Source organism: Dendrobates tinctorius, unplaced genomic scaffold (genome assembly GCF_039654945.1).
Source record: "Dendrobates tinctorius isolate UK_male_01 unplaced genomic scaffold, ASM3965494v1 ptg000026l, whole genome shotgun sequence".
In the NCBI taxonomy this organism is placed as follows: domain Eukaryota; kingdom Metazoa; phylum Chordata; class Amphibia; order Anura; family Dendrobatidae; genus Dendrobates; species Dendrobates tinctorius.
Genome location: NW_027361694.1, coordinates 17,531,458 through 17,603,546, shown reverse-complemented (window position 1 = coordinate 17,603,546; position 72,089 = coordinate 17,531,458). Strand labels below are relative to the sequence as shown.

Here is a 72,089-nt window from a genome sequence, read left to right as displayed (position 1 = left end):
ATGATTTTGTAGGGAGAGCGTTAGGCAGGGAAGAAGACACCAAAAACTGCTTCTGCTGCTAGCGATTTTGCCTGTACAACACACCAGTCACTGTGTGTGCAGTGCAAGGGGAGGCTATATAGTGGTGTATCAGTGGTGTTGGTTGTTGGGCTGCCTTCTAAGGCTTCCTGACATTCCTGCATTGCTGTTTACCCACTGCTCCGCAAACTGCTTTTTTAAAAGCAATCCCAATTTTTTTTTTTTTGTCCTGCTGAGAAGAAGAAAAAAAAACTGCTTCTGCTGCTAGCGATTTTGCCTGTACAACACACCAGTCACTGTGCAGTGCAAGGGGAGGCTATATAGTGGTGTATCAGTGGTGTTGGTTGTTGGGCTGCCTTCTAAGGCTTCCTGACATTCCTGCATTGCTGTTTACCCACTGCTCCGCAAACTGCTTTTTTAAAAGCAATCCCAATTTTTTTTTTTGTCCTGCTGAGGTACTGAGCGTGCATTTTTTCACACCATACAGCCACAGTGAAGCGATCAGTGTGTCACTCTGTGAGAATAAGTCGAGGACATGTTCCGTTCTTACAGACCTGCACTCTAGGGAGATTCCTATTCTGCCCAATTCTACATACACCTTGTAGCTTGTGATACACTAGCCAATTTCTGCCTGTGACATAGCGCTCAGATATTCAGTGGGCCTCACACAATCCATAAGTGTCCAGTGTCCACAAGTGTGTGCAGAAATTCAAAATCTCCCTTATCCTCTAGTGACTTTGGTCACAGCTCTACCATCGAGCCTGTGACAGAGCGCTCAGATATTCAGTGGGCCTCACACAATCCATAAGTGTCCAGTGTCCACAAGTGTGTGCAGAAATTCAAAATCTCCCTTATCCTCTAGTGACTTTGGTCACAGCTCTGCCATCGCGCCTGTGACAGAGCGCTCAGATATTCAGTGGGCCTCACACAATCCATAAGTGTCGAGTGTCCACAAGTGTGTGCAGAAATTCAAAATCTCCCTTATCCTCTAGTGACTTTGGTCACAGCTCTGCCATCGAGCCTGTGACAGAGCGCTCAGATATTCAGTGGGCCTCACACAATCCATAAGTGTCCAGTGTCCACAAGTGTGTGCAGAAATTCAAAATCTCCCTTATCCTCTAGTGACTTTGGTCACAGCTCTGCCATCGAGCCTGTGACAGAGCGCTCAGATATTCAGTGGGCCTCACACAATCCATAAGTGTCCAGTGTCCACAAGTGTGTGCAGAAATTCAAAATCTCCCTTATCCTCTAGTGACTTTGGTCACAGCTCTGCCATCGAGCCTGTGACAGAGCGCTCAGATATTCAGTGGGCCTCACACAATCCATAAGTGTCCAGTGTCCACAAGTGTGTGCAGAAATTCAAAATCTCCCTTATCCTCTAGTGACTTTGGTCACAGCTCTGCCATCGAGCCTGTGACAGAGCGCTCAGATATTCAGTGGGCCTCACACAATCCATAAGTGTCCAGTGTCCACAAGTGTGTGCAGAAATTTAAAATCTCCCTTATCCTCTAGTCACTTTGGTCACAGCTCTGCCATCGAGCCTGTGACAGAGCGCTCAGATATTCAGTGGGCCTCACACAATCCATAAGTGTCCAGTGTCCACAAGTGTGTGCAGAAATTAAAAATCTCCCTTATCCTCTAGTGACCTTGGTCACAGCTCTGCCATCGAGCCTGTGACAGAGCGCTCAGATATTCAGTGGGCCTCACACAATCCAAAAGTGTCCAGTGTCCACAAGTGTCTGCAGAAATTCAAAATCTCCCCTGTCCTATAGACACCTTGTACCTTGTTTTACATTACTATATAGTTTGTTGGATTTTGTCTACATTTCTACCAAAAATGAGGAAGTCTGGTGGAAGAGGCCGTGGAATTGGGCGGGGGTTGGCAGCTGGTAATGATGGTGTTGGTGGTGGATCTGATGGTAGTGGCAAGAGCAAAATAGGACCGAATGCAGGAGGTGTTGAGCCTGCGTCATCGTCTGGCTACATAAGGCCTCGAACGCTTAGTTTTCTAGGAGTTGGCAAACCGCTTTTAAAGCCAGAGCATCAGGAAACAGTTTTGTCTTACATTGCTGACTCAGCCTCCAGCTCTATCGCCTCCTCTTCTTCAGTTGTAAAAAGTAAAAGCACTGAGTCGTCATTGGAGGCTCATGTTCATGAACCACACCTTTCTTTGTGTCCTTCACCCCAACCAAGATTGAAGGATGACGCAGGCCATAGTACTGATTACTCCATGGAGCTGTTTTCACATACCATGCCTGGATTATCAAGTGAAATGGTGAATTACCCAGGCCAAGATGAATCTGACATGGAGTGCACTGATGCACAGCCGCTGATGGGTGATTCTGCTGGTACATTCACTCAGAGCACTACATTGTCCTCGCAGTGTACAGAGCCAGATTCTGACCCTGATGAGACTCAGGTGCCCCTTCCCGCACACTATACCACCATACACGGTGACACAGAGGAAGGTGCACATGACATAGAAGAGGAGGTGATGGATGACCCAGTTGTTGACCCAGATTGGCATCCATTGGGGGAAGAGGGTGCTGCTTCCAATAGCTCAGATGAGGAGCATCCATAGCAGACATCGACATTGCAACAGCTGTTATCTGGCACGCCCGGAGCACTCCAAAGACAGGTTCCAAACATCAAAAGAGTTGCTGGACAGCTTGTCCAGAGGGCCAAAAGATCACAGCGTGCTAGGCCGCAAAATGTCTGCCAAAGTAGGAAGAGTTCAGTGTGGCACTTTTTTGAACAAAATCCTCATGATCAGGCCAAGGTTATCTGTAAGAAGTGCGCAAAGACCATTAGCCGAGGGAAAAATCTGAAAAATTTGAATACCAGTTGCATGCTTAGACATTTAACCAGCATGCACTTGCAAGCGTGGACACAACACCAAACCTCAAGTGCCACATGTGCAACTGATCACAACGAAAGTAGTCAGCAACGCTACATTGTTTCCCCCACTGTAAGCCCACCGGTTAGCACAGCAGCAAATGTTGAGGTGTCGTTGCAAGGCCACAGCAGTCAGGGAATCCCACGGTTATATCAACGAAAGACTGATTCTAGGCCATCAGAAAGAACAACAACTCCATCACCATCATCAACCCTCTCTCAGTCCGCCCTGTCCACCGCTACTTCCACCATATGCAGCTCTCAAGTCCAGCTCACCCTCCCAGACACTATGAGTAGGTCAAGAAAGTACTCAGTCTCTCATCCGCGTACACTGGGTTTGAACGCCCACATTGCCAAACTAATCTCGTTTGAGATGATGCCCTTTCGGTTGGTGGAAAGCACAGCTTTCCGCGAACTCATGGCCTATGCAGTACCACGCTATGACCTACCCAGTCGCCACTTCTTCTCTCGCAAAGCCATCCCAGCCCTCCACCATCATGTGAAAGACCGCATTGTCCATGCACTCAAGCAGTCAGTGAGCGGAAAGGTGCACCTCACAACTGATGCATGGTCCAGTCGGCATGGCCAGGGCCGTTACGTGTCCATCACTGCGCACTGGGTTAATGTGGTGGATGCAGGGTCCACAGGGGACAGCGGTGGTGGGACAGTGCTGCCTAGCCCACGGTATAGGAAACAGTTGGCTGTAGGCGTTTGACCCTCCTCCTCCTCCTCCTCCTCCAGAAGCGAAAGCTCGTCCACAGAGCGCAGTCGTACGAGCACTCCATCTGCAGCTGCCACTGTTGCACACGATGTGTCCCCCTATCGAGCAGCTAGTGGAAAGCGTCAGCAGGCTGTGTTGCAGATGATGTGTTTGGGCAACAGACACACCGCCGAGGTGCTGGCCGAGTACTTGAAGCGACAAACTGAGTCATGGCTGGGCAGTGTACATCTTGAGGCAGGAAAGGTAGTTAGTGATAACGGCTGTAATTTTGTGGCAGCCATAGCCCTTTCAAAACTCAGCCACATACCTTGCTTGGCTCACACCTTGAACCTGGTGGTGCAGTGCTTCCTCAAAAATTATCCGGAGTTAACAGCCCTGCTCCAGAAGGTGTGAAGACTGTGCGCGCACATCCGCCGGTCGCCTGTACACTCCGTTTGTTTGCAGAAGCTGCAGCGATTGCTCCACCTTCCCAACCACCGCCTCATTATCGACATTGCAACAAGGTGGAACTCCACCCTGCACATGGTGGAGCGGCTGTGCGAGCAGAGGCAGGCCATAATGCATTTGTGGGAGGATACACGGCAAGGCACTTTGAGAGCAGACATGGAGTTGACAGGTGTGCAGTGGTCGAAGCTGAAAGACCTCTGTAAAGTCCTTCAGTGTTTTGAGGAATGCACACGGCTGGTAAGCGCAGACGACGCCATCCTAAGCATGAGCATCCCACTTATGCGTCTGCTCATGCAAACTTTGACGCACCTTAAGGAGCAGGCGTCTGCAGCCAATGTTAATGAGGAGGAAGAGGAGGAGGGAATCCTTGATGACATTCAGCCATTGTCTGCTCAGGGACCTCTCCTGGACGAGGTGGATGAAGAAGAGGAGGAGGAGGATGATGGGGATGATTACTTAGGGGAGGAGGATGCATCTCGTGGGGCAAGTGAAAATGTTGGCGTGGCAAGGTCTGGTACAGGGTTTGTGCGTGACTGGAGGGATGTGGATTTGCCAGAAAGTGCTCCTCCAACCAGCACTCGCAGTGCATCATTGACACCGGGAACATTGGCCCACATGTCAGATTATGCCTTGCAGATCCTAAAAAGGGACCCCCGCATTGCCAAAATGATGAACGATGACGACTACTGGTTGGCCAGCATCCTGGATCCACGCTATAAAGGCAAATTACAAAACATCATGCCACAGGAGAACCTTGACCTAATATTGGCTAATAAACAAGCAACTCTGGTAAATCGGTTGCTTGAGGCATTCCCAGCACACAGCAGCGGTGATGGTTCTCACAAGAGCCGTACGGGCCGGGGGCAGCTTGGCAGAGGTGTTCGTGGTGCACACAGCAGAAGTGGCGTTGGAGACAGGGGTTTCATGACAATGTTGTGGACTGATTTTTCAAATACCGCTCACACAACTGGTAATAAAGCATCGATGGAAAGTGACAGGAGACAGCAGTTGTCAACTATGGTTACAAACTACTTTTCCTCCCATATCGATGTTCTCCCACACAAGTCATTCCCCTTTGACTATTGGGCCGCTAAACTGGACACCTGGCCTGAATTGTCCCAATATGCCTTACAGGAGCTCGCTTGCCCAGCTGCAAGTGTGCTATCGGAAAGAGTCTTCAGTGCAGCTGGATCAATCCTGACAGAAAAAAGGACCCGTCTGTCAACCCAAAATGTGGATGATCTAACCTTCATTAAAATGAACCATGCATGGGTTTCCAAGGATTTTGTCCCACCTTCCCCTGATGACATATAGGGTGACAGAAAAATGGCTTGCTTTGGTCCACCTCTTCCTGGGACTTCACCTATTTTGCCTTTTGCATCAGCTGAATGTCCAACATCAACATATGCCACTTTCTAAAACTCCCTAACTGTGCTGCCTCCCCCCCCCATGGCCGGGGTCACCACCTAGCGCACGACACCGTGCGAGTGCCGTTGCCCTGGACAGGTGGGTAGGCCGACTCTTGGGCGCGGGCACTGGCACAGGGTCCCTCATAGTGCAATCAAGTGTCTCTGACGATGGTGGTGCACACCCGCCGTCAGACACACCGCTGTACTATGAGGGGCCCAGTGCCAGTACCGACGCCCACGAGTGGGCCCCCCTTGCTTGGGCAGGGCCCCAGCATTTGCAATCTTTACCTCTCCCTGCTCCTCCGCTGTGTAATCTGGGCCGTCAAATCCATACTGTGCCTGACACCGTCTGAGCCTGCCTCCTCATGTATAGACATATATTTTGAATGTGTACGCTATCCATACATGTTATCCGGGGATACGGTACCCTTTCTCACCTTTGTGCAATCACCTGCAAGCCATACTGGGCCTAACACCGTCTGAGCCTGCCTCCTGATGTATAGACATATATTTTGAATGTGTACGCTATCCATACATGTTATCCGGGGATACGGTACCCTTTCTCACCTTTGTGCAATCACCTGCAAGCCATACTGGGCCTAACATCGTCTGAGCCTGCCGCCTGATGTATAGACATATATTTTGAATGTGTACGCTATCCATACATGTTATCCGGGGATACGGTAACCTTTCTCACCTTTGTGCAATCACCTGCAAGCCATACTGGGCCTAACACCGTCTGAGCCTGCCTCCTGATGTATAGACATATATTTTGAATGTGTACGCTCTCCTTACTTGTTATCCGGGGATACGGTACCCTTTCTCACCTTTGTGCAATCACCTGCAAGCCATACTGGGCCTAACACCGTCTGAGCCTGCCTCCTGATGTATAGACATATATTTTGAATGTGTACGCTATCCATACATGTTATCCGGGGATACGCTACCCTTTCTCACCTTTGTGCAATCACGTGTAATCCATACTGGGCCTGAGAACGGCTGGCGAGCTGTTAAGCAAGCTACAGCACCTGTGGTTTGCACACGTAAGTTTTTCATTTTTTCAGGAATGACGGTTAGGCCTAATTCCGGAACTGCAGTTGACCTGCACTTACTGGGAAATCAGCGTTCGCGGGCAATAATTGTAATCACAGATCCCCATCACTAACGTTGTTCAGCGGGTTATCTTCACCTGTAAGCGACAAATGCTGGCCTTTTCAGTGTAGCACACATGCAGCCACGGACATGTAAGGGCATGACACACCAGTTATTGGCCAATCTCATGTGCCAGAGCCTCACGTGTCCCTCTAGTAAGCCGGACTCGGACCGCGGGGCATGACGGAGTCTCGTTCGTTAACGGAATTAAGCTTGCAATCTGTGCATCTTTTCTGTAGCTTGCATGGTTGAGGTTTCCCAGGTAGAGTCGAATTAAACCGTAGGCTCCACTCCTGGTGGTGCCCTTCTGGACATTCCTTTAAGGTTCAGCTTTGCAACCATACTGCCCACGTAAAACAAACACTTTGCCTTCATGAACGCTGTTTGGAGGGTCATGACTCGTGGGAATAACGCCGCCCAATCAGTTAACCTGCTAGAGAGATCCTTCGTTGCTCCCAAGCATGACATCACACTCCCTAGGAGGAAGGTAATGCCACTGTGGCGACCGTACTCCTGGGGGCGACACAAGTGCACTGATGCCCAGCCACTGCTCGATGAATCTGCTGGTACATTGACCCAGACCACTACATTCCCCTCGCACGCTACACGGCCTGAATCTGACCCTGATGAAACTCAGGTTACCCTTCCCATATACAGTTCCATCTTACACGGTGACAAAGAGGAAGCTGCTGATGAAAGTGCAGGTTCGGCCCACCCGCCATCAGACACACCACCGTACTATCAGGGGCCCTGTGCCAGTGCCGTTGCCAACGAGTGGGCCCCCCCCTGCTTGCTCAGGATCACAGCACTTGCAAGGTTGAAATACTGTGCAGTGAGATGGAAGATGGGGACGACGAGGAGTCCAGACTAGTACAGGGATTCCCTAGCGAGGAGACTTATTTGATTGTTTTCAATGTTGGGACAGCAATTTTTGGGGAGCACTATACTCTGGAGAATGATAGATGGGGCCCACCATACACTGGAACATTCCAAAGGTGGACATCAGACACTGGAGCAGCATTTACAGGGCCCATTATACACTAGAGCATTAGAAATGGGGCCCATTATGTTTGGAGCATTATTTGGGCCCATAACACAGTGGAGCTTCATCCATGGGGACCAACATATACTGTAGCATTATGTGGAGCTCATCATATACTGTTTCAAACATTATATGGGACCAATGATTCTGTATGGAGAAATAGATGGGCCTCGTCATGAGATGTAAAAAGTGAAGTATTTTTCATTGTACTATACCGCTATTTCTCTGCCGTATCGGAGCATGATGAGTTGTGGTATGTGTTAAAGGGGCGCTCTTTCGCCCAGGGCACATGAAAACCTGGAGCCAGCCCTCCCCCCCCACAACTTTAGCCAAATAACCCCCATTTTTCAGTGCGTAACTTGTATTATGAAGTCAATTAAGGTTGACAAGCTTAAGTAAGAAGAATTGATGCTTTTGGCATTCAAATGGGCACTGTAGGTGTGTTTCCTGTCCTCCTCTCACTGCCGACTTTTATTCCCCATTGACTTACATTGGGTTTCGTGTTTCGGGACGACCCCGACTTTTCCCTATAATCGGACGATCTTGCTCGATCCGACTTTTGGAAAAGTCGGGTTTCACGAAACGAAACTCGACCCTAAAAAACCAAAAGTTGCTCAACTCTAGTCAGAACATAACACATTAGTTAGTTTGGCCAAACTGTTTTTACTCAAAAAGTAGACTTAGTCATAAGACAAAACTATATTAGCAGCATATTGTTTCTTTTCCATATCCAAATGGGACGATTAACAATAAAAAAATCTTAGCAGAATAAAAACAAGAAAGTTGAGTTTAACAAAAATAAACATAATAAACATAAATTATAAGCTATGGTACGTTGGGTGTGGTGATGGTGGAAGGGCAGCTTGCCCTGTTTGCTGCATTGGAGGCGCAACTTGAACCTCACTCGGCGGATTAACATATGATGCTCCCGGATTTTGGATATGGGCAGGATCCTGTGGTGGAGGCAATAAATGTGAGGTTGGATAATGGAGAGGATACTCCTGGGGATTGCAGTATCCAGGTGGTTCATACCCCCCAATATGGCAATGTCGACCATACCCATGTTGGGACCAGCCTCCAACAGAGGGTCTGATCAAGTGGCCATATTGGGCAGGTGCATTATAGCATGACATTTGACCCTGTGTAGGCCAATGTAGTGTTTGGGGGGATGTGGCTGTGGTGTTGGCACACGGGGAGGAGGTGACTTACAGTAGATACTGATTGAGCCTGCACTTGGGAAATTCCTGGCATTTGAAGCTGGTTTCTTGTTGAGAGTTGCCAGAGTTCCAAATATTCAAAAACCGGGTTGGGGTCATTCAGGGGTGTGCAGGCATCAATTAGTATTAGTAGGCATGCAGCCTGACCTCCCGGGGGAGTATTGGATGAAGGTAACAGGCCAGGCTGCGGGCATATGCTTCCTCACCATCATCGTGTGCTGCCCTGGCCAAATAACTTAAGACACCAGTATCCACGTGCCTCCTGGTACTAGAGGCTGTAATGTCTCTCCTGCGTTGACCACAGTGTGGGATGACAGCAGCCTGGGGTGAGGTCTTCAGAGGCGCGGTAGGGCTACTGCTGTTTCCCTGGTCCTCCTCTGGATGTTCCTCTGATGCCAGTGCTGGTGGTGGTGGTGGTTGTGTGAGGATGCAGCTGGAAGGTGCAGATGATGGGCCAGCCTCCTCTTCACCTTCCCCGACTGGATTTATAGGAGCCTCTGAGTCAGAGGCTGTCTCCCTCTCAGTTAGGTTGGACTGAGTACTGTTTTAATGGAATTAAAAAAAAAATTAGATGTGAATCTAAAATCAGCATGTTTAAAATGTGGTGTGATTCATGCACTTATGGTCTCAGATCCAGAACGGGAGCCAGGAAAGAAAGCCTGTGAAAGTATATATACTTTCTTTTTGTTGGTGTGCATCCTCACTCCTGGCACGCTGCTGTCGTTCACGCCGGTACTGGTCCCTCACGCTGCGCCAGCGTCTCATGACATCATTCACTGCAAACAAACATACACATACTGTAAATATTTAATGTTTAAAATCTGCTTTGGAAATCTAAAAAGTACTTTACACTATAATGTGGCATGATAATTATTAATTTTTAACCAAGTAATGTGCCAAATATTGGTACAATTAAAGCAGATATAATTAGGTAGTGGTCTGATGTTAACAGGGGTTACATAGCTCAATAATTTTATACAGGGATTGTACTTACTAATTTGCTGCTGGGCCTCACAAGGATTGTCCTTAAATTCAGGAAACATCTGGCCACATATCCTCCTCCATGTTGCCTCCTTTTTTGTCAAGTCGGCATAATGGGGGTCCCTCTAATCTCATAGTTCTGGCCTCTCTTGGAGGATATGTGGATATGATAGTGGACTCAGTGGAGGCGTTCTTCCTGGTTTTTTGCAGTGCTTGCCAAGCTAATTTGCATACACTAACTTCATGATAATGGTTGCATCAATTTCCTGTCACCTGAAGAACTCTTGCGTATTTCATGCAAGTCACACGCATGGTCCGTGTGTAATCTGTTTTTTTCTCACACCCACAGACTTGCATTGGCAAGTCTCGGGTGTAATACGGTGCAAATCACAGTATGCTGCGATTTCACCCTCACGTATTATACGGGCGAGAAAAAAATTGCATGATGGGAGCTGCCCCATAGATTAACATTGGTCCGAGTGCTATTCGATTTTTTTATTGCATAGCAGTCTTCCGTATTTCTCTCTAGTGTGACTCCGACCATACACTCACTAACACCATGATTGTTTCAAACCGCGCATACCATCTATATTCCATCTCCAGCCATAAGGAGTCTACAAACTTTTTGAATTGTACCGATGGACATTAACAGGTTAGTGGCAGACATTTTCCGTAACTTCTGCTGCCCATTGCTACAAAATTTCATTATTCCTTTCACGAACTGCACCTCATTTTATTTGCAGCACCTCATCAGTCTCTCCTCTGCTCGGCGTACTGCCTCTGTCCGCAAATACACGGGACATATCCACTGATACTATGTGTATTCCAGGTGCACGCATCCTCTAGACTCCATCGGCAACCGCAGGATTGGACTCACATTGTCCTCCTTAGTATTTCTGATGGTGCAGCCACGGCAACTTTGCCATCTCTAATAAAGACTGTATACCCTGCTCTGTAATTAATACATGCACCTAATCCCTTTGGCAAGATATTCAGTATGCAACCATTCCTAAAGTACTCACCTTTACAACAGCGTGTCCTTTTTGATATATCTAATTGTGACATTTTGGTATTGTATTTTTTAACCATATGGTATTTATTCTAAATAAACAAAAAGCAACCATTAGATCAAGGTGTTAACTGTGATTTGTGGCTACCAGCACCATAATTCTGTTGTTTAAAGTACTTTGCACAATAGTTTACTGATAGTGCTTCTGTGTTTTTATGCTACAGTAAGTTATTGAAGTTGGTTTTCAAGCGTCATTGGACTTTATGTAATATTTGGACCGCATATTCCTCACCCTCATTCTCCTTCCTCCCACCATGCCAAGTACCCAGAGACAACTGATCCCACACTTGGACACTCTGAAAAGCTGTTAACTTTTCCATTTATAGATTTGGGCCTCTCACCCGGTCCACTTGAAGCAGGGCAAGAGGAGATCGCATGCAGCGATGCCCAAATATTTGAGCAGCCATGGACACACAAAGATGATGGTGGGAAAGTGTCACAAGAGGTAGATGATGATGAGACACAACTGACAGAAAGTCAGGAGGAGGACCAGGTTGCGGAAGTGGAAGATGAGGTGGTGGATGATATAGTAACTGACCCAATCTGGCATGAGGACATGCAGAGCGAGGACAGCAGCACACAGGGGGAGGAAGGCGTAGCACCCCAACAGGCAGGAAGAAGCAGTGTGGTGGCCAGGGACAGAAGGCGGAAGTTGCCAGTCCAATTGTTAGGTCTTCCCGAGTCTGGTTGTTTTTTAAAGACTCTGCCGATAAAGCCAAAAAGGCCATTTGCACCACCTGCCAGGCCACCATCAGCAGAGGTAGCAGAAATAACAGCCTGACCACCAACAGCATGATCAGGCACATGGCGGCAAAGTACCCGACTTTGTGGGCCAAACCCCAGGGTCCAGGAACAGTGTCTGTGGGTGACACCACAGCTTCTTCCGCTGTTGTACGTGCAAGCCAATCCCCTATCCATGGTGAATGCAAAGATGCATCCTACCCTGCACCTGTCATTGCTCACACTCAACTAGCATCATCAGCAAGCACGTCCACGTCCTTGTCCCAGCGCAGCATTCAGTTGTCCATACTTCAGTCCTTGGAATGCAAGCGCAAATACGCAGCCAACGCCCCACAGGCCACACTACTAAATTCACACTTTTTGCGACTGCTTGTGCTTGAAATGTTGCCTTTTAGGCTCATGGAGATGGAAGCTTTCCGCGGCCGTCCCTCGGAACTAGGTCCCCAACCGCCACTATTTCTCCTGGTGTGCCATCCCCGCATTACACAAGCACATGTCCCACAACATTAGCCATGCCCTCAACAATGCAGTTACTGGGAAAATCCACCTAACCACGAACACGTGGACAAATGCTTGTGGGCAGGGATGGTGCATCTTGCTGACATCACACTGGGTTAACATAGTGTAAGCCGGGACCCAGTCGGACCTTGGGATGGAACACGTCCTCCTGACGCCGAGGAATGTGGGCCCTAGGTCAATCAGGCTTGCCCCCACAGTCTACAGCTCCTGCCCATCATTCTCCTTCTCTTCAGTCTCCATCTCCAAAATGACCACATCAGTCACAAGCTGGAAGCACTGCAGCACTGCCTCAGCTAAGTGGCAACAGGCTGTGCTGAAGCTAATATGCTTAGGTGACAAACCACACAATGCTGAAGAGCTGTGGACAGCTCTGAGAGAGCAGGCAGATCTCTGGCTGTTACCGCTAAACCTACAGCCAGGTATGGTCATGTGTGACAATGGCCAGAACCTTGTGGCACTCTGAGGTGAGGCGAGCTCACACATGTACTATGTCTGGCCCATGTGCTCAACCTGGTTCAGCAGTCTCTCAAAATCTACCTGGAGCTTCCAGATCTGCTTGTCAAGCTACTTCACCTGTGTGCCCATTTTAGAAAGTCGGCTACAGCTTCCGCCACCCTTGCCGTGCTTCAGCAGCATTTGCAGCTTCTGGCTCACTGACTGGTATGTGATGTCCCCATGCATAGGAACTCTACCCTGCAGATGTTGGAAAGGATTTGTTACCAGAAGAGGGCAGTTGTTGACTACCAGCATCAACAAGGCCGTCAGTATTCAGTTCAGACTCCACACATAAGACCTCAGGAGTGGATATGGATGTCAGACATAGGTACCATCTCCCAAAAGTTTGAGGACTCCACCAAGATGGTGACCGGCGTTGATGCCATAATTAGCATCACCATCCCTCTTCTCTGTGTTGTGAAACACTCTCTGCTCACAATCAAAGAGGATGCATTGCAGGCGGAGCACAATGAGATGGAGCAAGGAATCATACAGGGTGATTACACACTGGTCAGCCTCATCTCATCCCAACATGGATTGGGAAACAATGAGGAAGAGGAGGAGGAAGAACAGGAGCTACTTTCATGTGCTATAGACGGTATTACCTGCACAGCTGTTATGCCGTCTGTTCAGCATGGATGGCCTGAGGACAGGGAGGAGGAGTTGGAGGAGGAGGAGAACATGGTCAGTCATCCTCTTGGTGAGGACATGGAAGTCTTGCCTGTTAGTCTGGCATGCATGGTTGAGTTTATGCTACGCTGCCTTTCCCTTGACCTTCAAATTCTCAAAATTTTGGGTGAAAGTCATAACTGGTTGGTGACACTTCTAGACCCATGCTACAAGGAGAACTTTCTATCTTTCATTCCCGAGGCAAACAGGTGTACTAAAATGGTGCAGTAAAAGAAGGCCATTGTTTCGGAATTATTAAAAAAATTCCCATCTCAAAATGCTGGCGGCAGAGGTCACAGTTCGTTGGACAACCATGGAGTACAGGGCGAGAGAGACAACTCCAATCCAGCAGAGGCAGGGGAACACTGGCAAAATTCTCTGATAGTTTTCTCAGACCCTCCCATCGCACAGGGTACTCTCACAAGAAGTGCAAAGTTTGGGAAGATGCTGAGGGAGTACCTTGCTGACCATAGCAGCGTCCTCCGTGATTCCTCTGTGCCTTATAATTATTGGGTATCCAAGCTTGACACGTGGCATGAACTGGCTCTCTACGCCTTGGAGATCCTGGCCTGGCCTGCCGCTAGCCTTTTGTCAGAGTCGGTTTTTAGTGTCGCTGGTAGAGTTGAGCGATACCGTCCGATACTTCAAAGTATCGGATCGGAATGGATCGGCCGATCTTAAAAAAAAGTATCGGTATCGCCGATTCCGATACCGGAAGTCCCATTCAAGTCTATGGGACTTCCGGTATCGGAATAAGAAAAACCCTGTTTTTGCCTTGTACAGCCTCTCTGGGGTCTGTACGGGCCTTTCGGGGGGCTGTGCCGGCCTGCCAGGGGGTCTGTGCCGGCTCCGGTGGTCTGTGCCGGCCTGCCGGGGGGCTGTGCCGGCCTGCCGGTGGTCTGTGCAGGCTCCGGTGGGCTGTGCCGGCCTGCCGGGGGGCTGTGCCGGCCTGCCGGGGGGCTGTGCAGGCTCCGGGGGGCTGTGCCGGCCTGCCGGGGGGCTGTGCCGGCCTGCCGGGGGGCTGTGCAGGCATCGTCCGATGGGACTACAAGTCCCATCGGGCGATGCCTGCTACCATGACAGTGATTGACACATTAGCCAATGATGGGACAGTAGTAGTCCCATCATCCGGCTAATGTGTTGAATGTAAAAAAAAAAAAAAAAAAAATGACATGCTACATACATGCTACATACATACAACATGAATACTACATGTAACATACATACTACATATATACTACATGCAACATGCATACTACATACATGCTACATTCATACTACATACATGCTACATTCATACTACATATATACTACATGCAACATACATACTACATATATACTACATGCATGCAACATACATACAACATATATACTACATGCATGCAACATGCATACTACATATATACTACATGTAACATACATACTACATATATACTACATGCATACTACATACATGCTACATACTACATGCATGCAACATGCATACTACATATATACTACATGTAACATACATACTACATATATACTACATGCATACTACATACATGCTACATACTACATGCATGCTACATACATACTACATGCTACATACATACTACATATATACTACATGCATGCTACATACATACTACATGCTACATACATACTACATACATACTACATGCATGCTACATACATACTACATGCTACATACATGCTACATACATACTACATGCATGCTACATACATACTACATGCATGCTACATACATACTACATGCATGCTACATACATACTACATGCTACATACATACTACATATATACTACATGCATGCTACATACATACTACATGCTACATACATACTACATACATACTACATGCATGCTACATACATACTACATGCTACATATATACTACATACATACTACATGCATGCTACATACATACTACATGCATGCTACATACATACTACATGCATGCTACATACTACATGCATGCTACATACATACTACATGCATGCTACATACATACTACATGCTACATACATACTACATACATACTACATACATACTACATGCATGCTACATACAATACATTCATACAATACATACATAGACATACAGTACATATAACATAGAGTAACATACTTACCAATACTTGTCACATTGTTCCTCGAAGCCATTGTCTTTTACGGAATAAATATTAACATAACAAACCACAAAAATACTCACCCATGATCCGAAGCAGTCCACGAGTGTGTCCCACGACGATCTTGGGTAGAGAACGGCAGCATCAGCTGATGCTGCCGCTCTCTACGGGCTGCAGGAATCCAATGACGGAAGGTAGGTATCCTTCCGCACTGTATTCCTCCGCCACTTAAAAAAAAAAGTCCCTAGTCTCACTTTATGCCATTGCTGCGTGGGAAATTCCCACACAGCAATGGCATAAAGTGAGACTAGGGACTTTTTTTTTATAAGTGGCGGAGGAATACAGTGCGGAAGGATACCTACCTTCCGTCATTGGATTCCTGCAGCCCGTAGAGAACAGCAGCATCAGCTGATGCTGCAGTTCTCTACCCAAGATCGTCGTGGGACACACTCGTGGACTGCTTCGGATCATGGGTGAGTATTTTTGTGGTTTGTTATGTTAATATTTATTCCGTAAAAGACAATGGCTTCGGGGAACAATGTGACAAGTATTGGTAAGTATGTTACTCTATGTTATATGTACTGTATGTCTATGTATGTATTGTATGTAGCATGCATGTAGTATGTATGTAGTATATATGTGGTATGTATGTAGCATGTAGTATGTATGTAGCATGCATGTAGTATATATGTGGTATGTATGTAGCATGTAGTATGTATGTAGCATGCATGTAGTATGTATGTAGTATGTATGTAGTATATATATATATATATTTTTTTTTTAACATTTAACACATTAGCCGGATGATGGGACTAGTACTGTCCCATCATTGGCTAATGTGTCAATCACTGTCATGGTAGCAGGCATCACCAGATGGGACTTGTAGTCCCATCGGACGATGCTTGCACAGACCCCCGGACATCAGCACAGCCCCCCGGCAGGCCGGTACAGACCCCCACAGGGTGCACAGACCACCGGCAGGCCGGCACAGCCCCCCGGCAGGCCGGTACAGACCCCGGGCAGTCCACACAGCCCCCTGGCAGGCCGGCAGAGACCCCCGGAAGGCCCGAAATGATGGCGCATCATGATGCGCACACACCGCGCATCATGATGACGTCATTTCGGCTGTCAATCAACTTTGAACTTCCGATTCCGATGCCGACTTCTGATATTGAAAAAATATCGGAAGTCGGTATCGGAATTCCGATACAGCAAGTATCGGCCGATACCCGATACTTGCGGTATCGGAATGCTCAACACTAGTCGCTGGTGGAATTATAACTGATGAGTGCATCCGCCTGTCAACTGAAAATGCTGACAGACTGACACTTATAAAAATGAACAAGGGCTGGATGGAGCCCGACCTCAACACCACCGAATGATAGCTGTTTAACAAACTCAAATCCAGTGCCTTTTTATGGGAGGTTTATTCCCATGCACCTCTTCACACCCACACATGGGTATATGCCCTGCTAGCTTTCTCTGTGTACTTCAGTAATGGGCCAAAAAAAAATAACTGGAAGGTAAATTTAACAGTCAAACTGGACACTAGCTAGCTACAGCATCTGACTGATATACTACCACATAGCTAGCTAAAATCTGGGATACAGCAGGCTTTTTCACATTTAGCTAATGAAAATTTATTTTTTAGAATGCTATACTTGTGCATGGAGCACAATAGAAGCAGTGTACAACACACTTCTAGGACATGTGCCCTGCTGGCTTTGACTGTGGACCTCTGTAATGGGCAAAAAAAAAGCACTGGAAGGTAAATTTTGCAGCCACACTGGACACTAGCTAGCTACACTATCTGACTGATATAAAACCACCTAGCTAACTAGCTGAAATCTTGCTGCTAACAGTGCCAGAGTCAGGAGCAGCCTCTCTGCACTGTTATAGTGTCAAAATGGCACTAAAACAAGATGTTCGCTATTTATATGGAGAGGGACATTTGATTTCAGCAGCCTATGACTCAAGTCATTGTGTCAGGACATTGTGGGTGTTTCCTGCACCCTGATTGGCTAGCCGTAATGTGCACACATAAAGTTAGGGGAAAAAAAGTGACTGTTTACAACGCCGCACCTCTGAGCTCTGCAAACCCTCTCCCCTCATCAAACATGTGTCAAATGCTCATGATACACCACTATTATCATTGCTAAAGTGCTGAAAATACTTTTGTGGCAATGCAATTATTTTCCCGCACTTTTACGAAATGTTACCTTTTTTTTCAGATTTTCAAAAATTTTGTTTGTGTTTCCAATCATGAATCCTAATGTGCCATATTTGTGCCGAATTTATGTTTGGCGATCGTTTTCCAAACAAATTCGCTCATCACTAGTATTGACCAAGTCACCTTACAAACTCTAAGGGTTGTTTTCATAATAACACTCAAGTTTCTCCTAATACCTAATCACCAAATTGCACCCTCACCCACATTGCCTATTCATCTAAATTCATAGCTTTTTTTTGCCATGGCACCACAACAGCAGGTGCTTATCTCCGTTTATCTATGGGACTTCAACAACTTTATGTACTCTCCCCCTTCAGAGAAGCTTCCCCATAAAATATCAAACATCAAATTTCGGTGGCACCATTTGACTATTGTTTATGTACTAGCAGAACGCATAAAGGCAAGCAGCCTGGAAATGTGCTCATTTAGCATTTGGGCCTGTGGGTAGGAGGCTGGGAACTTTCCTTTCTCATTCCAATGCCTGGGGTAGGGACAGTTTAAAGCTGCGCTGAGACCAGGATTTGAAAATGTTTGATGATGGTGCCTCAAAATATGCAAGGACAGGTGTAGGGCAGGAGGCTTCAGCACCAGTATCATGGACAGGGGATTGGCAAGCACATAGCACAGGAGAATAGTCAGTGGTGTCACCCGCTGGCACCAATTGTGGACCCAGGTGTTCAGCCCACTGAGTCAAGTGCTTAGATGACAAGTGCCTGATCATACTGGTGGTGCTTAGACTCTTAGTGATCAAGCACCTGCTGATCTTGACATTAAAGAGGAGCAAGCACATGGAGGTACAGTTTCACCAGGTTCAACGAACATGCAGTAAAATGTTTGGTTCGAGTCCGAACTTGACCTCAAACATGACCCCTGACCCTATCCCAATATAAGTAAATGGGGACCCAAACTTCGGTACTTTAAAATGGCTGTAAAATAGTCATAGTGATAGCTAGTGGGCTGCAAAAGGAAGTTAAATTGGGTAAGAGCAGGAAAATTGCCCTGTAAAATCTGTGAATACAAAAATGGCTTAAAGGAGTTCTGTCACGATTGCAATCATTTGAAAAATAGGAAGTAAATTAATTACAGAAATATTTTAACAGTGCCCCCACAGAGACTGAGGCTAGCTACATCCAGGCCAGTGAAAAATTTCACCCACAGAGCATGGGGCACTGTACCTCTAAATTATCAGCTTACAAATTCACCCACAGACCAGGGAGCAGAGAACTCCCTAAGAAGCAGTTTGCAAATTTCAACCACAGACCTTAGGGCAGAATAGCCCCCAAGAAGCACCTACCAAATTTCCCCCAAAGAGCATGTGGCAGAGAATCCCCCCAGCTCCAAAATATCTGCTCCAACAGCATATGTTCCGCCGATAAAAAGCTTGTAGTTTGATCTTGGATTGAGCTGGCGGGCTGCAGCGAGGTTTGCCTCTGGTAGTCCAGCTAAAAATTGCACCCAAAGAGGATGTTTCCAAAGCGGACAATACACAGCTAAAATCAACTCTATAAACTATTATCCTGCTTGATAACACACCAAGACAAGCGGCAAGAGCCGAGGCTATGCTGCAGAATTAGCGCATCTAATGGATGCCCCATTTCTGGGGTGGCTGAGGGCTGTAGTTTTTAGTATGGGTGGTGGAGAAAACACATAACACCTTACCAGTGTATTAATATCAGGCTGCGGCTTTCTGCTTAGCTAGTTATTAAAAATAGGGGGGACCCCACGTCATTGTTTAGGGTCCATCCTATTTTTAATAACCAGCTAATGTGAAGTAGGTAGCTGCAGGTTGCTATTAAGAGGCTGGGCAGCTCCATGGATATTGACCTTTTCGCAGTCAAAAATACCATCCCCAGCTCTCTGTTTTCCCTGGTTTTAAAAAGAAAGAGGATCACACATTGCTTTTTTTATTATTATTATTTATTTACTTTAAATGTACGACCAATCTCAGCCATGCTATTACTTGACATGGCTGTGATGGAGCTGAAAGTGTCCACAGCCTTAAAACTTGTTCATTGGCTGCACTGCAACCTTTCAACAAGCTTTGTTAGACTTCCAGACTTGAACAGGAAACATACAGTAAAAAGTCCTTGTTTGGGATCTGGTACCGGGAACTAGAAGTCCGGTATGAAACCTGAACTTTCCAGTTCGAGTTTGCCCATTCCTAGTCATAAATCCACACAACCTCTTTCAGGGAACATATGTTCTGTTTAAAACTAGCTTTTTCTGTCCATACATACGTCATCTAGTGCTTATTACACTGTGTCCTTTATATGTGTATCTATATATATCTATGTTTAGTTGTAAGAGGTTTTAATTGCTGTTCTCTTAACATATTAACATTAAGATACAAAAGCTTCAATTAAATCATTGTACCAAGGTCACCTACTTACAATAGTTTGTGAGTCACTGATTTCTGATTTATTGTTACCTAATGGACTGAAGAACACATACGTAGTACCTGAAGCAAGTAATAACAATCTTGTTCTTCGTACACACCAGCATTTCTGTACTTGACACTGCAGTGTCATAAAATTTGAATTTTTTGCAAAAAAAAAAAGTCATAATGCAAGTATGTCTTGAAAAAGTAAAATAATATATGGGTCTTGGATGATAGTGATACAAAATGAGCATGAAGAATGAAAAATGGTTTTGGCTATTTTCACAGTCAACAGTTTGTTTTTGCTTTATTTTTGTTCATTTCTTTCTTTAAAATTGTTTGGAGTATAAAATGGTTGCTACTATGCACAAATCCATTATTGAGTAATTTCCATCTCAGCCTTTTATGGCTTAGCCAGACGTATTTATCAAATAGCCAGACACTTAAAGTACCGTATGGCTACATCTCACTTTTTTATATGTTGTCCGCACTTAAAGAAGGCCTGTCAGCAGATCAAAAGTGACCAACTTTTGCTCTGTTTCTATTCACAATGCTCCTTTGAGTATCAGTTTATGTTTATTTGCTTTTTTTAATCTATCCCATTGCTTCAGAGATATGAGCCTTCTTATTTGGTACTAATTTCTATGGCATTTATCAAAGTGGGACTGGCTTACCACAACCACTTGGAAAAGACCACAAAAATTAGCACTAAATAAATAGGCCAATATCTCAGAATTCATATAGTTGTTTAAGAAAAAATCTTATATACTTAGGAAAGCATCAGTATAAAAATAATAGCAAAGCTGGACACTTTGGCCCTGGTGACAGGTCCTCTTTAAGCATAAGGCCCACACCATAAACTAATGGATCAAAAGATTGTTCAAAAGCTTTCACTTCAACAAGCAGAATCATTTAATCTCATTTACCTTCCACAACATTATAGGAAAAATAATTGTAAAAAGGTAGGATTCCGAACAAATGAAAATGTGCTGATGAAAAAAGGTCTAAATAGTTTTTTCAAATCTCTCCCATGACAAAAAAGCTTTATGTTTTCTTAGCCTCACAATATATTTTATTGTTGACTCCACAAATGTTGGTATATAAAATGTATAAAAATATATTATTTAGCCTAAATACTAAAACAGGGGAGGACCAATATTTCCTAATTATTTTTTTTACTCTCTATATTGCATATGTTACTTAAAAAATTAGATCCCTTTGGCTGTTTGGCTGTGTGAATTTGATGGGTTGTTACCAACATCTAGTGAGAATTTCATGTCAATAGCACCTTTACAAATATATTTGCTTAGAAGATTGGTGACATGCTCAATACTTATTTCACCCACTCATATATATATATATGATATTGCCATGGCTATATGTACGACAGAGGACATGAAGAGATTAAAAAAAAACAGAAATGTGTTTTGCAGTCACCACACCTCTCTAATAAGTACTAAAAAACTTGTTGTATGCACCTTGAGTTGCTTTCAATAAAACTGTCAGCTCACCATGCTAAAAAATGTGACAAGGTCAGCTTAAGCTGAGTCGATTTCTTTAGAGTGGACCCTCTGGGTCATGGCACCCACCTAGGGCGAGTTGACCTTGTGAGGAACCTCCCCCTATACAGGGAGTGTCAGGGGCAAGACCAAGGGGGTGAGCCACCACGACTGCTGGCACCAGACGGCCGACTCAAGGAAGACACAATGTGAGTGTCTGACGACCAGGGACGAGCAGGAGACAAGACAAGACATAAGTTCAAGGTATCTTCATTAAGGCAAATTCAGGATAACACTAGGTGCAAAACGTGATAACAGGCAAAACACAGCAAGGTGCGTGCGTAGCACGCCAAGGTCCATGGAATAGTACGTGCTAGAAGGCAAGCCCAATTACCGGCAAGGACATGATGGCATCGGACTCCGGACAGCTGGCAAGGATTAGGCATCAGGCTGTAGTCTTCATGCTTACGATCTCTGGCAGTGATGGCAGGTTCCGGGAATCCAGCAGGCAAACCAGGGCACAGGCAGGAGGCATGACAGATGTTCAGGCATGGTGTGTGTTAGGGAACACAACGAGGTCCAGGGCAAGATTCCAGGCGGGGTGCATGCTAGGGCACACCAGGGTCCGGTACAAGGCAGGGTTCAACACACTAGGCATGGTGCGTGTATAGGAGACACGCTAGGGTTCAAGGTCCAAGGTCCTGGGCGCGCTAAGGAAGCCACCAGGATTCAAGATTCAAGGTCCTGCACGTGCTAGGAGCACACCAGGGGCACGGTACAAAGAATGGTCCTGGCCTGCTAGGAGGCACGCGAGGGAACAAGGTTAGCGGCAGGTCCCACACATGCTAGAGAACACGTTGGGCTTTGAAGTTCAGGACAGATGTCCTGCACGTGCAGAGGGGCACGCCAGGGACAGGGTTCAAGAAAAAGAGCACAGAGCAAGGTACAAGCAAGACAAAGATTCAAGACAGGTCATGGAACTCAGAACATGACAGAGAGACAAGGTTCAGGACAGAGCAAGGAAAGCAAAAGACTTGTGCAAGAGTAGCATGAAAACGCACAGTGCGAGAAACAGCGTGAGTGCAAGGGAGCACGGAAACCACGACTGGGGCACCGGCAGGGGGTACCGGCTGGAGGCACAGGCAGGCGGGCATGACTAGAGGTGGCACGGCTGAGGCACAGACAGGCGGAAACCACAATAGCACTGGATGGCGAGCACGGCTGAGGCACACAGGCAGGCACGACTAGAGCGGCATGGCTGAGGCACAACAGGCGGGCACGGGGTGACCATACGCATGCAAGAGGGCATGCAGCCACAAGGCAGGGCTAGGCAAAGGTACAGGACAGAGACGCGTGCGAGACAGCACGGCAAAGCCTGGTACGAGCGGTGCAAGAGCACACAAAAAATGGAGGCAAGACACAGCGTTCAAGACAACGTCATACGCGTGCAGAGGACACGCCAGGGTTCAGGACAGAGACATAGAACTAGCAGCGGAGCGTAGGCCAAAGCCCAGAGACGTGTCAAGGCTGAGCCTTGAGACTAGTCAGGGAGTGTGCTGGAGAGCACCATAGGACAGAGTCTTGCAGCCGAGCGTAGGCCGAAGCCCAGAGCTGGGTCAAGGTGGAGCCTTGAGACTAGACACGGAACATAGGATGAACAACAAGGCAAGGAAGAGCTTAGGCAAGAAATAGCGAAACAGGCTAAGGCAGAGAACAAAGGAAGTACTACAAGGCAAAGCATAGCAAGGACAAACACAGCACGAGTGACAACACAAGACATGGCACGAGACAAGAGACAGAGTACAAGCACAGAGCGTGTGCAGAGACGCACGACAGGGCAGAGTGCAGGGTCACAGAATACAGGGAGCGACTGAGCAGCCCAAGCAGCCATGCAGGGAAGCAACATGATACTCAGGCCCCGACCATAGGAAGGGGCCTGAGTATAGCACCCTAGCACCTGCACTTCCGGGTCAGAACCTGGGAAGGACTTCCGGTTCAGTCCTCCAGGGTCATAGAGAGCGTTGCTAGATCAGACTGGGCTGGACCATAGAGAAGGTCACATGATCAGGGGCTCCACAAACTCTGAGAGGTTAGCTGGGTCAGGCAGTGCTGGAACATAGGAAAGGTCACATGATAAGGGGCTCCAGGAATACAGAGAGGATGGCAGAATCAGACAGTGCTGGAACACAGGAAAGGTCACATGATCAGGGGCTCCAGGAATACAGAGAGGATTGCAGAATCAGAGCAGAGATGGATGGTTACCTAAAAACGGCGTGCAGCCATGAGGTAAGGCGCGCGTGCACACTGCTCCAGGCATCTTGCAGCACAACAGTCACGAGGTGCATGTGCACACTGCTTCCAGAGATCTTGCAGCATGAGACATAACGGGCATGAGAATTCAGTGCACGTGCACACTGCTCCAGAGGTCATGCGGCATAACAGACATGGCGGGCATGACAGTCATAACGGACATGGCGGGCATGACAAAAAACAGGATTTTACCCAACTCAATCTAGAGAAAAAAAAAGCTATAGATCTCAGAAAGTGGCATCACAGGCCTATTTTTCTTACAAACTTTTATATTTTTTTTTTCAACACTTAGAATTAAAAGAAAATATACACGTTTCTATCTCTGTAATTATTTTGACCTGGAAATCATGTTTCCAAGTTATTTTACCAGACAATGAATACCGTAGAAACAAAACCCAAAAAGACAATGGCAGAATTTCATTTTATTCATCATTTCTTCTCCTTTGGAATATTTTTTTCCATTCTCCAGCACATTGTATAGTAAAATGGATGATGTCATTCAATTCCACAATTCATCATGAAAGAAACAATCTGTCAAACTGCTATGACTTTGGAAAAATAAAAAAAAGTTATTGCTTTTGCAAGAAGTGGAGGTAAAGATACAACATTAAAATTGAAAATTGAATGTGGAGGCAAGGGGTTAAAGCGATCATGATTTACATGTAAACGTCATATTTGCAAGTGGGTGGGGCAAGTTTACGAAAGCTGTACTGTCAGAGATCAGAGAGTGTTGTGACTTTGTAGCGTGTACACTACTTTTATTCTCTGCGATTATGCACTTAATAACATTGAAATGACTTCCAAAGAGCTGTCTACTGGATAACCAGCCTAATGTGCAAGAGACACAACCCAGAAGGACTTCTTTTTAAACCAGGTATTGTGCTATTTTTTGTTATAAACATCAATATTTTAAACATTTATATAGTTCATGTATGACAACAACCAAACATTGTAAATCACTGTCATCATCAAAGGAATTCACATACCGGTCTGGTTAGAAAGCACAAATGTATTTTGAGTTAAACTATTGCCCTAAACACAAATTAAGAAAAAAGAAACATGCCTTCTGAAATGTACCAACAGAACACAAGGCTGGATAATCGTTTGGCATATCTCATCATACAATGTGTTATTTTAACCTGCAGACAAAGAGAACAAATGTGTGCCAGGACTAAAGTAAAGACAATTATTACAATTTTATTGAATATTAAACTGCCATGTATAGATCTCCAACAAGACAGACACAAGCACAAATTGATGGGTGTCCCAAAAGTAAAAAGGCACCAATCACTATACAAAATGGTAAACACAGACAAAGCACTTATAGAATTATATAATTGTACAAATAGTTAATGAGATCATAGTATCATGTATATCCACACAGTAGTTCTGATTGGAGTTCCAAAAAAGCACTGTAATTCCCAAAGATTAAATCATATAGTGCAAAAGGTGCATATAGTAACAAAGGCTCACCCACCACACACCCAAAGCACGTTTCACGAATGCTTAATCAGGGGACAAAGAATTGCTTATTAAAATAAATAGCTATATTTACTTTTGTCCTGGAACACATTTGTTCCTTTTGGTTTCTTATCACGGTTGTACCTTTGGGACCTCGTATTCAGCCTAGTTTTACAATTTCTGGTATTACCTATTTTTCCTAAAAGTGTCAATAGTTTGTGTAGAAAAAAATATATCTAAACATACATGCACAGTAAATGTACTGCTTCTATGACACAAAATGCTTCCCAGAATTAAAGGAATATTCTTACTATAAATTGAAATTTTCACTATAGTTATTAAAAGAAATGTTTGCTCTTTCTTTGGAAATGTGAGTATGAGGACTCTAACAGTATAATTACACTGGTCAACAGCATTTTTGGTGCCAAAGATATTTCATCGAATTTAGGGTATTTTTGGGGTGCTGATTCTGAATATGTCATCAGTTTTGCCAGATTGGCTCAAGTTTTTGAGATTTTTGGTATCTTATTTATAGCACTTGTTGGTAAATGCGACGCATCATCTCATTAATTTCTTTGGATTAGTACTTGAACTGAGCAGTTCTCAATATAGTTTTGTGTTAATTAGTGTTCTAAAAGTTTGTTCATAGCTTGATTTTTGCACTAACTTTATGTTGTTGTCTGTTTTCCAGTGAAAAGCATGAACTCATCAAGAAGAAGTTGTCTTAACGATCCAGACTCATTCTGTTACATTTGTGGTGAATACACACTGCCAAAACATAGAAGAAACATAACAGACTTCGTAAAAAAAGTGTATTTTGCCTATTTTGGGGTTATGCTTGGGGACCAAGACAAGTTTTGGGCACCACACATAGTGTGCAAAGCATGTATCGAATTATTACGAAAATGGAGCAAAGGACAAAGAAAAAGCTTCAAATTTGGTGTTCCAATGGTGTGGAGAGAGCCAAAAAATCATCATGATGACTGTTATTTATGGTAAACACAGGTACAGGCACATCTTCACAATGAGGGACAGGCCTTCTTGCAGATTCCATGTTACTCCCATTTTCGTTTCTTATGCTTATTGAATCCTTGCACTTGCACTGCACAGAAATAACAGTCATCATGATGATTTTTTGGCTCTCTCCACACCATTGGAACACCAAATTTGAAGCTTTTTCTTTGTCCTTTGCTCCATTTTCGTAATAATTCGATACATGCTTTGCACACTATGTGTGGTGCCCAAAACTTGTCTTGGTCCCCAAGCATAACCCCAAAATAGGCAAAATACACTTTTTTTACGAAGTCTGTTATGTTTCTTCTATGTTTTGGCAGTGTATATTCACCACAAATGTAACAGAATGAGTCTGGATCGTTAAGACAACTTCTTCATGATGAGTTCATGCTTTTCACTGGAAAACAGACAACAACATAAAGTTAGTGCAAAAATCAAGCTATGAACAAACTTTTAGAACACTAATTAACACAAAACTATATTGAGAACTGCTCAGTTCAAGTACTAATCCAAAGAAATTAATGAGATGATGCGTCGCATTTACCAACAAGTGCTATAAATAAGATACCAAAAATCTCAAAAACTTGAGCCAATCTGGCAAAACTGATGACATATTCAGAATCAGCACCCCAAAAATACCCCAAATTCATTAAAATATTTTGGACACCAGAAAAAAAATTTTTTTTCGTTGACCTGTGTTATTTATTTTTGTGTCCACTGTAGGACTGGGGTGCTAAGAGCCCACCAGAAACATTGACTCTGGGGGCATACGGTTCAGTTACATGCAAATATTACATTACTCTGATTCAAAAATGGACCCCTGCTTCTTTATAATAATACACTAGGTAGTTTGTTAAGGTAATGATGAGATGTTGCATTTATGTGGACATAGTGAATCAGGTGTATTATGCCCAATACTGCTCATATAGGGTGGTGAGGGCCAATACCTGCACAGGGGCTCACACGGGAATTCATCTATTGCACTGCGGGCCAGCCCAATCTTGATAGTGTCTCTGTGGAGTGAATGTGAGCATAATATATAGAAATATGGTGATAAAGTATTAGGCTAGATTCATATACTGCATAACAGACTTATTGGAAAGTATGCTGCTGGTCATTTGCACATTTGGATTGGATACCCCTATGCATGCAATCATGTTCACTTTTGTGCAATTAAGCAGCATCGCACCATGCAGTAAATACTTTTTATACAGTTGTGATGAAAATTACAATTACCTGCAATTTTAATACCGCTGAAGCTGCAGGATCCCAATGCATCCTTAGCAAATTTGGGCCAGTCGGACACCCTTTTAGCATATGATTGCCGATCAATATCTGATTTAATTCTCTATATTTTGATTGAAGGAGTTTGCACAATTCTGAGAATCTCTGTTTCTCCAAATTAAGTTTTCCCGTGGAACACGGGAATTCAAAAGTTAGGGTCATGCGATCTAACTTATAATGTGTATAAATGTGCTAAGATTAAAATGGTATAACCAATTCGAAAGTAAAAATTAACGTAGTGGTTTACTGATTCAGGACTGCACTACCAAGGAGAAAAAAAAATAAATTATACAGCATATTATCGCAACGCATTATATTGTATGGGGATATTAAGATGTTTGGTAATACAATTTTTCTCAGTAAACTCCTTCTTTTCAACAGAATGACAATGAACAATGAATCCGAATATATATTTAACTCCACCTTTATGACCTTTACCGAACAAACGTCAAAAATGAACAATGAAACCGAATACATCTTTAACACTACTTTTTTGCCTATCACCGGACAAGCAGCAACAAACTGTACTGACCCTTTCGTAGAGAAATTAATAAAGATGTACTTTCTACCCGTGATGTACAGCATTATCTTTATAGTTGGATTTCCAGGAAACATTATTGCAATTTCAGTATATATAATAAAGATGAGACCATGGAGAACCAGCATCATTATTTTACTGAATTTGGCCATCACGGACCTCCTGCACCTCAGCAGTCTTCCTTTCTTGGTTTACAATTATGCTAATCAGGAGAAGTGGACTCTTGGAGACTTTATGTGCAAGCTCATTCGAGTTGCTTTCCATTTCAACCTCTATGGCAGCATCCTCTTCCTCACCTGCTTCAGTATCTTCCGATACTTTGTCATTGTTCATCCAATGAAATTTCACTCCATCCACAAAAGAAGATGGGCAGTCATAGCTTGTGCTGCTGTGTGGGTAATAGCCTTAATTGAAGTCATTCCAATGGTTATTCTCATGAGAAATGTGCAAGATACTGTAGCTTGCATGGACTTTGCTGTGTCTTTCGATACATATAATGTGCGTTGGTATAATACCTCCCTCACTTCGATGGGATTTGCATTACCTTTATTAATAGTGACTCTTTCCTATACTTGTATTAATTGCAGCCTGGCAAATGGACCATATACCAATGATGCTCAAAAGAAAAAGGCTCGCCGCCTTGTTGTCATTCTTTTAGTTGTATTTTATGCTTGTTTTTTACCTCTTCATATTTTCAGAGCTATTCGGATTGAAACTCGGCTGTATCCAGTAAGTTGTATATATGAAAAATATATCCATGCCACATACATAGCATCTAGACCCATAGCTTCCCTCAATACCTTTGGTAATTTGTTACTTTATGTTGTTGTAGGGGGAAACTTCCAGCAAGCTATTCAGTCAGTTTATAAATTTAATCCTTATAAACAGCAACCATAAACTAGATGAAATGTCTATGTGAAATCCAATGCTTGTCCAATGACTTAAGCAGAAGGAAACTAAACAACTAAATATTATCCTATCATTCTCCATGATTTTCGGCATGACTATACAGTTCAGTCATCTTACTTGTTTAAAAGTGAAATTCATTGTATGCCATATACAATTAGGATATTAGTAACAGAGGGAAATATACAGTGTTGTAACATTTGTAAGCCATGTGGCAATCTTTTGTTATTTAAGAAAAAAAATCTCATTAATAAAAAATGGAAGCTTAGGATGTTTGACTTGGCTTTGTTAGTTCTCTATGCATCAATGTATTGTAGTTTATTTCACCCTTCTAAAATATGGACGACCGCATTATGGGTTCATGAACTTCAATATCTAAAAAGGCAACATACTTCATTAGTGTTTTTTGATCAAAGACCACAAAAGCCATCCAACCATGTAAAGGTGACCTTTTAATATAGATGCTCCCTAACCACTAAATGTCATATATCTCTCCATGTGCCAAACCAGCCTTATGTGAATGGAGAGTGAAAAGGAAACCAGGGATAGCTTGCAAATAAAACTTTGTGTGAAACAGATTGATGGATAAGAGTGCTAAGCCCTGGAAGGTGTACACCTCCGATATATATCCTACACAAAAAGAAAACATAGGGCCCGCATACCTTTAGTAATAAATTACTGTACAGGTGCCAAATACCCTTTGTCAGCACACTGCGACTAATGAATACATAAACTTCAATATTGCTGTAAACATTAAAAACATAAAGTACTCAGCGTGTTAAAGTTACACCTTGATGTAGTTGGATGGCTTTTTCGTTCTTTGATCAAAAAATGCTTCCTTACATTTTTAACGCTTGCAGGAATATTGGAGATCATGTATTCATTAATCGCAGTGTGCTGAAGTATTGTGTATATTAGTATTGGTGACATAGCATATTTATACACCTGAACACTAATTTAATACTAAAGGTGTGCAAGCCCTATTTTTTCTTTTTCTTTTTTTTTGTACTTTGTATTCTGGGTGTCTGGCTCAGACCCATCAAAGTCTGACCCACTTCATATAACAGTTTTCCATTGGCTTACAGAAGGCAGTACAAGGAAAAGGGGCTAATGTCCTAAACATATCCTATAACTGGGCTTTTTTTTATATAACACCATCTGAGCAGAAGAAACAATTTTGATTAATGGAACAAAACACTGTATACAAAACATGGTGTGGATGATAAACTATAATTACAGGTCACGCGTAGTCTCCTCTGACATATATTCTACTCTGCCAAGTAATTATATTTTGTGCAACACTGTTATAATCCACTCATGTCAATGGTATGTCCATACAATGCACTGCAATCTATGCAACGTGTGGATGACATTCAGGGACCCTCATCCCTTTTGCTAGTACTGTAATATGCTTTTTTCAAGAAAATCTGGACAGAAAATTTGCAGTCTATCAACCATGTGCTAGTATATCCAAATAGTTTTAAAGGGGAAGTGTGTGAGTGTCAGAATTGGTGCCTCAACAATTTCTAGCACATTAATTACAAAAATGAGCATGCAGTAAGTCTTACATCGACAGCATGCTCAGTAACTTACATCAAAACTGCAGATCGCAACATTTAATGGGTAAATTCACATGTAACATGAAGATTTTGATGCAAAATAGCTGCACATTCAAACTTGTTGTAAAATCGTCTGGGTAAAAGTTTTGCTATGTGTCAACTTACCCGAAGACTTATTATTGACGTATCCATTAGGTCTTTACACCTGACCACAAAAAGGGACAAGACAAGCAGTAAACTTAGTTAAAATGGGGTCTGTTGTCATTTAATGCATGGAGAAAAGTGAAAATATCAAATAATTACTCATATACTGTAAAAAGTTCAAAGTTATTCTCATCCTAAACTAACAGAAGTCAAATGTTTGATTAACATTTTAATGGAATGCTCTTTATCTCTTTAGATTTTATCATGTTCCCAAATTTTACCCTACTGGTTAAACTGTATATTGATATTAAAATAATTGATAATAGACAATATTGTTTTGCTCACCAGCTATGGATAGCTGGGAGAAACTAATGACAATGTAAGGGTGGAGCTAATTATGGCCATAATTATAGTAAATATATTGGAGCTTAGTTAGCCGCGCCCCTTCCCTTCTATTGCCACCTTTGAAAAGTAGCAAGGGGGTGAAAAGCAGAATAAAATAGCAAAAAGAAGTGCCTACAAAATGTGTCGTAAATATGGCTTAAAGTCCTTGATATATATCTTATTTTCCCTTGTCAGATTGTTTCAGAATATTTAAGAAGTCTCCACATTGTCAGTGAATAAAAATGCTCTTTTATTGCAACATATCCATTGTAAACGTAAAAACAAACATAATGTATGCTAATAGATACCTCCTCCTTTGGTACAAATGGTTTAACTTGGAATAAGAGTGTGGTATAAAGCATAAACTAATTGTTACTGGGCTACCAGTATTTTGTTAATGTCCTTATAACTGAATATTAGGGATGAAACAAAAACATAGCCTACTCATTTATCCAAAAATCCATGTAATAGCCTGCAGAGAGTTGAGAGTTCAAATGTGTAAAATAAAACATTATGCTGCAATCAATCTAAGGAACCTGAGGACCTACCTCTTCCGACAAGCCTACAGCCCGCAGTAACCCTCATTCCACTATACTGCGTCACGACCAGCTCTGCCCTCACCTACTGTATCCTCACTCATTCCTTGTAGACCCTCACGGGCAGGGTCCTCTCTCCTCCTGTACCAGTTGGTGACTTGTATTTTTTAAGATTATTGTTCTTGTTTCTTACTATGTATACCCCTTTTCACATGTTACGTGCCATGAAATAAATAGCGCTATAATAATAAATAATAATATTTGTGACCTCTGTACAAATCCTCACTTTCACTAGTCTCTCAAGTCGACCACCTGCCTGGGGATGACACTGCTGTCTTTCAAATGTTACATTACAGCACTTTCTACCTCCTGCAGCACAAGAACACTAGTGCATACCTTCATCATCTCTGCAACATTCTTCTCTGCGGCATTGTGGCTTCCAATCTAGCACTCTTATACACTTCCCCTAGTTTCTCCTCTGCCGGTCCCTTCATTGGCTACCCATAATCCAGAGGATACAGTTGAGAAGAATAACAATGGCTTACAAATCTGTTCAAAAAATGTCCTCTCCATAAATCTAGGATCTAATCTCCCACTACCCGCACACACTTGGTTTTTCCATTCCAGTCTTTCATGTGTGAGATGTGAATAATTTCGTTGAGGTGCTAACCTCTGGAGGTTGCTCTATGAGACCAGAACAACCACACAGCTGCTGAGTTTTGCTATATTTGCATCTCCCCTAGAAATTAATGCGAACCAGTGTTGGTTGTTTTTTAGCTCCATCTCCAGTGACTGGAGCTTGCATAAAGTTATTCCCATTGCAGACATGAAAGGCTAAAAAGGGAATAATCCTTAAATCTCTGGTCCTTAAACACCTCCCCCTTTACTTTTCTCTTGTCTTCTCCTCACATACTCTTCTCCTAAGCTTTTTCTTTATAACTCCCATGTCTGGAACTCACTTTCCCACCAGTCAGACACCTTAGAAACTTCAAAATTGAAAATTCACCCCTCAAAAAAGCCAAGAACCCAGGGTAACACTGAGGCTATTACACTGCAATAGCTACCAAAACTTGCAAAAATGGAAGAGTTTGTCCCAAACTAGATAGATAAACTGAAAAAAGGGGACTAAATTATACAAACAATGAGTTAAAAATATAAACTTTGTTAGATTCAATCAATAAAAACAGCAATATGTAAGTAAAACCTGCAGTTCAGACAAGGATAAAATTGGTGGGTGATCACCTGTGGGAACTCTATAAGTGCACAATATATTGCGTATAATAGCAACTAACAATAGATATAAAATAGTAGCATAGATACCGTAAATAATTGTTCAAACAGTAGTAATTTTATACACTTATGCGAAAGGTTTCAATACCATAGAATAACAATTGTTACTCCCAGGGAGGTAAGCGGTAACAAAATATTAATAGTAAATAAACACTCTTTATGTATTTGTTTTCTAATTTATATCATGTACTCGTGCATTATGTTATACTTTTTCCACGTACTGCATACTCCATTTGATCTTCCTCCTATGTATAAAACCTGGAATCAATGGTGCTTTAACCCTTTAGTGACCAAGCTAATTTTGTCCTTAATGACCAAGCCAAATTGAAACTGAATTGAAATCTGACCAGTGTCCCCTTATGACGTAATAACTCTGGAATTCTTCAATGGATCCCACTGATTCTGAGAAAGTTTTTTCATGACACATTGTACTTTATGTTAGTGGCAAATTTAGGTTGATGTTTTCATGTTTATTTTTTAAAATATTAGAAATTTGGTGATATTTTGAAAAAAATTGCATTTTTATTTCCTTAAATCAGTTAGTCATGCTGCACAGAATAATTAATATGTAACATCTCCTCATATGTATACTTAAAATCTGCATCATTTTTCAATTGTTATTTTATTTTGTTAGGATATTAGAAGGGTTACAACGTTAACAGTAATATTTAATTTTTTCAAGAAATTTACTAAGGCTATGTGCCCACGCTAGCGTTTTTAAACGCTCAGGAAACGGATCCCCTTTCCCAGAAAACGCATGTCTTTTTCTGCACATTTCTTGCTTGGTTTTTGCCAAAAAGCCTTGCGTTTTTGATGCGTTTTTTGACACGCGTTTTCTGGGAACATTGGGGATGGTTAAAAATGCTCAGCAATGCGGGAATTAATGAGCATGCTGCGTTTTTAGCCGCTAAGCGATTCCTGAGCGGTTAAAAAAGCATGCATTGGCACAAAAAGCCAAAAACGCATGCTAATTAATTTGAAGCTTCTTTTAAGCGTTTCTGCAGCGTCTGAACCAGCACAAACACTGCGGAAACGCTTAAAAAAACGCAACGTGGGCACACAGCCATAACCTGTTTCTTTAGGGACCTATTCAGATTTAAATGGACATTGATGGATCTATATATTGGAAACTCCCCAAAAGTGATAACATTTTAAGAACTGCACCCCTTAAATGCTTCAAAACTGCTGTCAGGAAATTGTTTAAATCCTTTCCAACATCAGGTGTAATAGTACTTCGATGTCGGACTCCCTCCCTTTGATGTGGGCTTCGGCAGGGAGCCCACATCTCTCCCGGCACATATCAGCTGTTTTGAACAACTGACATGTGCCCGGAATAGTGGTCCACCTGCGGTTATTAACCAGTTAAATGACGCTGTCAAATGCTGACAGCGGCATTTAACAAGCCTCCTGGAGACCTCCATGGTTGTCAGTGCCGGCTTGCTGTGAGCGCCGCTAATTGGGTTATGGCAGCTTCTAGTCTCCCATGGAGACCATTGAAGCATGCCAAAAGTAAAAAAAAAAGTTTTTAGAAATATATAAAAAATAAAAGTTTAAATCACCCCCCTTTTGCCCCATTCAAAATAAAACAAAAAAATATATATATTTGATATTGCCGCATTCAGAATCGCCTGATCTATCTATAAAAAAATTAATCTGATCGCTAAACAGCATAGCAAGAAAAAAAAGTCAAAACGCCAGAATTAAGTTTTTTTCATCGCCACGACATTGGATTAAAATGCAATAATGGATGATCCAAAGATCATATCTGCACCAAAATGGTATCATTATCACTCAGGACCGGAGTGTGGCTGCATAGAAATACAGCTCCGGTCTTGAGTGACGGCGGCAGGGCCAGGTGTTGACGCGATACACTTGTGCGAGTTTCTCGCATCACACACGGTAGTGTGATCCCGGCCGTAAGCAAGGATACAGTCACCATAGAAGTGCTCTAGGCGTCCCCTCACGCTGACACGCTTTTCGCCGCCAGCTTCTTCTGGGGATGTATTCATGTACCCTGTAGTTTGGCCCCCTAGTGATTGTTATTGTGAGGTGGTACAAAAATATAATTATCATACACTGTGGTGATCTGTTTTAAAGGGAATCTGTCACGGGGAGAGGTCCAGCGCCTGCGCACTGCAGTATTCTGCTCTGCCCTCAACAGGGAAGATCAGTGCTCCTGCAGCGGAGCCACGACGGGAAGCAAAGAGGAGGACGTCATCGCTAGAAGATGGGAGGCGGCGGACTGGACCGTGACACCCATTGGACCCGGACCGGACCCGGACCGCCCCTTGGTGAGTATAATATAACTCGCTTTTCTTCTCTTTCAGGTTACATCGGGGGCTTATCTACAGCATTAGAGAATGCTGTAGATAAGCACCTGATGGTTGTGCCACGTCTTATAGTCCAAAAAATAGGTGACAGATTGCCTTTAAGGGAGGTCACTGTACCTTTATTTTTTCTTTACAGCTACCGACTTTTTACTTTTTACTTTCTACTCTACACTTAACATAATACTCCTCTGTTTTTCATCAAGAATTTTGTGCTCAGTGTCCCCTCTATGTCATTTTCTGCTTTTTTAATTATGAGTTTTTAAATATTGTGTAATAAAATTCATTATTTTATTCATAATTTTGGGACCTCTTCCTTTCTCCCATATTTGTCTGCATATGGGATTTTGTTTTTCCTTTACAATAATGCCAAACGTGTGGCAGCTTTCTGTAGTTTAGGCACAGTGGGGCTCAGAAGGCGGAGGGCAGTTGGATTTTGGAGTGCAGATTTGACTGGATTTTGTTTGAAGGCATGTTGAAGATGTGTCACTTCCAGAGCCTTTGTTCTACCAGTGACTTGGGAACCCTTATAATTCCAGTGACAGATGATGGACAGAGGGGGCTGGTTTTGTGCTGGGTAAGTTAGTGATTTTATTGGTAACATTTTGTGGTACAACATTTAGTATAAGGCTGGGATCACATTCCTGTTTTATACACTGAACATTTACATCAGTGTTTCCATGTAAATCCCTCAAATATGCAATTCAGATTAAACCTCCTACAGAACCACTCACACTCAGGGAGATGGACACAGTTTTGACACCATTTTTCCATCTGTTCTGATGGTATCCTTTTTTCAGGCATTATTAGAACTTTGGTTGACCACAATTGTGCACTAAAAAGACATCTAAAATGATGGGACACCACCAGAACAGAGACCAGATAAAGTTCAAAGTGACTCCCGCTGCCTCATTATAGTGAGTGATTCCATAAGGGGTTTTGTCTGAGTCACATTTTTGGGGTTTACACGGAAATTCCAATGTAAGCGATCAGTGGAGCGCAAAGGATAAATGTGAACCCAGCCTTATTTATATTTTTGGGAGCTAAAGTGAACAAATAGACAGCAGTAGGCCAGTGTCACACTTGGGAGTGCAATGCGAGAAACTCGCGTATCAATACCCGGCACTGCCGATGGCAGTTCGGACCGAAGTGTTCAGCTGCTTAGAAAGATATGCAGCCACACACTCTGGTCCCGAGTGCCGGCGGCAGTGCCGGGTATTGATGCGAGAGACTCGCAAGTGTGACCCTGGCCGTAGAAGAATAGTTCTTGTTTTTAGTCTTGGATGGTTCATTGTGCAATGTAAGTGATAAAATTACTTTATTCAGTTTGATTACAGCAATACCAGTATTATGTCTTTCTTTAGGTTTTGCTACTATCACACAAAAAATAGCTTTTTTGTCGCCATTTTCTGAGAGTTGTAACTTTTGTACTTGTTAGCTAAGAGAGCTGTATGAAGGTTTATTATTTTGAGGAACATGTTGAAGATTTTTGGTACCATTTTTGGGTACATAATATTTTTAAACGCGAGAGAGAGAGAGAGAGATTTTTAGTCCCAGAATGGAAAAAGCAGCCGTAGGGGTTAAAATAAAGGAAGAAAAATTATTCTGGGCATGCTCAGTTTTAAAAGACGGAATCCATTATAGCCAACAATGGATGGCGCAGGATCCGTCGCTGTCTGACTTTTCGACGTACACAAAAAACGTTCCTCTGTCCGTTGTCTCCTGCCGAAGGACAGAGATTTTCTGACAGATCCGTCGGACGATGGATGAAACGTGTGGCCATCCATCACAATCCGTCACTAATACAAGTCTATGAGAAAAAAACGGATCCAGCATGAAAAAACGCTGGATCCGTTTTTTTTTTCAAAAAACGACGGATTGTGACTGGTGGCAAAAAACTGATGTGTGAAAGAGGCCTTACCTTCAACCCTATTGAGCATATTCTTTTACACTGGGCTGAGGCAATTTCCTGTCGCCTGGCAAATGTTTGCGTATTTCTCGCAAGTCACATTAATAATCTGTATGGTATGTGATTTTTTATCGCACCCATAGACTGGCATTGGCGAGACTCAGCTGACATACACGGAAAATCGATTTCTCTCGCACGTACAATACGGCCGAGAAAAAAAAATGGTGATGTGAGCTTCCCCACAGATTAATATTGGTCCGAGTGCTATGCAATGTTTTCTCGCATAGCACTCATCCGTACTATACGATAGTGTGACACAGACCTAAGAACTATTAACGGCGGGGTATATAGATATCAGTGATAGGTAGGCAAGAAGTGTATGTGGATATATATATAAAATCAGGGCTAGGCAGCAGGCAGTGTATGTGGCATACTTTAATGCATATAGCCAGAGGGTCCATTCCATTACTGTCTGGTGCTGCTGCCTATTACAGATATTGACCGTATATACATAGCCCCAGGTATCAGTGGCCAGGAATATTTTTTTGCATCTAAATCCTGATTATTTTATTTAAAAGCAAACCAGAGCACACATTTTTTTTCTGCATTTGTTTGTTGGCCGTCACAGCGATCACATTTGAGTGCGCATAAAATTCTGCTATTTTTGTGTTAAGGTAATATTTTTTTGGAGTGTCTTATACAAGTTCTTTACACCAGTTTGCTTGAAAAAAAATCTTTACCTACAGGGCAGATAGTTCACACTGAGTTTTGTCCACCACATGGATCGCATATCATTTTTCTCAAAATTGTGCCATTTCAGGGCTCCATTGAATATTTTTTGCTGGGTCTATGCCTACTTATTGACACAATTTTGCTGTAAAAAAAAAACAAAAAACACAGGCCAGATGAAAAGTTGAAAGTCTGGTATCTCCGTCACAGGCCTCACCTATTTGTGGGCTAAAAATTGGGGCATTTTTGGGCTCAATTGAACTGTTGTTGCTATGTCTTAGTCTAGTTATTAACACCAGTTTGCTTACAAAAAAAAGGGTATTGCCTACAGGCCAGATATTTTAAACTGTGGTTTTCCCACACATGAATCACTTGCTCCAAAGTCAATCATTTTTAGTGAACGTGCAAAATATTGTAGTCCACTTAAAATGGGCAAGGCGCATGGCAAGGGACGGGGAAGTGGACATGATGGTGCTTGCAGAGGGCAAGGTCGAGGACATGGACAAGCTGAAATTGGCCCACAACAAACACCCACATCTTCTAGCTCGACCTTCTGTCACAATAACTAGGGGACCACACCAGCACACCACTATTGAACCAAGAGTAGTGTCAAAAGGTTGTTGGTTGGATAGCGGATAATGCTTCTGGTCACTTTGCTGCCGCCGCCACCACCACCCTGTCTTCCACACGGTCAAGATTCAGTAGCTGTGAGTCTGGACCGCATATTCCTCACCCTGATCCTCCTTCCTCCCACCATGCAGAGTGCCTGGAGATAACTGATCCAACACATGGGCACTCCGAAGAGCTGTTCACTTTTCCATTAAGAGAGTTGGGCCTCTCTTGCACTTGAAGCAGACAAGAGGAGATCGCATGTAGCGATGCCCAAATATTTGAGCAGCCACGTTCACAAGAAGGTGACTGTGGGAACGTGTCACAAGAGGTGGATGAGGAAGAAATACAATTGCCAGAAAGTCAGGCATAGGACCAGGGTACGGAAGTGGAAGAGGAGGTGGTGGTTGATATAGTAACTGATTCAACCTGGCAGGAGGACATACAGAGCGAGGCAGCAGCACACAGGGGGAGGGAGGCGTTGCACCCTACAGGCAGGAAGAAGCAGTGTGGTGGCCACAAACAGAAGACGGGCAACCGTTCCCCGTAATATCGACATGACAGGAGTTGCCAGTACAAGTGTTAAGTCTCCCCGAGTCTGTTTGTTTTTTAAAGACTCTGCCGATAAACCCAAACAAGGCATTTACATCACCTGCCATGCCCACATCAGCAGGGGTAGCAAATCTACCATCCTGACCACCATCAGCATGATCAGACATATAGCAGCAAAGTACCCGATTTTGTGTGCTGAACCGCAGGGTCCAGGAACTCTGACTGCGGGTGACACCACTGCTTCTTCCACTGTTGTGCGTGGAAGCCAATCCCCTGTCCATGGTGCCTGTGAAGGTGCCTCTTGCCCTGCACCTGTCATTGCACACACTCAAATAGCACCATCACCAAGCACGTCCATGTCCTTGTCCCAGCGCAGCGTTCAGTTGAACATACCCCAGTCCTTGGAATGCAAGCGGAAATACGCTGCCAACGCCCCATAGGCCACCCTACTAAATTCATACATTTCTCATCTGCTTGCGCTCGAAATGTTGCCATTTATGCTCATGGAGATGGAAGCTTTCAGCAACCTTATAGTGGCAGCGGTCCCAAGCTACTCGGTCCCCAGCTGCCACTATTTCTTCCGGCGTGCTGTCCCCGCATTACACAAGCATATGTCCCACAACATTAACCGTGCCCTCGACAATGCTGTTACTTGGAAGGTTCACCTAACCACAGACACGTGGATAAGTGCTTATGGGCAGGGACGGTACATCTCATTGACAGCACACTGAGTTAACATAGTGGAAGCCGGGACCCAGTAGGACCTTGGGATGGAACACGTACTCCAACGCCGAGGATTGCGGGCCCTACGTCAATCAGGGTTGCCCTCACAGTCTACAGCTCCTGCACCTCCTCCTCCTTCTCATCTTCCTCTTCAGCCTTCATCTTTGAAATGACCACATCGGTCACAAGCTGGAAGCACTGCAGCACTGCCTCAGCCAAGCGGCAACAGGCTGTGTTGAAGCTAATATACTTAGGTGACAAACCGCACAATGCTGAAGAGTTGTGGACAGCTCTGAAAGAGCAGGCAGATCTGTGGCTGACACCGCTGAACCTACAGCCAGGCATGGTCATGTATGACAATGGCCAGAATCTGGTGGTGGCTCTGAGAAGAGGCGAGCTCACACAAGAACCATGCCTGGCCCATGTGCTTAACCTCATGGTTCAGCAGTTTCATAAAACCTACCCGGAGCTGCTGGATCTGCTTGTGAACATACGCCATCTGTGTGCCCATTTTAGAAAGTTAGCTACAGCTTCAGCCGCCCTTGTCGTGCTTCAGCAGCGTTTGCAGCTTCTGGCTCATCAACTGGTGTGTGATGTCCTCACGCATTGGAACTCTACACTGCATATGGTGGAAAGCATTTGTGAGCGGAAGAGGGCAGTTGTTGATTACCAGCATCAACAAGGCCATCGGTATTCAGTTCAGACTCCACACATAAGACTTCAGGAGTGGACATGGATGCCAGACATATGTACCATCCTCTAAAACTTTGAGGAGTCAACCAAGATGGTGAGCGGTGATGACGCCACAATAAGCATCAACATCCCGCTTCTCTGTGTTCTGAAATGCTCTATACACACAATCAAAGAGGATGCATTGCAGGTGGAGCACTTTGAGATAGATCAAGGAACCATGCAGGGTGATTACACACAGTCCAGTCTCATGTCATCCCAACATGGATTGGTTGACAGTGAGGAAGAGGAGGAGAAGGAAGAACAGGAGCTACTTTCATGCGCTATAGATGGTACAACAAGCACAACTGTAATACCGTCTGTTCAGCATGAATTGCCTGAGGACAGGGAGGAGGAGGAGAGCATGGTCAGTAGTTATCTTGGTGAGGAATGGAAGTCTTGCCTGTTAGTAGTCTGGCATGCATGGCTGACTTTATGTTTTGCTGCCTTTCCTGTGACCCTCGTATTCTCAAAAGATTGGGTGACAGTCGTTACTGGTTGGTGACACTTCTAGACCCACACTACAAGGAGACCTTTTGTTCTCTTTTAAAAGAGGCAAACAGATGTACTAAAATGGTGCAGTACCAGAAGGCCATTGTTGCGGAATTATTAAAAAAATTCCCATCTGAAAGCGCTGGCAGCAGAGGTCACAATTCGTTGGACAACCATGGAGTACAGATGAGAGAGACACAACTCCAATCCAGCAGAGGCAGCAGAACACTGGCAAAGTTCTGGCAGAGTTTTCTCAGACCCTCGCATCGCAGTGGCCCTGAGGCACGGGGTACTGTCACAAGGAGAGCAAAGTTTTGGAAGATGCTGAGGGAGTACCTTGCTGATCGTACCAACGTCCTCCATGATTCCTCTGTACCTTATAATTATTGGGTATCCAAGCTGGACACATGGCCTGAACTGGCTCTCTATGCCTTGGTGGTCCTGGCCTGCCCTGCCGCTAACGTATTATCATAGCGTGCTTTTAGTGCCACTGGTGGAATTATAACTGATAAGTGCATTCGCCTGTCAACTGAAAATGCTGACAGGCTGACTCTTATAAAAATGAACAAGGGCAGGATTGGGCTAGCGTTCTCTACACCACCAAATGATAACAGAGAAACATAACCTCAAATCCAGCGTCAGTTATTGGGAGGTATATTCCCATGCATCTCTTCACACCTTCACATGGTGTAGTGCAGCGCTTACCGCATGTGTTTGGGGAACATTCACTTGGCACGGGATTAACGCAGACAGGCACGGTTTTTGCACATAAAACAGTCTATGAGGTTTATTTTACACAGCATAAACCACACAGTAGGCCCTGTTGCAGGTCACAGGCCAACCACCGTCCATAATATTTCAACACATGGCTTTAACTTGCAGTCCCTAAACACGCTGGACCTCTCTGTCCAGTGACCATTGGTGACCGCACACCAAACAGTTCATTAATGTTCATAGAACATAATAAGCACCAACAGTCTGTGGAGGTACCTTACAGGAGCTCCTGCTCCAGATGCCGACTCCTGGTCAGTTCTCTCTCCCAGGGAAGCTGCCTTGCTTGGATGACTGTCTTTGTGAAAAGGGCACTCCTGACAGTCCAGACTCTCAGAAGGTCGGTAGCTCCCCCAAAGCAGAGCTGTCACAGATTCTGCTTACACATGACCTCTCTGGGTGCTATTCAGGACGTCCCCCCCCTGGGACCTTCCAACACACAGGCCTTTCCAGGTGCTATTCAGAACGTCCGTCCCTCACTGGGACCGTCCAACACACAGGCCTCCAGATCCAAGGCCTCACCATGTGCTCTTCAGGTAGTTAGCAACTTCCAACACACAGGCCTTCCAGGACCTTGCACTCTGACCACTCAGGTTTACACACTCCACCATGTGACCTGACCTCAGCCACATTATATATCCAAAACCACCCCCATATGTGGGCGTTGTACGTGTGGCTAGCCGATCCCGCCCAGCTCTCCGACTAGCCCTATAAGCCCCCTCCTTTAAATTGGGAAATGATTTTTAGTAGGCCATCCTTCACATCTCTTCTGACACTGTAGGAAGGTGGCCCAGCTTGGGGGGTGGTCCCCTGTTTACCGCAAACAGACGACACAGACATGAGACGGAGGCAGTTTTCGGGTACAACAGGTCCGAGTTTATTGGCCGTCCTCCTGACTTCCACAGCTCTCCGTATTCAGGCCCAGGTACCTACACCTTTCTTCTGTCGTAGTGACGTTCCTCATGGCTCTGTCACTGGGGCCGCCTTAGGCCTATCTACCACCAGCACTTCACCGGTCAGAGGTTGTCGTCAATTTGGTACCCCCCCAGGGCCTCGTCTGTTCTGCGGTTCTTCGTGTCGGGGCCACTCCCCTGACTTCTTTTCTCCTCAGTCCCCTAGTTGAGCTCCCCATACTGTTCATACTCCTTCACTGACTCCTCTTCTACTGAGCTCCTCCCGGGACTGGAACTTTCTGGAACCCTCCTGTCCTATTTATCACCTTCCTGAGTCCCTGTAACCCCGCCCCCCATGACTAACGGTTTCTAGAGCCATAAGCTGCTGTCAAGTCCTGTACTCACACTCCCCCCTGCCATCTTGTGGTCAAACCAAAGTACTGCACTCATTCTACACTTTTTCCCAGCTGTTTCCTTTCTGTCATTACTATCATCTGTCTAAAGTGCACAAACCGTCCCTTCTTCCTTCTTACAAGTCCGTTCGTCCGGTCACCTTCCCCACAACACCACCACTAGATCTCCAGGGTGAACGTGTTCTGTAATGCAACAGCCAGGTTTTTTTTATTTTTCAAGGGTGTTTATGATGCATATAAAAAAATGTACACAGTATGTTGATGTGTACCCCCCAAGGGGAAATGTTTGTCAGCCCATACCCTCATTGTATGGGTATTACAAGTATAGGAGACCCACTCCTTTGTAATGGGAACAGATTTTTAGGAGGCCCTCCTCCAAGTCTCTTCCAAGGGGTATTGGGGTGCATCCAAATTTGTGGCAGGCCTTGCATTCACTCCATTGGCAAACAGTATGGTAGACCCACTTCCTAATAATGTGAACTTTGTTGTTTGGTCAGCTTCAGTGCAATTCTCCACTAGTTCTTCAGCCTCAATGCTGAAATTCTCCACTGCCGGGTCTTCAGCCTCAACACTTAAATGCTCCACTGGTGGGTCTTCAGCTTCATCTATGCAATGCTCCAATACTGGGTCTTCTGCCTCAAAACTTAAATACTCCTCTGCCGGGCCTTCAGCCTCAACTATACAATGCTCCAATGCCAGGTCTTCAGCCTCAGCACTGCAATGCTCCAGTGCTGGTTCATCAGACTCAACACTGCAATGCTCCACTGCCAGGTCTTCAGCTTCAATACTGCAATGCTCCACTGCTGGTTCTTCAGCCTCAACACTGCAATGCTCCACTGATGGTTCTTCAGGCTCAACACTGCAATGCTCCAATGTCGGGTCTTCAGCCTTAACACTGCAATTGTCCACTGCAGGTTCTTCAGCCTCAACACTGCAATTCTACAAAGCAGGTTGTTCAGCTCAACACTTAGGCTGTGTGCCCACGTAGCGATTTTTAAGCATTTTTGCCGCGATTTTCGGCGCGAAAACGCTGCGAAAATGTTTAAAAATCATGTACAGAACGCCCCCAATGCATTCCTATGGCATTCCGCACATGCTGTGCTAATGCTGCGCTTTTATCCGCGGCGGAATCGCATCGCGGAAAAAATCGCAGCATGCTCATTCTTTTGTGCGGAATCGCAAAGAATTGCCGCGATTCCGCACCCATAGGAATGCATGAGAATCGCTTACTTCCCGCATGTGGCTATGCCCACCATGCGGGAAGTTAAGCGTCTCATGTGCGGTTGGTACCCACGGTGTGGAGGAGAGGAGACTGTCCTCCAGGTCCTGGGTACCATATCCCTGTAAAAAAAAAGAATAAAAAATTGGGGTATATTTACCTTCCGACGTCCCACGCTGCATTCCTGGCCTAAGTGTTCCCAGTAATGCCTTGCGGCAAGGCCCTGTGATGACGTAGTCTCGCGTGACTCTAGCGGTCTCGCGAGATCGCTATAGCAACGCGAGACTACATCATCACAGGTCTCGCAAGGCATTACTGGGAACGCTGAGGCCCGGGATGGCAGCGCGGGATGCCGGAAGGTAAATATACCCCGATTTTTTTATTTTTTTTTAGCATTTTAACATTCTATCTTTTACTATTGATGCCGCATAGGCGGCCTCAATAGTAAAAACCTGGTCACACTTGTCAAACACTACAGTCATGGCCAAAAGTTTAGAGAATGACACAAATATTAATTTTTACAAAGTCTACTGCTTCATTTTTTCTAATGGCAATTTGCATATACTCAAGAATGTTATAAAGAGTGATCAGCTTAACAGCAATTACTTACAAAGTCAATATTTGCCTAGAAAATTAACTTTATCCCCCAAAACACATTTCAACATCATTGCAGCCCTGCCTTAAAAGGACCAGCTAACATCGTTTCAGTGATTGCTCCATTAACACAGGTGTGGGTGTTGATGAGGACGGGGCTGGAGATCAATCTGTCATGATTAAGTAAGAATGACACCACTGGACACTTTAAAAGGAGGCTGGTGCTTGGCATCATTGTTTCTCTTCTGTTAACCATGGTTAACTCTAAAGAAACATGTGCAGTCATCATTGCACTGCACAAAAATGGCCTAACAGGGAAGAGTATCGCAGCTAGAAAGATTGCACCTCAGTCAACAATCTATGGCATCATCAAGAACTTCAAGGAGAGAGGTTCCCTTGTTGCCAAAAAGGCTCCAGGGCGCCCAAGAAAGACCAGCAAGTGCCAGGACCGTCTCTTAAAAGTGTTTCAGCTGCGGGATCGGGCTACCAGCACTGCAGAGCTTGCTCAGGCATGGCAGCAGGCAGGTGTGAGTGCATCTGCACGCACTGTGAGGCGGAGACTCTTGGAGCAAGGCCTGGTCTCAAGGAGGGCAGCAAAGAAGCCACTTATCTCCAGAAAAAACATCATGGACAGACTGATATTCTGCAAGAGGTACAGGGAGTGGACTGCTGAGGACTGGGGTAAAGTCATTTACTCTGATGAATCCCCTTTTCGATTGTTTGGGACATTTGGAAAACGGCTTATTCGGAGAAGACCAGGTGAGCGCTACCACCAGTCTTGTCTCATGCTAACTGTCAAGCATCCTGAAACCATTCATGTGTGGGGTGGCTTCTCAGCCAAGGGAATGGGCTCTCTCTCAGTCTTGCCTAAAAACACAGCCACGAATAAAGAATGGTACCAGAATGTCCTCCAAGAGCAACTTCTCCCAACCGTCCAAGAGCAGTTTGGCGATCAACAATGCCTTTTTCAACATGATGGAGCACCTTGCCATAAAGCAAAGGTGATAACTAAATGGCTCAGGGAACAAAACATAGAGATTTTGGGACCATGGCCTGGAAACTCCCCAGATCTTAATCCCATTGAGAACTTGTGGTCAATCATCAAGAGACGGGTGGCCGAACAAAAACCTTCAAATTCAGACAAAATAAAAGCATTGATTTTGCAAGAATGGACTGCTATCAGTCAGGATTTGATCCAGAAGTTGATTGAGAGCATGCCAGGGAGAATTGCTGAGGTCCTGAAGAAGAAGGACTCAACACTGCAAATATTGACTTGCTTCATTAACTCATTCTAACTGTCAATATAACCTTTTGTTACTCATAATATGATTGCAATTATATTTCTGTATGTGATAAAAACATCTGACAAACACACATAAAAACCAGGGGGCAGCAGATCATGTGAAAATATAATATTTGTGTCATTCTCTAAACTTTTGGCCATGACTGTATTTGACGAGTGTGACCAACCTGTCAATCACTTTCCAAGCGATGCTTCAAATCGCTTGGAAAGTGCTTGAATATCGCACGCGAAAATCGCGGCAAAATCGCGATCATAATCGCAGTAAAATCGCGATGAAGTCGCGCAGAAAAAAACGCGCGATTTCTGGGAAGGAGTCCGGTTTTTAGTGTCCGGAATAAAACGCCACGTGGGCACATAGCCTTACACTCACTTCATGGGCATACATTATGGGAGTACCAAATGAATAATGGGAACTTTGGTTTCATGTGGCCATCCAGGATGTCTCTTCACAGGGTTATTGGGGTGCATCCAAATTTGGAGCAGGACTTGCATTCACTTCATGGGCAAATATTATAGAGGTACCAAATGAATAATGGAAACTAAGGTTTCATGTGGACATCCAGTACGTCGGTTCAAAGGGTTATTGGGGTGCGTGTAACTGTGGGGCAGGGCAGGCCTTGCATTCAATTCATAGGCTAACATTATGGGAGTAGCTAATTAAGAAAAATGGGAACTTTGGTTTCATGTGACAATCCAGTATGTTGGTGCAAAGGGTGCGTGTAACTTTTGGGCAGGGCAGGCCTTAAATTCAATGCATAGGCTAACTTTATGGGAGTAGCTAATTATGAAAAATGGGATCTTTGGTTTCATGTCGCCATCCAGTACGTTGGTTCAAAGGGTTATTGGGGTGTGTGTAACTTTGGGGCAGGGCAGGACTTGCATTCAATGCATAGGCTAACAGTATGGCAGTACCAAATAGATAAGAATGGGAACTTTAGTTTCATGTGGCCGTCCAGGACGTTTAATGGGTTATTGGGGTGCGTCCAAATTTGCTTCAGGCCTGGCAATAAATGAATAGGCAATAACTAGAGTTGAGCGATACCGTCCGATACTTCAAAGTATCGGATCGGAATGGATCGGCCGATCTTAAAAAAAAGTATCGGTATCGCCGATTCCGATACCGGAAGTCCCATTCAAGTCTATGGGACTTCCGGTATCGGAATAAGAAAAACCCTGTTTTTGCCTTGTACAGCCTCTCTGGGGTCTGTACGGGCCTTTCGGGGGGCTGTGCCGGCCTGCCAGGGGGTCTGTGCAGGCTCCGGTGGTCTGTGCCGGCCTGCCGGGGGGCTGTGCCGGCCTGCCGGGGGGGCTGTGCAGGCTCCGGTGGGCTGTGCCGGCCTGCCGGGGGGCTGTGCAGGCTCCGGTGGGCTGTGCCGGCCTGCCGGGGGGCTGTGCCGGCCTGCCGGTGGTCTGTGCAGGCTCCGGTGGGCTGTGCCGGCCTGCCGGGGGGCTGTGCCGGCCTGCCGGGGGGCTGTGCTGGCTTCGGGGGTCTGTGCAGGCATCGTCCGATGGGACTACAAGTCCCATCGGGCGATGCCTGCTACCATGACAGTGATTGACACATTAGCCAATGATGGGACAGTAGTAGTCCCATCATCCGGCTAATGTGTTGAATGTAATGTGTGGGAATTTCCCACGCAGCAATGGCATAAAGTGAGACTAGGGACTTTTTTTTTTTAAGTGGCGGAGGAATACAGTGCGGAAGGATACCTACCTTCCGTCATTGGATTCCTGCAGCCCGTAGAGAACGGCGGCATCAGCTGATGCTGCAGTTCTCTACCCAAGATCGTCGTGGGACACACTCGTGGACTGCTTCGGATCGTGGGTGAGTATTTTTGTGGTTTGTTATGTTAATATTTATTCCGTAAAAGACAATGGCTTCGGGGAACAATGTGACAAGTATTGGTAAGTATGTTACTCTATGTTATATGTACTGTATGTCTATGTATGTATTGTATGAATGTATTGTATGTAGTATGTATGTAGTATATATGTGGTATGTATGTAGCATGTAGTATGTATGTAGTATGTATGTAGCATGCATGTAGCATGCAGTATGTATGTAGCATGCATGTAGTATATATGTAGTATGTATGTAGCATGCATGTAGTATATATGTAGTATGTATGTAGCATGCATGTAGTATGTATGTAGCATGCATGTAGTATGTATGTAGTATGTATGTAGTATGTATGTGGTATGTATGTAGCATGTAGTATGTATGTAGCATGCATGTAGTATATATGTGTTATGTATGTAGTATGTATGTAGTATGTATGTAGTATGTATGTAGCATGCATGTAGTATGTATGTAGTATATATGTGGTATGTATGTAGTATGTATGTAGCATGCAGTATGTATGTAGCATGCAGTATGTATGTAGCATGCATGTAGTATATATGTGTTATGTATGTAGCATGCATGTAGTATGTATGTAGTATGTATGTAGCATGTAGTATGTATGTAGCATGCATGTAGTATGTATGTAGTATGTATGTAGTATTTTTTTTTTTTTTTTTTTTTTTTTAACATTTAACACATTAGCCGGATGATGGGACTACTACTGTCCCATCATTGGCTAATGTGTCAATCACTGTCATGGTAGCAGGCATCGCCAGATGGGACTTATAGTCCCATCGGACGATGCTTGCACAGACCCCCAGACATCAGCACAGCCCCCCGGCAGGCCGGCACAGCCCCCCGGCAGGCCGGTACAGACCCCCACAGGGTGCACAGACCACCGGCAGGCCGGCACAGCCCCCCGGCAGGCCGGTACAGACCCCGGGCAGTCCACACAGCCCCCCGGCAGGCCGGCACAGCCCCCCGGCAGGCCGGTACAGACCCCGGGCAGTCCACACAGCCCCCCGGCAGGCCGGCAGAGACCCCCGGAAGGCCCGAAATGACGGCGCATCATGATGCGCACACACCGCGCATCATGATGACGTCAGGCTGTCAATCAACTTTGAACTTCCGATTCCGATGCCGACTTCCGATATTGAAAAAATATCGGAAGTCGGTATCGGAATTCCGATACAGCAAGTATCGGCCGATACCCGATACTTGCGGTATCGGAATGCTCAACACTAGCAATAACAGTATAGGAGACCCAATGTTTAATAATGGGAACAACAAAGCATACTGTATGTAATGCTGCTGCAGTGCAGTAAAGCGCAACCTCCACCAGGGGATGCTGGTGAGAGAAGAGAGGTTGCACAAACAGTGTAACACCACTGAGCAGCAGCACAAGCACCACCAGGTGGCGAAAGAGTAGTCAGATGAGCCGAGTCAGAAACAGTCAGGAACAGAAGTACCATAGGTCACATCAATACACATGGTCAAATACAAGCCTAAAGTCAGAGCCAGACGGGGGCAGAGATAACCGAGATGTGAGATAGTAAAACAGGTCAGAAGACAGGGTCACTTTCCAAGAGATCCAAGCACAGGGAGCAAACACTAAGACAAGAGGGGTGGCAGGAAAGGGAAGTCACAAGAACAGAGCAAACAGGCAGAGGACAAAACACGGTATCAAAGGGTAAGCTGCTCTAGCCTGGGAGCATGAATTATCACTGAAATTGGTCTGCAGGCCACAGCAGACTGAAATAGCCACACAGAACCCAAAACTAGGCAGAGAAGGTTAATCCCCACATGACCAGACCGGGGAGAGAATAACGAGAAACAAACTCCGGCCTGGATCATGATTGCATAGCCGGCTGATGGCCTCTAAGAATAGTGAGGAAAAACTGCTGTCCCTTTAAAAAGATTAAAGTCCGCCTGATAGCCCTCCTCCTTTAACAGTCCCTCCTTCATAAATTAAATAGGATGTATCTGATGATGTGTCACATGCCACATGGCCAAATGTTAAAATGACATTTCCCATTGAATGCATTTGTCTTGGTTGAAAGCAATGCTAAAGTTGAAAAACACATCAAAAACGCTATGTGTGAACATAGCCCAAGTGGTGGAGGAACATTCATGTTTTGCGTTATTTATTTAGCCTTACATACAAATCATTACCCTGGAAAGATGTTCCTTAACATATTTCCCAAGAAAATCAATTTTAGTTTCGTTTTTGTATGTTTTATTGTGCGCCCGGAAAAGTTGTGTGAAACTGACAACATTGTTCACAGCAGTGACATGGGAGTCAGAAATGCTTCCACGGGTCTTCCCCATGATGTTCCCATGTCATTTCAGATGTTTTCAGACTCTAAAAAGACCCCCGGGGGGGTCGCGGCAAAAATGCTCGGGTTTCCCATAGACTTATATTGGGCTCGTTGCTCGGGTTGAGCACCCGAGCATTCCAATTTACTCGCCTCGAGCAACGAGCACCTGAGCATTTTAGTGCTCGCCCTTCACTAGATAAGACCAATGTATTCTTCTGGTCAGTCCGATTATAGTGATACCAGATTCATACCTTTTTTTTATGCTTTTATAGCAAAAACAATATTACAGAAATAATTTTTTTATTTTTGCATTGCCATATTCTGAGCGCTGTAACTTTTTAATTTTTTTTGCCAAATGAGCCATGCTAGAGATCTTTTCTTTTTTGCTGGGCGGTTGCGCAATGGTGTCAAAGGGGATCTTTTAACCACTTGGATACCACTGTCTCAATTTATAGAGGTTTTACGGGCTTAATCTGTTTCAAAACCCGGTGTTAGCAGTCATATATAATTGTCACCCGCAGGAATTTCACCAAAATGGCGCTGAGGATTAATTGCACTTAATGGCCGCCGTTTTAATATACATTGACAGTCGTTAAGGGGTTAAATAAATAATTTAAATAATAATAGCAGTAAATTAACACTTCTGGTATGAAAATGGATATAGGCTAAACTATTTAAGTGCAACATTTCTAACTATAGCAGTCAGGATAAAAGTAGTAAGTGGTGTTTGCAATGAACAATGAATTGCTTTTTTCTTGTTATAGCGAGACAGAGACAAGAGACTGCGAGAGAAAAAGGAACCCAGAAAGCACATAAAAGAGCACATTCATTGATCCTCTTTTACCCAATTGGTCTCCTGTGACGCAATCACACAGAGAACACATGAAAGCCAGTCTGTTGCTGGTATTGCTATAGCAATTAGTGTATACAGTAGTACAATCAATAAGACCAGTGATTGCTGGGACTACAAAATATAGAAAAAAGTAACAAAAATATTATACAAATTTTAAAAAAATAAAGAAAGTAGTATAAAAGTTTGAATCCCTCCTCTTTTCCCCCATTAAAATTAAAGAAATAAATAAAATTAAAAAAATACACGTCTTCTCTCCATGTCCTTAAAAAATCCAATCTATCAAACTTTAAAATGTATTAACCCGATTGGTAAGAAACATAATGAGGAAAAAATGTAAACTCCAACGCTGTTTTTTTATCACCGTCACTTCTACCCCAAAATAATGGCAATAAAAATGTTAATTCAAAGTACAAAAAACAATCTGTCACATCCCCATCGACTGAAACTTGAAAATGGCACGGGTCTCAGAAAATGGTAACAAAAGCTAATTTTTTTTAACGAATATCTGATTTTTTTTTCACCACGTGAATAAAAAAATGATGCATGTTTGTTATCACCTTAATGATACTGAACTGGAGAAACTTATTGCCTGGTCACTTTTACTGAACAAAATAGGAAAATAATTGGGGCGGGCTCGGGTTAATGAGTGTGCCAGTTTTTAATATTGGATATTAGAGTTAGGGCAGAGACACACTGGCGAATTTTTCGTCCGAGAATAGGATCGTAAAACTTGCCCTGGCCGGCACCTCTCCTGACCTGAGCATGACAGCGTGATGGATTACTATGCAGCTGTCAAGCTCAGGTCAGGAGAGGTGCAGGCCAGGGCAAGTTTTACAATCCGATTCTCGGACAAAAAATTCGCCAGTGTGTCTCTGCCCTTAATATCAGAATTTGAGCAGTGATTTTCAGCAGTAAAAATATAAGTAAATAAATTACAAAGTTTCTCCTATTCGTTACAATGTTAATCACAGACTGCACATGGATTGCACACGGACGGCAGCCATACGCTGTTCACTATTATAACAGATTCATAGACATGCATGGGTAATTTTGATCCATGACTCCGACACGGACCAGAAAAAAACATGGGTATGTAAACATCTCCATAGACTCCATAGCCTGGGTAACATGTTTTTTCTGTGAACAACATGGATAGAACATGAATGTGACTCACTGATGTCTGAATAGGGCTTTAATATTACATTGATGAAAGTATCCTAATGATTAACATGATCTGTTTATATATGTTGTGACTCTCTTATCTGGTAAGATAAAGTTACACATTTTGGTTCACATGTGTTTTGCAAAACAAGATTTTGACTTTTGTGATTTTACGCTGCACTCTGCACATTTAAAAATACCTGCGGTTTTTTTTTTGTTTTTTGTTTTTTTTTAAATCTCCCATAACATACTGCAAGCAGGACATTTTTTTTCGGGTCTATGAGTAAGGATATTCAGACTTTTAAGAAAATGTTTCAAGATGGGCAAAAATGATTAAATAAGCCAAAGAAGAGCATATACATAGAAATTAAAGGTATTATTTCTATGATCTATATTCATGCTTCTCTGACACTATTTATTGAGCTTACTTTTATTTCCACTATCTTGCATAGTTGTTTTTGTCTTTTACATGTTTTTCTTTTTAGACTTACCAGTTTAATTTTACTACTTTATTGAAGTATTTCTTATAAATACCACTAGATGGCAATATAGTCCTAGTAAATATGTCAAGTTATTCTCTTATGCTACAATTTCCCTTGACACTTATGTAGATCAAATCAACCTCTGTTACATGTACAATTGTCAAAACCTCTATATTAAAGATATAGCATTTTTAATAATGTGTCAATTTTACAGTGGGGGGAATAAGTATTTGATCCCTTGCTGATTTTGCAAGTTTGCCCACTGACAAAGACATGAAGAGTCTATAATTTTAAGGGTAGGATAATTTTAACATTGAGTGATAGAATATCAAAAATAAAATCCAGAAAATCACATTATATAAATTATACAAATTTATTTGCATTTTGCTGTGAGAAATAAGTATTTGATCCCCTACCAACCATTAAGAGTTCTGGCTCTTAGGGTACCGTTACACCTAGCGATGCACCAGCGATCCCGACTAGCGATATGACGCGGTCAGGATCGCTGGTGCATCGCTAGGTGGTCGCTAGTGAGCTGCCACACAGGCAGATCTCACCAGCGACATCGCAGGGGTCGGGGGTCGCTACTTACCTGTCAGATGCGGCGATCCTGACGTCCACGCGTCGCTCGTCGGCGCCACAGGAAGCGCCACAGGAAGCGGCCGACGAGGAATGGTCCAGGACCTTCTTGCGCGATCAGCGATGAGCAGCGGGGGAGCCGGTCGGAGGTAGGTATCACATGCAGAGATATCGCTAGCAATATCGCTGCAACGTCACAAAATCGGTGACTTTACAGCGATATTGCTAGCGATATCGCAGTGTGTAATGGGGGATTTACAGACCAGTTAGACACTCCTAATCAACTCATTACTTGCATTAAAGACAGCTGTCTTACATAGTCACCTTTATAAAAGACTCATGTCCACAGACTCAATCAGTCAGACTCTAACCTCTACAACATGGGCAAGACCAAAGAGCTTTATAAAGATGTAAGGGACAAGATCATAGACCTGCACAAAGCTGAAATGGGCTACAAAACCATAAGATGCTGGGTGAGAAGGAGACAACTGTTAGTGCAGTAGTAAGAAAATGGAAGAAATACAAAATGTCAACTGACATCGTTCTGGGGTATCATGCAAAATCTCACCTCGTGGGATAGCCTTGATCATGAGGAAGGTGAGAGATCAGCCTAAAACTGCATGGGGGAACTTATTAATGATCTCAAGGCAGCTGGGACCACAGTCACCAAGAAAACCATTGGTAGCCCATAATGCCGAAAAGGTTTAAAATCCTACAGTGCCCGCAAGAAGGCACACGTGCAGGCCCGTCTGAAGTTTGCCAAAGAACATCTGGATGATTCTGTGAGTGATTGGGAGACGGTACTGTTGTCAGTTGAGACAAAAATTGAGCTCTTTGGCATTAACTCAACTCACCGTGTTTGGAGGAAGAAAAATGCTGCATATGACCCAAAGAACACTGCCCCCACTGTCAAGCATGGAGGTGGAAACATTATGTTTTGGGGGTGTTTCTCTGCTAAAGGCACAGGAATACTTCACCGCATCAATGGTTTGATTTAGTTAGATTCACCAAACATTTAGACGTTCACCGAACGTACCTAAACCTGACTAAATTCAATTAGTGGCCAAACCAAACATATACACAACACCTTAAAGGGTGACAAAAAGTTTCCCAAACAGCTAAAATTAGGGGCAGACACCATGAAAAGTGGCAACAATTGACCCAAAGTAGAAATTTGAAAATGGCACAGCAGCAGTCAGCCATGGGCCTTGCATGAGGTATCGGGGTTTGAGCCAGGATTAACAGCTTAACAGAAAGTAAAGAAAAAGAAAAACACAAATATACTTCAGCTTGGAGAACCACTGGTCCCAGACTCACCCTTGCAAGGGACAGGCTTAACTAAGCGGCTGCCTGGTCAGCGGCATCCGCCAGGTGCCATTCCCCGGGTTGTTTTGAGTCTTGCTGCTAAAGCTTTGCAGCACGGATAGTCCAGTAAAACAAATTCAGGCTAACTCGAGCCAAATTCCTAATATCTTCCACGCACACTCTCCCTCTGCCAAACACCAACCTCCGCTACATAGCCCATAACCCCTCCCACAGGTGAGGTACACATCACATGGGCTGATCACGTGACCGTGACATCATCGCAGGTCCTTAACTTTAGGTAAAATCCTGGTCAAACATTATCTTGCTGGGAGAAATGTATCTCCCATCCAGCACTACACCCTTTGCTGTACCACTATGTATATATACTGCTCAAAGAAATTTATAAGACTAACATCCCCCGTAATCCGAACCTCGCACCTCCGTCTCCAAGACTTCTCTCGTGCTGCTCCAGCTCTCTGGAATGCACTTCCCCAGACGATCAGACTGATACCTAGCCCTGACCTATTCAAGCGCGCTTTGAAAACCCATCTCTTCAAACAAGCCTACCACATCAACTACTCAGCAAGCTAACTTTGCCCTGTTCCCTCCTTCCAAATATTATTCTGAATCTGCACCCTACTATTCATCTGTCTCCACATCCTTCATGCACATGATAACTGCACTTGATACTTGTCTATTGCACTTAAACACACGGGCTGATGACCGGATCATGCAGCTTTATATGAAAATCCCTATTATAATTGCCAGACCTGAATTAACAAGCATTTCTCACCTACTGTGTCCCCCCATTTCCTTGTAGATTGTAAGCTTGCGAGCAGGGACCTCACTCCTAATGTCACTGTTTGAATGGTCTTAACTTGTATTGAATTTATTGTCTGTACATGTCCCCGCTTAATTGTAAAGTGCTGCGGAATATGTTGGCGCTATATAAATAAAAATTATTATTATTATTATTATATATATATATATATATATATACAGTATATCACATAGCTAAATGGATAGATTAAAAGCCGGCAAATGATCTGCCATGTACAGTATAATCACAGGTTGACAGTTTAGAATAGAATAGATATATACACATAGAATAGATGTGTAAATGTACATGGTGGGCCATTTATATGGATACACCTGCGTGGGCCATTTATAAAGGTGGAATCCAAAATGACTGACATCAAAATGGCCACCATGGTCACCACCCATATTGATAAGTTTTCCCCTCCCATATACTATTGTGCCACAAACAGGAAGATGATATCACCAACCATTCCCATTTAATTTAGGTTTATCCATATAAATGGCCCACCCTGTATATACTGTATATATATATATATATATATATATATATCAGTGACATATATATATATATATATATATATTTATATTGCAGAGAAAGAAGAATAGTTGGTAATTCACTTGACAGCTTCTGTAGAATCACTGCAGGAGCCGACAGGATAGGAGAGATGGATTATATACAGTAAATCCATATAGAATAGGTAGGTATATACATGTCAGTGACAAATGCAATTAGTGTAGTGTGTGTTAGGCGTCGGATTCCTGCCCCTGCACAGGAGGAATCTCGAGCCTTGCCTTCTGCGGTTTCCCATTCAGTCCCAGCCGCAGAGGAGCCTGCTCAACAGGGCCAGTATTAGGGGCAGGCGGACCAGGGCCCCCGCTACTCCAGGGGCCCCCAGCCAGCAGCACATCACACAGCCGCTATGGGGCCCCTGTGAGGCAGGCGGGCCCGCCTGCCCCCAGCGTCGACTCCCGCCGCCGCATTGAAGGAGGCAGTGATGGAGGAGAGAGCGCCAGCTGACGCTCCCTCTGCCATCATTCCCCCCTCTGCGTATGACACAGCAGGGGTGCAATGACATCATTGCGCTCTCACTGTGTGCCAGACAGAGCAGGAGGAGACAGGAGCAGCCAGCAGCACAGGCATGAGGAGAAGGTGAGGTTTTTTTTTTTAAATCAGTGTGAATACTGGACTGTGGGGCCACTCTGGGGGGGGCTATATACCTAGCTCGGCTGTATCATACCATGCTGGGGGACTATATACCATGCTGGGCTGTATTATACCATGCTGGGCTGTATTACACCATTCTGGGGGGCTATATACCATGCTGGGCTGTATTATACAATGCTCGGCTGTATCATACCATGCAAGGGGGGGCTATATACCATGCTGGGCTGTATTATACCATGCTGGGCTATATTATACCATTCTGGGGGGGGCTATATGCCATGCTGGGCTGTATTATACCGTGCTGGGCTGTATTATACCATTTTGGGGGGCTATATATCATGCTGGGCTGTATTATACCGTGCTGGGCTGTATTATACCATTCTGGGGGGGGCTATATACCATGCTGGGCTGTATTACACCATTCTGGGGGGGCTATATATAGTATCCTGGGTTGTATTATACCATGCTGGGCTGTATTATACCATTCTGGGGGGCTATATACCATGATGGGCTGTATTATACCATACTGGGGGGGCTATATGCCATACTGGGCAGTATTATACCATACTGGGCTGTATTAATCCTTTCTGGGGGGCTATATACCATGCTGGGCTGTATTATACCATTCTGGGGGGGCTATATACCATTCTGGGCTGTACTACACCATTCTGGGGGGGGCTATATACCATGCTGGGTTGTATTATACCATGCTGGGCTGTATTATACCATTGTGGGGGAGCTATATACCATGCTGGGCTGTATTATACCATGCTGGTGTAACAACCCTGCTGGCATCACTGCATGACCTCCCATCCCCCGCACACCAACTTACTTTCTGCTTCAAGCCATGCTGTGAAATCTGTCTGTTGCCAGTCCTGTGCTCCTTGCTTCTGCTCTCCATGTTTCCTGACTGTGTGTATAGGGGGGCGGTGCCAGAACTCTCCGGTTCTTATGCAGTCAGGGTGCACCTGCCTAATCTGTCCCTGACCAATCACCTAGAGCCCTTGACTATTTAGTTTCGCCACACCCACTGAAACATTGCCTGTGCAATGTCTATACTCAGTTAGCAACTTGCTGCTGAGCTAGCCAGGCCCTGTTCTGTGTATCTCCTTCTCTGGAGGATTACTCCTAGTCTAGCCTTGTACCTTGTCTGCCTGCCAGGAGGCTGAATATCCTGGCCCTTGAGTCTTGGTCCCAGTACCTTGTCTGTACTCTGTCCTACCTTAATCTCCCTTTCTCCTTGTCCGTGGCTTCCTTCCCTGCTGTGTCTTTCCTTGTGTCCTCCCTGTCTGTGCATCTGCACCCTTGCAGCTCTGTCTGTGCATCTGCACCCTTGCAGCTCTGTCTGTGCATCTGCACCCTTGCAGCTCTGTCTGTGCATCTGCACCCTTGCAGCTCTGTCTGTGAATCTGCACCCTTGCAGCTCTGTCTGTGAATCTGCACCCTTGCAGCTCTGTCTGTGAATCTGCACCCTTGCAGCTCTGTCTGTGAATCTGCACCCTTGCAGCTCTGTCTGTGAATCTGCACCCTTGCAGCTCTGTCTGTGAATCTGCACCCTTGCAGCTCTATCTGTGCATCTGCACGGCTCTCTAGCCGCTCGGCCTGCCCAGCTCCCTTGCCGCTCGGCCTGCCCGGCTCCCTTGCCGCCCAGCCTACTCCGCACTTCTGCGGCTCCGCCTACCTGCTCCTTCTGTGTGAACAGGTCCAAACCTGTTCCTTCATATTCCACTCCTTCCTGCCTATATCCATACCTGCACCTTCTGTGTGAACAGGTCCAAACCTGTTCCTTCATATTCCACTCCTTCCTGCCTATATCCATACCTGCACCTTCTGTGTGAACAGGTCCAAACCTGTTCCTTCATATTCCACTCCTTCCTACCTATATCCATACCTGCACCTCCTGTGTGAACAGGTCCAAACCTGTTCTCTCATATATCACCCCTGCTTGCCCTGTGTCTCAAGCCGTCACATACCTGCTCTGTGTCTCCAAGCCGTGCCCGCTTGCCCAGTGTCTCCAAGCCGTGCCCGCTTGCCCAGTGTCTCCAAGCCGTGCCCGCTTGCCCAGTGTCTCCAAGCCGTGCCCGCTTGCCCAGTGTCTCCAAGCCGTGCCCGCTTGCCCAGTGTCTCCAAGCCGTGCCCGCTTGCCCAGTGTCTCCAAGCCGTGCCCGCTTGCCCAGTGTCTCCAAGCTGTGCCCGCTTGCCCAGTGTCTCCAAGCCGTGCCCGCTTGCCCAGTGTCTCCAAGCCGTGCCCGCTTGCCCAGTGTCTCCAAGCCGTGCCCGCTTGCCCAGTGTCTCCAAGCCGTGCCCGCTTGCCCAGTGTCTCAGCCTGCCTGTTAGTCACACATGTCCAAGTGACTTGTCCCCGAGTGGGATCAGCAGCCACAGCCAGACACCACCCTGAAGTGGCACCCAACAGCTACCTGCCGCACAAGCCTGACCCCACCATCAGAGGCTCCAGTGAAGACCGAGGTAGCTGTCGTAGTCACGCCCCTTCCAGTGTAGCCTGGTTTGTGGCACAGTGGGGCCACAACCCCCCGGCTCACGCCATTCAGCCAAGGCACGAGCGTGACAGCTGGGCTATATTATACCATACTGGGGGAGCTATATACCATGCTGGGCTATATTATACCATACTGGGCTGTGTTAATCCTTTCTGTGGGGCTATATACCATACTGGGCTGTATTATACCATGCTGGGCTGTATTATACCATTCTGGGGGGGCTATATACCATGCTGGGAAGTATTAGACCATGCTGGGCTGTATTATACCATGGTGGGCTGTATTATACAGCCCACCATGGTATATAGCCCATTATGGTATACAGCCTGTATACCATGGTGGGCTGTATTATGCCATGGTGGGCTGGGCTGTATACCATGTGGTGCTGGGCTATATACCATGTGGTGCTGGGCTACATACTATGCGGCTGTGTTATATACCATGGGGGGTACATTTTACATTATATTCTATAGGGGGAGGCTGTGTTGCATAATATGGGGGCTACATTATATTCTACTGGGAGGTGGCCTGTATTATATTCTATTTGGGGCTACATTATATTCTATGGGGGGACTGTATTCTATTTATTATATTCGATGGGGGCTGCATTATACTATATGAGGAGGGCTACATTGTATTCTATGGAGGGGCTACATTATAATATATAAGAGGCTGCATTATATCCTATGAGGGAGTTCCCATATAATCTATGGAGGGGCTGCATTATACTATATGGGGGATGGGGCTGCATTATGCTCTATTGGGTGGCTGCATTATACTAAATGTGGGCTGCATTGTACTGCATCGAGGACTATGGGGAATACATCATTATATGAAGAACTATGGGGTGCATTATGCTATGGGAAGTGAATTGTACTACATGGGTGACTATGGCGGTGCATTATACTATATGGAGAACTATGAGGAGTGTATTATACTATGGAGGACTGAGCAGTGTATTTTAATATATGGAGGGCTATGAGGAGTGTATTATACTATATGGAGGACTGAGGAGTGTATTATACTATATGGAGGACTATGGGGCAGATTATATTATATGGAGGACTATGGGGTGTAAACTGTAGATGTGCTGCTGATAACATGATACTGTATGGTGATCTGTTAGGGTGTGTGCACATGTTGCGGATTAGTCTGCGGCTTTTTCCTCAGAGAATCAATATCTCTTGGCAGAAACCGCAGGGTAAAACACATGCATTTTTCCTGCAGATTCCTAGCATGTGTACAGCGGATTTGATGCAGGTTCTAGTGCAGTTTGGCAGTGCGGATGAGAGAGAGATTGATTGATTTGTATGTCCCGGAACGTACACTGCAGCTGCGGTTCCGCAAAATAGAAGTAACATGCTGCGGAAAATAAACCGTAGCAAATCTGCATGGAATTTTCTGCAGCATGTGCACGGCAGATTTGGTTTTCCATAGGTTTACATCGTACTGTAAACCACATGGAAACTGCTGCCGATCCGCAGGACCAAATCCGCTGCGGATCCGCAGCAAAAACCGCAACGTGTGCACACACCCTTAGTGATCCATTAGTGATCATTCTGTTCCCATCATTCTTTCTCAGATGGTGGAAAGAGGCCGGGAAACAAGTGTTGAACGACTTCTTCAATATTGTCGATCACACTCATTTAGCGGCCTGAACTCAGCGCATGTAACTACAACCGAAATGCTTCTGTGATGTGCAATATGTTAGCATTTGGGGCCCCATTTTAAGCTTTGCCTAGGGCCCCACTTTGCCTAAAACCGGCCCTGGTGCTCAGCAAAGACGTCGTTCCCAGCGTCTTGCTCAGGCTAGTGCTGTCAGGTTGGTTGCTGCTGCCACCTCTGGGTGAGCTTGGGCAATCTGCACTAGCCAGCATCTCCAGAGGCTAAGTCCTTTTTCCAGCCTTCTGAGCATGCTCGTGGGATGACCTCTCATTGGATATCGGGGGTCGCTCAGGTCCTTCTCCAGCTCGGATTGGACCATCAGGAGGGTCCCGGAAGGACGCTGCTATAAAAGGTTTGCATGGCCGCTCGGCCATGCGCTAGTATAGTCTGTAATTTGTAGTAGTATATGTGATGATGGATGCTTGTGAAACGCTGACTGACTCATTATGAAACCCCTTCCCTCTGATACGTATGCTGTTAGCGTTTAGAGTTCCAGTCAGCGCTGGGTAGTGGCACTGCCTAGCGCCGCAGTGCTCCCAGCTCCCATCACATGCTAGCACCAGTGTGCGCCACACTACTTTAGGCACTATGGTACCACACCTTCAGTGACAGCAGCCTGAGTGGCGCTGTGCGCCACTAATGCGCTTTCCAGCCCAAAGCTTAGGCTGGTTAGTGGAGTCCGACAGAGTTGTGCTGTACGTACCTCGTGCGGTATTGAGCTATCAGCTGTGCCCTGTGGCTGTTAACAGGGCACAGCATTTAGTAAGGGTCTCTCCCTGGCATCGCAGTTGCGGTGCCGAACGCTGGTGGGTCTAGAAGGACTCTAACCCTGTGTCCTTGGCACAGGGTCCTGTGACCAAAACACTAGTGTTCACTCTGCGGTATAGCGGCCCTGTGAAGCAACAGGGTTTGCCTTCTATTCGCCGGGTGAAGTTAACCCGTGTGTGTCTGCTATACCGCCAGTTTCTGTCTACCATCTCTGCACGGCGGACCCCGTGCTGCGAACGCACCACATTACCATCTTTTATTATTCGGTGCGTTCTGCCAGCGCTAACAGTGTGTGTGTGCAAAATACTGGACATGTATTTAATTAATAAAAAATTATTCCACAGAAAAAAATGTCGTGGGGTCCCCCTTTAATTAATAGCCAGCAATGGAAGGTACGATGGATAGTCGCCCCCCAAACATCAGCACTCAGCCGCCCCAGAAAAGGCGCATCTCTATGATGCGCACTTCTGGCACATAGCTTTGCTCTTCACACTGCACTGTAGCAGTGGCATATGGGATAATAGTTGGAGGGTTGATGTCACCTTTCAGGCCACATCAAACTCTAGTTTAGTAACGGAGAGGCTTCAATAAGATGCCCCTATTACTAACCCCATAGTCATGTTATAAAGAAAATACAGTCACTCATTATAAAATCCTTTATTTGAAATAAAGACACTGACTCCTTTATTACTCTTAATTAAACCATACTTACAAGCATACCTAATCCATGTGAAGCCCTCGTTCTCCTGTAATAAATATAAAATAAAAAAACAACAATATACCATACCTGTCTGTCCTCATGTCCCACGCCGTAATCCATATCTGGGGGATATACATTTTTCAACCTGGACGGTGCTAAGATGTGACCGTTCCAGCTGAAAAACCACTGGTGAATGAGGAGATGATGCCAGCGCAGCATCAATGACTAGCGCTAATGTCACTGAGTCTGCGCTCCCTCACAGCCTGACCTACACTGAACTCTGGAGCATGGGAAAATGCCAGTTTATTTTCCCACACTCCAGACTTCACTGCAGGTAAGGCTGTGAGGGAGCTCAGGATCAGTGACATCACCGCTATTCACTGAGGTTGTTCTCATAGCTGGGCTGAACTGCTGTGACCTCAGGACCGTGGTAAAATGTCAGTGATGAGGTCACGGCAGTTCATGCTTAGTGTCTTCATAGCAGATCACAATGAGAATTGGTCTTGTATGAGGGGTGTTCACACTGGGATGCAATGAGAGTGTGCTGGCCAGCCTGCCTAATCGAAAAGTAGGGGCGTGACTAATAGGCTGTGAACCAGACATTATGCCATATCCTTATGTGAACAGCGCCATATGCGGGCCTGTATTGTGCAAGTGTATACCGGGTAGTAACTCCCTCCAGGAATGGGTAGGTGGAGATTGGCTGTTGATCTAGTATTTTGCACCTGTGTTGCTAACATCTTGCTATATGGGCTGGCTTCACCCTATAGTGCATTTGTTTCAAGATCTGGGCAGGTAAGCGGAGCTGCCTTTTTTTCTGCTGTTTAATTTTAATTTTTGTAGGCTTTTAGTCTGTAGCTTTGCTAATAGTTTAAAAAAAATCCTACTTACCATCCATGCATGCCCTTGCAGCTTCTTGTTCCTGTGCCAGCAGTATCTGTGGCTGAGCGATCATGTGTCCCCACTCATTAAGGTAATGAATATTCACCTCTCACCATGCCTATGGGAATGGAGAGAGGTGAATATTCATTACCTTAATGAGAGGGCACCCGTGGTAGCCGGGCAGCTGCTGGAAGCCAGTGACTGCGGCAGAAACTGTGCGCGCTATAAGAGAAATTAATATTCACTGCCAGTGAGGAGACAGGCCCAAAACATCACTGCTCTAGAGGAGATCTGCATGGAGGAATGGGCCAACATACCACAAACAGTGTGTGCCAACCTTGTGAAGACTTACAGAAAACGTTTGACCTCTGTCATTGCCAGCAAAGGATATATAACAAAACATTGAGATGAACTATTGGTAATGACCAAATACTTATTTTCCACCATAATTTGCAACATAAATCTTGTCAAAACAGACAAGGTGATTTTCTGGATTAGTTTTCTCATCTTGACTCTCATAGTTGTGGTCTACATATGATGTCAATTACAGGCCTCTCTCATCTTTTTAAGTAGGAGAACTTGCACAGTTGGTGGCTGACTAAATAATTTTTCTCCCCACTGTATAAGATGCGCCATTTCTGGGGTGGCTAAGAGCTGATTTTTACCATATTGTGTACTCAAAAATAGGAAAAAATTACAAGTTCAGTGAAATTGCAAAAAAATGTGCAATTCCACAATGGTTTTGTGGATTGTTTTTTACCATGTTCACCAAATGCTATAACTAACCTGCCATTGTGATTCTCCAAGTCATTACGAGTTCATACACACCAAACATGTCTTGTTTCTTTTTTATTTAAGTGGTGAAAAAAAATCCAAACTTTGTTAAAAAAAATTGCGTCATTTTCCGAGACCCTTAGCGTCTCCATTTTTCATGATCTTGGGTTGGATAAGTGCTGAGCTGACGTTTTTAATTATATCATTTTGGTGCAGATACAATCTTTTTATCGCCTGTTATTGCATTTTAATGCAATGTCACAGCGACCAAAAAAACGTAATTCTGGCATTTTGACTTTTTTTCTCGCTACGCCATTTAGCGATCAGGTTAATCCTTTTTTATTGATAGATGGAGCAATTCTAAAAGCGGTGATACCAAATAAGTGTATGTTTGATTTTTTTATTGTTTTATTTTGAATGGGACAAAAGGGGGGTGAATTAAACCTTTTTTAAATTTTTTTTAATATTTTTTAAAAATACTTTTTTTTTACTTTTGCCATGCTTCAGTAATCTCCATGGCAGGATAGAAGCTGCTATAGCTAACCCAATGGGCTCTGCTACATACAGGCAGAGATCAGATCACCTGTATGTAGCAGAATACCTCAATAAAAAATAGGGGGATCCCACGCCGTTTTTTTAAATTATTTAAATAATTAAAACAAAAACGCATAGGAAACCCTTTAAACTTGATAGCCAGCCATTTTAAGGCTATGTGAGCACGTTACGGATGTGCTTGTGGAAATTTCTGCACGGATTCTGTATCCCTTGGCAGAAAGCGCAGTGAAAAATCCGCACATTTTTTATGCTTTTTTTTTATGCGTTTTTGTTGCGGTTTTACATGCGGATTTTCACGTGGTTTTTTATGCATTTTTGTAAATCCATAGAGCTACAGTGGGAAAAAAAGTATTTAGTCAGCCACCAATTGTGCAAGTTCTCCCACTTAAAAAGATGAGAGAGGCCTGTAATTGACATCATAGGTAGACCACAATTATGAGAGTGAAGATGAGAAAATAAATCCAGAAAATCACCTTGCCTGATTTGGAAAGATTTATTTTGGAAATTATGGTGGAAAATAAGTATTTGGTCATTAACAATAGTTCACCTCAATATTTTGTTATACATCCTTAGCTGGCAATGACAGAGGTCAAACGTTTTCTGTAAGTCTTCAGAAGATTGGCACACATTGTTGGTGGTATGTTGGCCCATTCCTCCATGCAGATCTCCTCTAGAGCAGTGATGTTTTGAGCCTGTCGCTGGGCAACACAGACTTTCAAATCCTTCCAAAGGTTTTCTATGGGGTTGAGATCTGGAGACTGGTTAGGCAACTCCAGGACCTTCATATGCTTCTTATGAAGCCACTCCTTTGTTGCCCTGGTGGTATGCTTGGGATCATTATCATGCTGGAAGACCCATCCATGTTTCATCTTCCATGCCCTTGCTGATGGAAGGAGGTTTGCACTCAAAATCTCATGATACATGGCCCCATTCATTCTTTCATGTACACGAATTAGTCATCCTGGTCCCTTTGCAGAGAAACAGCCCCAAAGCATAATGTTGCCACCACCATGCTTCACAGTAGGTATGGTTTTATTTGGATGCAACTCAGCATTCTGTCTCCTCTAAACAAGACAAGTTTTGCTTCTACTTTGGTTTCATCAGACCACACAAGATGAGTTTTGTTTCTACTTTAGTTTCATCAAACCATATGAAATTCTCCCAATACTCTTATGGATAACGCAAATGCTCTCTAGCAAGCTTCAGACTGGCCTGGACATGTACTTGCTTAAGCCGGGGGACACGTCTGGCACTGCGAGATCTGAGTCCCTGGCGGCGTAGTGTGTTACTGATGGTAGCCTTTGTTACGCTGGTCCCAGCTCTATGCAGTTCATTCACTAGGTCCCCCAGTGTGGTTTTGGGATTTTTGCTCACCGTTCTTGTGATCATTTTACCCCATGGGGTGAGATCTTGCGTGGAGCCCCAGATCAAGCTAGATTATCAGTGGTCTTGTATGTCTTCCATTTTCTTATGATTGCTCCCACAGTTGATTTCATCACACCAAGCTGCTTGCCTATTGCAGACTCAGTCTTCCCAGCCTGGTGCAGGGCTACAATTTTGCTTCTGGAGTCCTTCGACAGCTCTTTGATCTCCACTATAGTGGAGTTTTTGAGTGTGACTGTTTGAGATTGTGGACAGGTGTCTTTTATACTGATAACAAGTTCAAACATGTGCCATTACTACAGGTAATGAGTGGAGGACAGAGGAGCCTCTTAAAGAAGAAGTTACAGGTGTGTGAGAGCCAGAAATCGTGCATGCTTTTAGGTGACCACAGCAAGCCAGCAGTGACAACCATAGAGGTCTCCAGCAGACCTCTGGCTGTCATGTCAAGCCATCGGTGATGCTCATTCATGTGATGGGGTCACGATGGGCGGATTTCTGGCGTGATTGTCGGAATCGCATGTTAAATGTCGCTGCCAGAGTTTGACAGCAGCATTTAAAGGGTTAATAGTTGCGTGTGGATCGCGATTCTACCCACGGCTGTTCTGGGTACATGTCAGCTGTTCAAAACAGAGATCATTTCATTTTCAACATGCTTATCTGTTCACAATGACACTAATTTTGACCAGGGGTGCTCAAACTCTTACATGCCACTGTATGTGAAGTGCAGTTTTATAACTGCAAATGTAGATTATTCTTATGGATACATTCAGTTTTTGCTAAATAACAGAACTGAAAAACACATAGACTGAATATCCAAAACTACACAATGACCTATTGTGGGTAAGTAATAACATACAAAACTGAACATGAGGTTGTTATTTAACAATCTGAACAGACTGTAAAAGTCCATTACCACATCATAGTGAATCTCTTAGTGAGTCCCTAGCCTTGAAGGTTCAATGTTCTTCAAAGACCACCACTAAGGAAATACCTCAACAATAGAGAGAGCAATCCAGGTGCCCCACAGCAACCATGTTACAATGCAAATCCTTCACTGCTCCAGTTGGAAGTCCACATGAAAGCTCCTTTGACTTGGTGTTGGTGCTGTGTGTTGCCCATTGTTGCTGCACTTGTTGGGTGATGTGACCTGTAGCTGTGGGGGACTTGCCTTGCAAGATGTGTACTGTGGGACACATGGGTCACTCTCCCTCCTGGTGCAGTGTTGGTTCAGGGGTGGTTGGCACAAGGTGCCACACTTTTAAGATTAGAGACACACTAAGAATGAGTTTATTCAGTCTGATCAGAATTTTAACTACGAACCCTGTGTTCAATTTTTAATATTTTTTTGCTTAGCTGCAATAGATCAATGCATGAGTTTAATGCGCGGTCCATGTCTTTTTTTTACAGTTATGCAGAATTATTGCTAAATGTGTTGATACAAAGATTGGGCAAAATAAATAGGATTATGAAAAACGTAGAGAGACCATACCAGTTCTTGCAGTGTCAATAAGAAAATATAATTTATGGACATAACGCCCGTAATTGCCAAATTGTCATTAGCCATAGCTATATGCTTGTTATTCGTATGCAGATGGCTGACATTCTGAATAAATACTGTATGTAGCTTCAAGTCTGTTGTTTCTACATGCTGGCTGTTATGTATTCACACTGACTCGCAAATTAATTTTATTTGGTTGTTGCTAGGGTTCCTTAATCTAACCCACATTTTTATTTAACAAAAGGCATAGGATAAAAGAAATTATTGGAAAGTAATGTACAAATAAATATCAGAAAACAAACATTTTGTACAAGTTTGCTTAATACACTCAAAATGCCACATTATAAGTGTATGTATGAACTTTACTGTGCAATGTACTAAACCTCACCTTTTTCTGTATCCTTTATCCACAATATAAGGAACAGCACTGCGATAAAAGAAGATGGTTCAGCAATTCAAACAACCCCAATTCCAAAAAAGTTCGGACCTCGGGTAGAATGTAAAGGAAACAATACAATGATCTGAAAATCTCTTATAGCTGTATTTTATTCACAACAGAACACAGAACACATAAGAAGAATTTAGCATGAAATTGAAAAATGTCTCTCTTTCACCTTCTGATCTGTGTTTTAGGTTTTGTTGTGAATAAAATATGTCTATAAGGCTACTTTCACACATCAGGTTTTCGGCGTCAGGCGCGATCCGGCGTCGTGCCGGAATGCCGGATCCGGCAAATGTTTTGTAAAACCTGATGTGCCGGATCCGGTTTTATGCCGGATCCGTCTTGTTCTTGACAGACAAAACCGGATCCGTCTCATCCGGTTCATCCGTTTTTCTATCCGTTTTTCGACGGATTACGCCGGATCTGGTTTTTAAAATTGACCCTTGTGGCCTTCCGAACGGGATTGGCTACTGGAAAACTATATATAGCATGTTCCTACAGCCCTTCTTTGACAGGTTGTAGAGGAGAAAGTGCAGGTTGGAGAGAAGAGCAAGTTACTGGCGAAGATGGATGTTGTCATTGGAAATATTACCACTAGAAGTTCTGTGACGGTTTCAGTAATGAGGGACAATTTTGCACTATACTTTATGTCACCTCAAGGCAGAGTACACTGGCAGGATGACAGAGTGTGAAAGATTTGTGCCCTACCAAACTTGTGTACCTTCTGGACCAACAGTATATACCTTTGCCAACCAAAGTTGGCTATCTTGTCATGGTCTTACTATTTTTAGCTTTAGGCCACAGGTGTGTACCTGGTTGTGTTTTATGCAAAGTATTTCACCTTTTAACAAAAGTTGTGTACATTGTTAGGAAATCACCAACAATAAACACAACTTTTCAGGTGAAATACTTTGCTTCAAACACAACCAGGAACACAACTGTGGCAAAAAGCTAAAATTTACCCACAGTTATATACCTGGTTTTGAATACCTTTTTACCTTTTAAATACCCTGTATTTAACCTTTTTTTTAAACATATTTCGCCGCAGAAAGAAATGACAGACAACCAGTGTAAACAATAATTTAACTTTTATTTAAAAAAATTTTTTTGTGTAAACTGTTTTTAAAGTTAAAAAAACTTTTTTAATAAAGGTTTGAAACCAACCAAATGGGCATTTTTATTACAAAAAATACATTATAACTCGGTGTAGTGTGGGGTGGAAATACTGCTGGAGGGGCTGCGGGACACTTCGACAATAGGAGTGTGGAGAGAGGACTGGGATCGTGGTGGGGAAGGAACAGTTAGAGGTGATGGTGTGGAAAAAGATACAGAATGGGTGGACATGTGGGAGGCAGAAGAGGTGGTGGGCGGTGGAGTGGAGGGTTGGGCAGGGACTGTAGGAGCAGATGATGTTGATGGAAAGTTGTATGGGGAAGGAGTTTGGTACGGGGAAGGAGTTTGGTACGGGGCAGGTTGCTGGAAGTGGGGAGATGTCTGGTACTGGGGAGGTTGCTGGTACTGGGAAGGTTGCTGGTACTGGTGAGGTTGCTGGTATGTAATAGGAGGGGGAGGATGGAAAGTGGCTGGAGGGGGTGCAGATGTAATAGGAGGGGGAGGATGGAAAGTGGCTGGAGGGGGTGCAGATGTAATAGGAGGGGGAGGATGGAAAGTGGCTGGAGGGGGTGCAGATGTAATAGGAGGGGGAGGATGGAAAGTGGCTGGAGGGGGTGCAGGTGGAGGAACTACAGTGGTGGGAGGTGGAGGTTGGGAGGTAACCTGCTGTAGAGCACCGTGGCACGAATGCATTACATGCATCTGCTGGGTAGGAGATAGTGTTGCCATGCGCTCCACAACAGACCTGAAAAAGGTGTGGTTTGGCGAAGATCTTGCTTCTGAATGCATGGTTTGCAGAAGTGTCTTCACCTCCAGAATGCTGGAGTTGATCTGCTGAAAGCCTGCGGAGATTTGCTCTGACAAGACTTTTAGACAGTTCTGGAAAGATGCATTCAGATGCAAGAACTCTGGCGCATAAGTCTTTTCCTGACCCCTCTGCCGCTACCGCCCAGTACCCGCAGGTGTACTAGAGGTGGCAGGGGCAGAAGGGTGGGGTAAAGGGAAAGCGATCTCCTCACCAGCAGCTTCATGTAATGTAGGCGGCCACGATGCTCCTGTGCTGGTGGATGGGACAGATGGGTCGAATGTGTGGGAAGGATGGGAAGGTGCAGATGTACCGGGGCGGTCGAAGTGTCCCTCGGTGCCGGTCTCCTCAGGGATCTCCTCAGAAGGGTCCAATCGTGCAGGCTCCCGAGTGCTGCTCACCGTGCTGTGGAATAAAGAGAAAAAAAAACAATTAAAATACTGACATGGTATGGCCCTGGCTGAAAAAAAAAAAGTTACATCTAACATTTTTTTTCACATGTGGTGTGTAATATTTACCTTCTAGTGACCATTGTTTCCCGGAGGAACGACAGGGCTTGTGCGTACTTGTACTTGCTCCTGCGTCCTCCAGATCCACTCGGGGCCCGCATCTCTTTATTGAACTCCTTCTTGAAACGATCCCTCACAGACCGCCACCGATTCACAATTCTGTTCCCTGAAACGAGAAAGGAGTGGTTAGTATACAACATCAGTGTTTCACAAACTCCAGTCCTCATGGTCCCCAGGGGTCATGTTTTCAGGATTTCCATAGTAAATAGAAATCCTGAACACATGATCCGTGGGGACCACGAGGACTGGAGTTCGGGAAACACTGGTTTACATCAAGCAACCGGTACTGTATATACTTACGCTCTTTAATCTGGGCCCGAACATCGAGGTCCTCCCAGCGGCCCACAAGGAGCGAACAGATTTCCTCCCAGAGTCGTCGGGTAACGATAAGGTCAGCGTGGCGGCGGTCAGCCATATTCCAGAGCGGCTCCCTTTCTCTAACGAGATCGATGAGGTGGTCCACATCGAGTCCTCCATCCTCACCGTCAGAGTCGGGAGCACGCTGTGAAGGCTGTTAAAGAAAAAGACAAAAATAACATAATTAGCCTACACAAAAGAAATGAAATAAAAAGTGCAAAAAAACAAAGCAAAAATATTTATACTTACACGCTGGTGACCGCCGCGTTGCTGTCGCCGACGACCCTGGGAGGCACTGCGAGGACCTCTTGGCCGAGCACCAGATTGGGAAGACTAGAGAAGAAAACAAAAAATGTTATGTCTTTGGATGTAGGCATTTGTTTGCTGTGTGTGATCTGCAGAACATTGTTTTCTATGTGTTGTGTGTAGTGTGATGTTGTGTTTCTGCGTTTGATGCAAAAAACTTACCAATTGTGAGCCCACTCCAAGCGTCTGTCCACCCCTTCCTTCTTCTTCTGGGAGCTCCTCTTCATCTTGTGAATCCTGTTTTGAAATAAAAGGCAATGAATAGACATATATTACAGAGATGATGGATTTTGGAAATAAAAACTTACCGTCAAATGCTGACGATGCGAGGGAGGGCTCCCAGAAGATGATGTGCTGTCTTCCTGGTGGCCACACTCCATGCCTGTGGGTGGTGTTCCACCTGCTGCCATTGCTGCTGCTGCTGCTGCATCTATTGGGCGGCTGTTGAATAAAGAGAAACAAAGGGCCAATGAATATCTTGATATTCAATAGCCCTAGTTTGGAGGAATGGGGGATTTGATAATTACCGTCTCTCATCTGCTGCTGGCCTCCCCTCCTCAGCATGTTCCATTTGCTGCTCCATTTGGGGTGGTGGTGGTGCTGATGGTGCTGCAGTGGTCTCCTGCCTTCTCCTGCTGCGCTTGGTTGCTTTCTTGGGTGGCATGTTGGGTGTGGCTGTGGGTCCCACTGTCTTGCTTTTATATATGTCTTGTGGGCAGAGCTACTGAGCATGCTCAGACCAAAAAAAACGGATCCGGCGCATTGCGGTGCTCATAGACTTTCATTGTGTGAAAAAGCCGGACGCGACACATTGCCGGATCCGGCGAAAACCGGATGAAACGTATGGCCATCCGGCGCGATCCGGCGCAAATGCAAGTCAATGGAGGGGAAACCGGATCCGGCATTGCATTTCGCCGGATCCGGTTTCTGTCAAAAGCGCCGGATCGC

General features: G+C 44.5%; 1 protein-coding gene across 1 annotated transcript; it reads left to right on the top strand.

Moving 5' to 3' along the window:
- Positions 1-24,656: 24,656 nt before the first annotated feature.
- On the top strand, positions 24,657-29,390 carry OXGR1 (oxoglutarate receptor 1). Its single transcript, XM_073569470.1, has 2 exons — positions 24,657-24,793; positions 28,060-29,390. Exon 2 carries the CDS (start codon positions 28,061-28,063, stop codon positions 29,111-29,113), a length of 1,053 nt encoding a protein of 350 aa, XP_073425571.1. The 5' UTR covers positions 24,657-24,793; position 28,060; the 3' UTR covers positions 29,114-29,390.
- The last annotated feature ends 42,699 nt before the right edge of the window (positions 29,391-72,089 follow it).

What these genes read in the sequence shown, in the direction of transcription:
- OXGR1 (XM_073569470.1), top strand. Translation starts at nt 28,061, where the DNA reads ATGACAATGAACAATGAATCCGAATATATATTTAACTCCACCTTTATG.